General features: G+C 42.2%; 1 protein-coding gene across 1 annotated transcript; it reads right to left on the reverse strand.

Annotated features, from left to right (window-relative positions):
- Positions 1–26,087: 26,087 nt before the first annotated feature.
- LOC124797987 (glycine-rich cell wall structural protein-like) lies at positions 26,088–51,601 on the reverse strand. Its single transcript, XM_047261170.1, has 4 exons — positions 51,446–51,601; positions 34,498–34,614; positions 29,959–30,265; positions 26,088–26,217 (listed from the first exon to the last, which is right to left on the reverse strand). Exons 1-4 carry the CDS (start codon positions 51,507–51,509, stop codon positions 26,202–26,204), a joined length of 504 nt encoding a protein of 167 aa, XP_047117126.1. The 5' UTR covers positions 51,510–51,601; the 3' UTR covers positions 26,088–26,201.
- Positions 51,602–72,089: the final 20,488 nt, after the last annotated feature.

Raw genomic sequence — 72,089 nt, forward strand, 5'->3', positions numbered from 1 at the left:
AGTATTAACCGAGTGAAAGCTGCTTATTCTTGGAAATAAACTAATATTGGTAACAAGAAACGACAATAAGGAATATACATATTGAGAGGCCAATGTCAAAATACCCAGACTCGTGAACAGAGGTCGACAAGAGGTTCGTGAACTCACACCACTTATTGCCCGAACCGCCCGTTTCTGAGCCAAAAATATCCTTCTAGAATGAGTCATGTACTGCACTACTTGAAACCGAGTCAATGTTGCACACAACATCATTTACTACCAAGCTAGTGTCATCAGCAAACAGAAATATTTTAGTTACCCATAATACTAGAGGGCATATCATTTATATAAATAAGGAACAGGAGCGGCCCCAATACCGATCCCTAGCGCACCCCCCACTTGACAGTACCCCGCTCAGATACTGGTGGAGATTATCGCGTCTTTAACATAACGGCCAAGTCATCCATTTTACTACAGCAAATCGCTTACAGAAAGATCAGACTCGTTAGTTGACTCAAGCTGCGCCTGTTCTCCTCTGCCTTGTCACGAACTTGAAGTGTAAAAGGCGGAGCAAAAAGCAGCAGACAAGTGCTGGTTTTCTCCTTGCTGTCGGAGACAATAACCGTAAATGGAAGTGGTGCCCTTTTGATCCGTGCCATGAGATTGCCGCAACCGCAAACCACCTTCTGCAGTACATTTGCCTCGGAAAATGAGATTCCTGCCCGTTCATTCAACTTGTTTATAATGTGCTATTGTCTTGCCTGTAACGGTGCTTACCGCAACACAAACGGTGGTGAGTGGAGATTCCCCTGAAAGTAGTGTTTTAACTGCACATTACCGCCAGTGGAGAGACGTTACCTACAGAACGTTGGCAGTATTGAGAATATTTATCACTTGTTTTTAAAAACTGAGTATCTTTATTGTTACTATGGACTAACAAATCCGCGTTTGAGTTTGTAAAACTAGTATTTGTAGCGCATTGTCTCAGTTAACTAATAATATAACCGTATTCTTTAATGTGAATTGATGAGTGGAAAATTAAGACAGTTTCGAGTTTTCTAAGAGTCGCTCTTCAAAAAATTCATGTATGTACGACATTATTTGAATTAAAACGACATGTTTAACGACTGATCGAATTATTCAGTTTTCCTCTTTGCTTTACAATCGCAATGCTTTGTTAGAAGCAAACCTCTCATCTTCGTTCTTGAAAATAAATTTCAAGCGACCGTGAAATAACGTTGCTTTCATGACACATTTTTTAACACTAAGTTTGTATATGTTTTACGTAACGAATTTCAAGACTTGAAATCTGATAAACAAGAAACGTACAACATCGTTCTACGAAGTGTTTGACTATACTTGATCGCAAGACATGACCTAAAATCTGAAGAATAAGTCCTGAACATCGTTTAAACTCATCACAGTGATGATTAGGACCATATACAGGCACACAGAAGCTGAACCGTACGTGCACGAAGCTTACTTTGACAGATATTCAGAATAAGGAACAAAAACATCGATTGGTCAAAATGGCTGAATGACTGTAGATCAGGCACACTCTCAGACGAGTCCTGTGGACTCTCAAGAGGATACAAAAATCTGGTCGAATAATTTCTCTATCTACACCTATGTGGGTACTCTGCAAATCACTTTTAAGCGTCCGGTAGAGAGTTCATCGAACCACCTTCACACTAGTTCTGTATTATTCCACTGATGAACAGTGCGCGGAGAAAAAAAAATTCTATATCTTTCTCTACGAGTTCTGATATCCCTTATTTTATCATGATGATCTTCGTATGTAGGTAGGCGTCGACAAAATTTTTTCGTATTCAGAGGAGAAAAGTGGTGATTGAAGTTTTGTGAGAAGGTCCCGCCGCAACGGGAAAACCCTTTGTTTCAAATGGTTCAAATGGCTCTGAGCACTATGGGACTTAACATCTGAGGTCATCAGTTCCCTAGACTTAGAACTACTTAAACCTAACTAACCTAAGGACATCACACACATCCATGCCCGAGGCACCCCTTTGTTTCACTTATGTCCATCACAAATACTGTACACAAATCCTGTAATGGCAGAGGGCATATAATACTACCTATGGGGACACCAGAAATACTTGAGTTTTACTCGATGACCTTCTGTCAAATACTACGGACTGTGACTTCTCTGATAAAAAGTCACGAATCCAGTCTCAGACGATATTCCACAAGAACGTAATTTAATTACAAGTTGCTTGTGAGGTATGGTCTCAAAAGCCTTTGGGGAATCTAGAAATACGCGATCAATTTGAAATCCCTTGTCGATAACACTCAGCACTTCGTGTGAGTGAAGAGTTAATTGTGTTTCACAAGGAGTATGTTTTCTATATCCGTGTTGACTGTGTGACAATAGATCGCTCTCTTCGAGATAATTCATAATGTTCCAACACAATATATGTTCAAAAATCCTGTTGCATACTGACGTTTGCAATATGGGCCTATAATTTAATGGATCACTCTTACTACCTTTCTTTCCGAAATGGAAACCCGGTAAATGGAGATTCATATAGAAGCGCACGCTGAGATAGGGCTTTTCTCATTTTATATATAAGACTCCAGAAATAGCTGGCAATTAAAAGTTAGAGTGAACGGTAAAGATTACACTGGTATATAAAAACCAATTTCCCACTGGAAACGACAACCAAAAACTAATAATCGTTCAAGATGTTAAGAAATTACTATTCGAAATTTATATGGTGTGTATGAGTCGAAACTGTGTTTAAATTTATCCTCTGAATAAGTTCGTGATGGATCTGGAAGAAATATTATTCTCAAAAAAATAAAAAATAATAAAGAACGGAGAATAATCATAACATACTGCTTCAAAAATTGGAAGATATGTAACAAGGTCCCTTCTTTTGCAAATGTGTGAGAGAACAGACGCAGTTGTGAACCCGCAGCCACTATGAATCAGTCAAAACACAAAGGAATGAGCGATATTAGCCGCTAGTGGGCGTTGATTTAAATCTATGGGGAAAGCTGAAAATAGGTGTCCGACATGTCCGCAAGGCCGGCCGATGTGGTGGAACCTCGCGACCACTACGGTCGCAGGTTCGAATCCTGGCTCGGGCATGCATGTGTGTGATATCCTTAAGTTAGTTAGGTTTAAGTAGTTCTAAGTTCTAGCGGACTGATGACCTCAGATCTTAAGTCCCATAGTGCTCAGAGCCATTTCAGCCATGTCCGTAAGAACAAACACAGTAATGATCCTGCAGTCCCTATGAATCAATGAGGACGCAAATGAGTGAATGAAATTAGCTGATAGCGGGCACTGATTTAAAAGAATAGTAAAAGCTGAAAGTTTACGCCGGACCTAGATCGAACCGGCGAGTAATGAGGACAATGGGCAAGGGGCACTACATCTGTACTGAATGGATAAGTTGTGAACTTGGGTCTGACGGGAGACTTGCTAGGGTGAATCGCGCACTCCTAGGACTAACGTGTTCGGATGGAGCAGTGGTCAGCGCATCTGCCTAGCAACCACGAGACCTGGGTTCGAATACTGGTCTGGTAGACATCTGCAACTTTTCCAATTGATTTAAATCAATGCCCAATAGCAGCTAGTGTCATTCAGTCCTTTGTGTCTTAAAAATATTTATTTTTAAAACAAAATACTGTTACACAAACCATTTCGAATAACATTTGATACCATTGAACCATAGTTTTCTCTGAAAATGAAGAGACTACAGTGAACAAAACCTACAGCATAAATCATAATCAAAAATAGTAGAGAAGAACCTTCAGCAATATATTACCGTTTATTATTTTGAATAAACTGTTTGATAACACACGTTGATATTCATTATATACTCTGTCTAAGCAGTTTGACCAGGGCAGAGCTTAGTTTATTTCCTTTAACTGAATATCCCGTGGACAATAAGTACGATGTGCACACACACACACACACACACACACACACACACAATATGCTCTTACACATTCATAAATTTTTCTACGCAGCTGAACGAGTTGTCGTCAGGTTTGATTTCCGTTTACGTTTGGAGTTAATATTATTTTTTACCGAATTAAACTTACGACTGCGTCAGTGGTCAAAGATCTTTTTGGTCTGTAAACCTCACTTTTTCTGCGCCACACTATGTGTACTGTAACTAACTTTATCTGTTTGTTTCATTTGCACTCCAGAGTTAAGTAACTCATCACTTTAACATTTTCTGTTGTTTTAGAGTTGTGACTGATTTGGACAGTCAGTTTCGTATAGAAGAAGTAAAGTATTGTGAGACTGCTGAAACAATGCTCACCAGTCTACAAAGAGGTTCTGGAGTCGACATCATATAATGTTATCTTTATTACACGCTTCTATACAGCAAACGCTTTGCGAGTTACCTCACTTGCATTCTGAGCAACGTCAGATAAGAGGATTGATGATGAACACAAAAGACGTAAACGTAGTTAGTCAGTTACCTGTTCCATAGATAATTTGAACTTTTTTTATCCGAATGATACGCAATGAGTCAGTTTGCAGATGTATGTAAACATGAGTAACTTCAGTGGATTGCTACATGCCGGCCATTTACACGTTCCTAAATGGCACAATGACTTAATTTGAAATTATTGAATTATTATTTTTCGGTCCTACACATGCATCTACACTTAAAGCTAGATTTTTATAGGCTACCATATCTTAAATAAAATACAGAAGTTGTTTCAAGAACAGAAGTGGTTTCAAGTTTAATTTAAAACTTACTACTACTTTTCAGACATTTTATGTTACTGGGAAAAATGATCATAAATTTTGTTGTTGCATACTGAACTCCTTTCTGAGCAATTTACAGCTTTAATGATGAGTAGTAAAGGCCATTTTTTCTTCTGGTGTTTTACCTATGGACATCCCTATTCTTGTCAATTTGCGCTTTATCTGTTAGAAACTTGTTATAGATGTTGTGAAGGTGCATTTAAAAACTGTTTGAGCAAGTACTTACTGGTAGTCTTTAAGCTAAAGATAGTATAAGATAATAACATTTAATGGAATTATTAGAAAAGTGATTACTTTAAATACCTGTAGGAAAGATGTTACGGTGAATTACTTAAAACTGTATTCGTACTGGTATTGGTACTTCTGGTATGTGGCAGACAAGTGAGCGTCAGGAAGCAGTGAATGGTGGGACGCTCCATTGTAGTGGTTCCCAACCTGCGGGTAATTACTCCTCTGAGGGGCAGATTTTTAATTTCCTGAGCACTAAATACAAAAGGATTCAAATGTCTTTGTATCACAAGGCTAAACTATTTTAAACGATAATTACCCCTATCACTTGTAACGCCGGAAATGCATATCCTCCTATTTCCATCTATTGCACTGCAAATTTTTTTCCCTTATTTTGTTACCTGAAGATATAACATTTCTGTGTCTTTGTATATTGTAATTGTTTTACTATTTGTATATATTTATGCATTTATGTCGATGTATAATTGGTTTGTTTTGTAAATATTATTTGTATTTTTACGCTGGGTCTGGCCTAGGGAAAACTATCCTATCGAACGAATACATCGATAGGTCGTGTGGAGAACCAAAGTGTTTAGGATCTTTGGTAGTGTTAACTCTGTCGCGTGGAGCGCGGGCAGAGAGAGAGTCTGGCTGGGGTAGTGCAGTGGAGCAGGTGTGTTGTGAGACGCTCCCGCGGGTTGCCGCGCTTGCGGGGTTGGGCAGCATGTAATTGCGCTCGACTTGCTATGATAGTTTCTGACACGGTGTCGCGGACGGGAAGCATTAGCTGGCGCACATCAAGAGTCCGTTTCGCCTGGTGACCGTGTCGAGAAGAAGGCGCGCCAACATCCAGCTTCTGCAACAGCGACGGCCGACAATGAGTGACTGTCGCCACCTCCTCGATCGACGGCTTCAAACCTTCAATCAACCAACAAGGAAGACTGGAAGCACGTAAAATTTTGGAACTGTATGGCAGACCTCAGCTTTTCAAACTTTTAAAATTGTTGCATGACAAAATTACAGCAACTTAGCATGAACCTTTGTTGCTCATTGTCCCAATTGCATTGCCAAGCAGGGTCCCTTCCTTTTCCGAAATGAGCCCGAGTGTCGTTGAAATTCAAACGCCAGCAGCATTCGATTTCACTGTTCAGTTAAGGTACTCATAGCTGACTACAATATTTAGATTGCACAAGCACAAATTAAGAGCGCGAGTTTTATTACCGTATTTTAGTTACCTGTGACTGCAGCTCAGCTTGGTACGTACTAAATTTTACTATTGTTAATAGTTCAGAATCATTTAATTCAAGTTCAAAGTTAAATCTCTTATTTCTAAATTGCGTAGATTCAAGTAGCTTTTGAAATGATTGTTGAGGTAGTCCAAGACTAACCGTATATTACTGAATTTCGATGTGCTTCAGAAAGAAAGCTCACTATTAACTTCAGTCACTTAATTAACTTTCGATTTTCCGGTTTTATTAATTCTTTTGCTAAATTAAGTCAGAGTGTAGCGAAATTTATTACTTGTGACAAACTTTCAGTTTTCACACTACACGTGTCAACCTTCAGTTGGCACGCTTCTAGTGCTAATTATATGTGTAATAACCCTTCTTTTTCAGATACTATAGTAATTGTCCTTAGGACTGGCGACCGTAATTTCCCCCAAATCTCAAATATCTAATTACCGCTAGTTAATTGTTAACGTAACGGCCGTACATTTACTTTCTTTATTAATTTTACCCCTTTTCAAAATTAATTTCCACCAGTTTCATTTGCATTTTTCCTTTCATTTAGATGTAACCCTTTCCTCCCTCTTTACCGACAAATTGTCTTCGGTGACGATTGCTTTTCCCAAATTTCCATTAGGTACACGCGGTTTAATTTTTCACTGTCATTAAGGTCGATAAGTGAGTGGGATGTTACACACTACTTCATAAGACTGTAATACTGATTACATAAGTTCCCGAAACTACATTTTTTTCAAATAGTAGCATTACTGTGAGACACAATTTGGTTACATCTTTTAAAATTAATGTATGTGCAAATCTCCCCAACATATCCACCCACTGCACACAAACTTCGTGATCCGTACTATGTGCTACAGTAAAACTGGGACATATACCTCGCATATCCTTAAATATCTCCTCAAAATGACTGTTCCGTGTCGCAGTTAGTCTCTGCAATGAGGGAGGGAATAAAGGAAGGAAGATTATGATTTAACGTCCCGTCGACAGTACGGTCGTTAGAGACGGCGGGAAAGCTCGGATTGTTTCAAGGATGGGGAAGGAAATCTGCCATGCCCTCTCAGAGGAAACATCCCGGAATTTGCGTGGAGTGATTTAGGGAAATAATGGAAAACCGAAATCAGGATTGTCGGACGTGGATTTGAACCTCCGACCACCCTAATGTGAGTCCAGTGTGCTAATCACTGAAGGGTGTCACTCGGTTTCCAGCAGTAGAGCAGAAGTTGTTTCATTATTCACTTCGCAACACATGGACGAACTCATTGACAGCACAACTCAATAGTAACTAATGGTTACTATACTGCTGTAGGGTTTACACTTCTTATTATTATTATTAGTGGCAGTTGTCAGACACAAACTATTGGTAGCTTGAAGTCTTCCAATGTCTGCCAATTAAGAAGTAAGGAGTCTAGGAACCAAATGATGTACAGACAATAAGTTCTTCTTCTTCTGTGGCGCTACAGTCCAAGATAAACCTTGGCCTTCCCAACGAGCTTCCGCCATCCATCACAGTCACATGCTACCCTCCTCCAGTTTCCATAGGTCTTCTTCCACTCCATCCAGCCATCTTGCTTAAGGTCGACCTCACCCTCTTTGTCCTTCTGGCTACCAAAGAGAATCTTCTGTGTCACATCAGACTCCTCCATTCTTGCCACATGGCCTGCACATCTTATCCTTCCTGACCCTATGATTGTTACAGGAGCATCAGCATATATAGTGTACAGTTCTGCAATGTACCTTTTTCTCCATTGTTCTCTCTCATACACAAAGCCAATTATTCACCTTAAAACTCACAGCGAAATATGCCTTTTTTGTTGATATCAGCGTAATCTTAATTTCAGTTGAGATGTCATTAAAGCAAGTGACTGTGGAACCAACATACTTCAAGCTATCAACTCTTTCAAATGTGTATCCATTCACACTGCAAGTTGACGGCATATTAGGTTGATATGCTTTCCCACAGGACATGTATTTAGTTTTATCTTCATTTATCATAAGATCCATCTTCTTACTTGCTTGACTAAGGCTGTAAAAGCTTCTTTCAGTGCTGGTACTGTCCGTGCTATGATGTCTATGTCATCTTCATATGCTAAAATCTGCACTGACTTGTGAAAGGTAATGCCCTGGTCTGTTGGCCTACTTCCCTAATCACCTTCTCGAGTGCTACATTAAATAATTAGCATGCTAATGCATCTCCTTGACGCAACTCACTTTTTATTTCCAGGGGGTCTGAGTAATTTCCTCGAACTCGAATGCAGCTTCTTACGTCAGACATCATCATTTTAACCATTCTCAAGAGTTTTACATGTGTGCTCATCTCCTGTAAGGTATGAAACATCTGGTTCTATTGACGCTGTAGTATGCAGCCTTAAAGTCAATAAAGAGGCGATGTGTTCCAATTCTGTGTTCAACAGTTCTCTCCTAAATTTGGCGCAGGTTCAAAATCTGGTCTACTGTTGACCTACCTCGTCGAAATCCGCTTTGGTATAATCCAATTTCTTTATCCACCTGTGGGCGTAGCAGATCAAAAATAATATTAGATAATACCTAATATCCCAGGTTCAGGAGGGTGATTCCACGGTGGTTTCTACACTCCATTTGGTCGTCCTTTTTATATATGGGCCATAATATTCCTACATTCCATTCATCTGGCATCCTTTCCTGTTCCCATATGGGAGTGACTAGTTCGAACAGAGACTGCTGTAATGTTGCTCCTCCATATATTAGCAATTCTGCAGGAATGCTATCAGTTCCGGGAGCGTTATTGTTCTTCAGTTTCCTTAAAGCTTTTTTAACGCCCTCTGACCCTGGGCCATACAGTGGGTGTTCATCATCCAATCCTTGCTCATATTCATTAGTGATATCCTCTGCTTACTCTATCTCTCGATTCAGCAGGCCATTAAAGTATCTTCGCCATCTTTCCAGAGTCTGTTTACTCTCACCTTATTATGTTTCGTTCTTCATCTCTAATCAAGCTGGTTATTGGAGCAAATTGTCTTCTAGCATCCAGTGCACACATTTTAAGTTGTGTTGCTTTAAATGAGGGTGCAGATTATGGATGAACCAAGTGATCCTAGGGAGATAACTGGTGCAGAGGAAGAATATTTTGTAACAAGTGTCCACAGTCAATGTGGTAAGTTAGCTTTCTTTTCTGAGAGGGGGTTGTAGGTAGCAATAGTGATGCACTGAGATCTGCTTCACTATCCTAAAAGAAAAGTTTGTCAGATATAAATGGTAGAAAAAAAAGTTGTCCCATTAGTTCTTGGTTTAATAAAACGCACACAAAATTAAATATCGTTTACCGTTGGGCATTTTAAAAATAGCTATGAAAATGAATTTAAAAATGGTGGTAAGTCGCGTAATTAACACAAATACAGATTATATTCAATGCAACATTGTGCTCATGAAGCATTTCGGGCATTGCCCATCAGATGATGACCAAGTAACAAATAATAATAAAGAGAAGTACAAATAATGATATCATAAAATACAACTTTACCAAAGAGCTGAAAGTATATGAATCTCAAATGAAATTAAGAGGAGAACAAACATCGACTTAAAAACATTGAAGACGATATGTCCATTTTCAATTCTGGTAATAAAGATATAGTACTGGACATTTTAGAAGAAATGTAAATATATCTGAGTAGTCAAGTAGACTCATAACTTATAATAAATGAGGAGATTTCAAGCAGTCGTAAGTTGTTCTTTGATTTTTCCAATAACTTACTTGTAGACAGGAAAAAAAGGATAATAATGTGCATCCATCCATTCTTTACTTTAACTTTCTTAATGTTTTGTGAAATTCTTAATGATGATTTGTTACTTTTTGGCGAATTGTTCTTCTTAAGTAATATTGAAAATGTGAAGATGAACGTAACCGTATGTCTGTTTTATAAAATATACACTAATGCACCGTGTTCTACAGTTGACTTTCTTGCACAACTGTGGTGCTAAAAACGGAATAGTTATTTTAATTAATTTTGGTTTATTGAAAAACTAGTGTCTTAAATAACTTTGTATCGGATGTGATGCCCTCTACTAAACTTACGAACAATTCATACGGAATATGGTTCTATACGATACTGTTGTAAGTGGAATGTCTTGTACTATTACACCGTTCTGCAATTGACCTTCTTGAACAATAGTGCTGATTGAGTTTTTTATTACTTTATATTAAATTTCTGTTTTATATGTCATCAGAAGTGCTGCCATCTAGTAATACGAGCTTACGATATTTCTCCGGTAGCGGTGCACTGACACCGTATCTGTCTTCTTGCATACGACAGCAGATGTTTTGCTTCACATTTGGACGGTCATTATTCAGCGTCCTTTTCAGTGCATGTAATGATCTTACGTAGTAGGTATGTACACTGATCAGCCAAAACATTATGACCACTGCCCGTCACAACGTTGGATGCAAGCATGTGACGAGGTAACAGAAACAGGTGAGCGGAGCTGACACGGACGGGGGATCACCCTACCGAAGATATGGGCAACAAATGGGGAAGTCTGTGGAAATAAGCGACTTTGACAAAGGTTGGATTATTATTACGCAGAGGCTGTGGACGAGTATCTTTAAAACTGCGAAACAGATCGGATGTTTACTTGAGCACCCACGGAAAGAGGACAGTGAAAATACCATTGGCGCTAAATGTTTGGACGTCCACTTCTCTCCACAGAACGTGGGATTCGGAGACTAGTCTGCTCCGTGAAGTAGGATACATGATGATCAGTGGCATCTCTGACGAAAGAGCGCAATACCGGTGCACCGCAAGTGTTTCGGAGCACCAAGTTCATCGTACATTGTTCAAATGTGTGTGAATTCCTAAGGGACCAAACTGCTAAGGTCATCAGTCCCTAGACTTACACACTACCTAAACTAACTTATGTTAAGAACACACACACACCCATGCCCGAGGGAGGACTCGAACCTCTGGCGGGAGGCACCGCGCAATCCGTGGCATGGCGCCTCAAACCACGGGACCACAACGCGCGGCCGTACATTGTTGAACGTGGATCTTCACGACAGACCAACCGTACGTGTTCACATTTTGACCCAACGACGTCGTCAGTTACGTTTGCAGTGGGCACGGGACTATTGGGATTCGACCTTCGATCAATGGAAACCTCTCGGCTCTAAGTTACATTAGATCGATGGTCGTCTCTATAAACATGATCATCGAAGTGAATGGTGGCTCGAAACGTGCAGCGCGTCACAGACGTAAGCTGGTGGGAACAGTACTACGGGAGACATTCTCGTGCTCTTGAACTATGACAGTAAACGATGACACGCTGAGAACAGAGAACCACCTGCATCCCTTCATGCTTGATGTCTTCACCGACGGTGACGTCTTCTTTCAACAGAATAACTGTCCGTGTCTCGGATTCAGAACCTTGCTACAGGGATTTGATGAACATTATAGTAAACTCATGTCTATGCCTAGCCGACCAACTTCACCTGATGTAAATTCTGTGAAACCTATCTGGGTCGCTATTGGGCGTTGTCACCTCATGCGCAGATCAGCGGCCCATTATTTACACGAATTACTTGATCTGCGCATAGACGTCTAATACGACATACATCCACAAACCTACCAACAAACTGTCGGATCCATGATACGCCGAATAAGTAATGTATTTCGTTCCATAGGCGGACAAACAAGCTATCAAGTAGGTGGTCATAATGTTTTGACTCATCACTGTACAGGCTCTTCAGAATTGTGCACAATTAATTTTATTTCAGATTTATATAACCTCATTTTTAGTTGAAGCTGTATTGCGTGTTATTCCAAGCTCTTTTTATTCGTTACAAGCTCATCTGATGCTGGGATGTGCCCAAAACGCACCAAGAACGCAATAAAAGATTCGGTACCATCTAGAACTATTTACTTTCTCGATTTACTAGGATTTTTCAATTCACTTTCATAGCTACTGTTTGAATATCTAGAGCTCAGATGGAAACACAGTTCTAAGCAAAGAAGGGAAAGCACAAACACTGAAGGAGTATATAGAAGGTCTATACAAGGGCGATGTTCTTGAGGACAATATAAGCGAAATGGAAGAGGATGTAGATGAAATGGGAGATATGATACTGCGTAAGAGTTTGACAGAGCGCTGAAAGACCTAAGTCGAAACAAGGCCCCGGGAGTAGACAACATTCCATTAGAACTACTGATAGCCTTGGGAGAGCCAGCCCCAACAAAACTCTACCAGCTGGTGAGCAAGATGTATGAGACAGGCGAAATACCCTCATACTTCAAGAAGAATATAATAATTCCAATCCCAAAGAAAGCAGGTGTTGACAGATGTGAAAATTACCGAACCATCAGTTTAATAAGCCATGGCTGCAAAATACTAACACGAATTCTTTACAGACGAATGGAAAAACTGGTAAAAGCCGACCTCGGGGAAGATCAGTTTGGATTCCGTAGAAATATTGGAACACGTGAGGCAATACTGACCCTACGAGTTATCTTAGAAGATAGATTAAGGGAAGGCAACCCTACGTTTCTAGCATTTGTAGACTTAGAGAAAGCGTTTGACAATGTTGGCTGGAATACTCTCTTTCAAATTCTGAAGGTGGCAGGGGTAAAATACAGGGAGCGAAAGCCTATTCACAATTTGTACAGAAACCAGATGGCAGCTGAGTCGAGGGGCATAAAACGGAAGCAGTGGTTGGGAAGTGAGTGAGACAGGGATGTAGCCTATCCCCGATGTTATTCAATCTGTATACTGAGCAAGCAGTAAAGGAAACAAAGGAAAAATTCGGAGTAGCAATTAAAATTCATGGAGAAGAAATAAAAACTTTGAGGTTCGCCAATGACATTGTAATTCTGTCAGAGAAAGCAAAGGACCTGCAAGAGCAGTGAACGGAATGGACAGTGTCTTGAAAGGAGGATATAAGATGAACATCAACAAAAGCAAAACGAGGATAATGGAATGTAGTCGAATTAAATCGGGTGATGCTGAAGGAATTCGATTAGGAAATGAGACACTTAAAGTAGTAAATGAGTTTTGCTATTTGGGGAGCAAAATAACTGATGTTGGTCGAAGTAGAGAGGATATTAAATGTAGACGGACAATGGCAAGGAAAGCGTTTCTGAAGAAGAAAAATTTGTTAACATCGAGTATAGATTTAAGTGTCAGGAAGTCGTTCCTGAAAGTATTTGTGTGGGGTGTAGCCATGTATGGAAGTGAAACGTGGACGATAAATAGTTTAGACAAGAAGAGAATAGAAGCTTTCGAAGTACGGTGCTACAGAAGAATGCTGAAGATTAGATGGGTAGATCACATAACTAATGAGGAGGTATTGAATAGGATTGGGGAGAAGAGAAGTTTGTGGCACAACTTGACTAGAAGAAGGGATCGGTTGGTAGGACATGTGTTGAGGCATCAAGGGATCACCAATTTAGTATTGGAGGGCAGCGTGGAGGTAAAAATCGTAGAGGGAGACCAAGAGATGAATACACTAAACAGATTCAGAAGGATGTAGTTTTCAGTAGGTACTGGGAGATGAAGAAGCTTACACAGGGTAGAGTAGCATGGAGAGCTGCACCAAACCAGTCTATGGATTGAAGACCACAACCACAACAACAGATCACACCACTGAGCCAGTTGCTACATATTACGTCTGTTCAACATTATAAAAATAACAGCCTTCAAGAAATCTTTTGTTCATTTAAAAGTTCAGTTTGGTCGAATGCTGATGACTCGGGGGAGGGGGCAGGGGAAGGGCAGGGGGGATATTACCCAACAAGTGTTTACAGTGACTGGTAATGGTCTCATGTACGCTGGGAATCACAGCCGTAGAGTGAAGCATTTGGCGGCGCGGGATGTGCCTCCAGCTGCGCCTAAGGTCACGGCCGCAGCTGACGCGGCGAGTGAGGCAGGCGGCCTGGAAGTTCATCAGCCCCAGCCTTGGCCCTCCTCTCGCAGAGACCAGAGACCGTGGCCTCGCAGGCTCTCCGCGCCCGGCCGTCTACCGGTTCCACGAGCAGCCTTGAGCTGACTGCGAGCAGCCCAGTAATCACGGAAGCTGCCGCGTAATTGCGAGGTGTGCCTACTGACGCAGAGGACCCTGTTCTTCCCCGCAAAGGACTCATTTAATAAACGCGATAATAAACCGTGACTTGCACCAATCGGCCACTTTTTACCACACATCTGTAGCTCCTTCGCGTTTTGTTGTTTCTTTTATTCAACTTTTTTTAACGATCTCATTCACCATCTCTTATGAAAACGTTACTCAGTACACCACTACTCTTGTTAATTTATCATACTAAAAGTGTTAAAAAGGCATTATACAGGGCGGTCAAAAACAGGGTATTCAGGATAGGTTGTTCTGAGACATAATTGTTAAGAAGTGAATTCAACACGTTGCGCCGTTTGCAAGTTATTTAGGGTTTAATTCAGTCAAGCAGGTCGTTGCTTACTCAAATTCAAGTGGGCCACCAGGGACAGTGTTCTGCCGGCCGGAGTGGCCGAGCGGTTCTAGGCGCTACAGCCTGGAACCGCGCGACCGCTACGGTCTCAGGTTCGAATGCTGCCTCGGGCATGGTATGTGTGATGTCCTTAGGTTAGTTAGTTTTAAGTAGTTCTAAGTTCTAGGGGACTGATGACCTCAGAAGTTAAGTCCTATAGTGCTCAGAGCCATTTGAACCATTTTGTTGTGTTCTTCGTTTGGTTTCCTGAAACCTAACAAGAGAGGGATACAAAAACACGACATGGGCTGTAATAAGGATTGAAGCCCATAAGGATTCGAAGCCCGAGTCAAAAGCTTAGCAGTCTCGTGCGCTATCATTTATGCTATAAGAAAAACACAATAAATGTACCTGACGGGCCGCTTGAATTGGCGCACATAACGGCCTAACTGGTCGACCTCAGCGCGAAAAGTCATGGGATACCTTCCAATATCGTTTCAGACCTCCTTTTTCCCAGTGTAGTGGGGTGCGGATAGGTCGTTTGAAGACCGCTCCAGAAATACTGCATGCTGTCTCTAGAGCCGCCCATAATAGCAGAAGTGCTGCCGGTGCAGGATGTTGTTCAGGAACTGAGCCCTCGATTACGTCCCGTAAACGTTCAGTGTGATTCGTGCCGGTGATCTGGTTGGCAAGATCATTCGCTCGAAAGGTCCAGAATGTTCTTCAAACCAGTCATTAACATTTGTGGTCCGGTTACATAGCGCGTTGTCTTCTATAAAAATTCCATCGTCGTCTGGAACATAACGTGCATACAAGTAGCTGAACATTCAGAGCATCCAGTCCATTCCAAGGAAACACAGTCTACAACATTATGGAGCCACCACCAGCTTGCGTAGTGCCTTGTTAACAAGTTAGGACAACGGCTTCGTGCAGTCTCCGCCACACTCGAGTTCTACCATCAGCGCATACCAGCTGAAACAGGGACACATCTGACCAGGCCACGGTTTTCCAGTCGTCTAGGGTGCAACCGTTATGATAACGAGCCCAGAAGAGTTGCTGCAGTGGACGTCCTTGTGTTAACAAAGGCACTCGCGTCGGTCATCTGCTGCCACAGCCTTTATCGCCGGATTTCACCACACTGTCTTCGGCTACGTTCGTCGCGCGTCTCATATTGGTTTCTGCGGTTGTCTGTTAGCACTGACAACTCTACGCAAACGCCACTGCTTCCGGTAGTTGTCCGTACTAAGAAGTAATGCCCGAAATTCGGTATTCTCGGCACAGTCTCTGGGCTGTGGCTCTCGGAATAACGCATTCGCTAACGATTTCACAAATGGAATGCTCCATACGTCTAGCTCCAATTACCACTCCGCGTTCAAAGTCTGTTAATTCCCATCGTGCGACAATAAGCATGTCGGAAACCTTTTCACATGAATCACCTGAGTACAAATGATGAATCCGCCATTGCACCGCCCTTTTATAGCCTACCTTGTGTACGCGATACTATCGCCATCTGTATATGTGCATATAGCTACCGTATGACTTTTTCCACCTCAGTGTGATTATATTTTAGCATTATGTGTTTATAGCTAGCGCATGTTGCGAAAGTGAAGAAAAGAAGATTACAACTTAGATTCCTGTCGACGTGGAGAACGCTGGTGAAGTATCACTAACTTAGTGGAAGGAAGAAAGCGTAGAAGTTAAGGCTTTGACGAACCGTCGACGACGTGGTCACTAGAGTATAAGCTAGAGTTCTTCAATTTAAAAAAAAATATTTCCATTTCCAAATAATGTATTACATTTTGAAAAAGTAATAAGCTGCAAAAACAAAGAAAACAACGAAAAAAAATAAAGAGACTGAAACGAACAAAAACCTGGCCTCCACGTGTCGGGACACGGTCAACGGTGTCATCGGATGTGGGCGCCGCTACTGCTACTCAGATCTACTCGGGTCCCATACACCTATCACTGCGGCTAAGAGGCAATAAATGACCCACCGTAAGTAGTTAGGTGGTGGGTCGGTAAAAATAAGCAGCAAGTGAAAAATTAAAAAAAAAGTTCGGACTGGGGAAGGATGAGGAACGAAACCTAAAGTGTCCTTTTCAATGACCCATTTGACCTTTGCGGTTTTGGAAAACCTAAACCAAGATGTAATTGAAAAATGTAAACTTCCGCTACCGAAAAGTGTCACAATTAATAAAATATTCCGGACTGTTCTGCCGTGGTCGAATGGATTTCACATTGAAACCTAATATTTCCTCCCCATCTGCGGAAGACATTTCCAAGTGAGATCATATCTTCTTTGAGTGTTTCACACCATTACTCGCTGCTGTGATTATCGATCCAGGGTGTGAATCGGATACTCAAAGAAGCTACGACCCCCCTTGAAAATGTCCTCCGCAGGTGAAGACGTAATGTTGGTTAATTACGTGTAATCCGTCCGACTACGGCATCGTAGCCCGGAATATTTCATTAAATGTGGCTAAATCAAGATGACAAAACGGGGTTTGAACTGCTGTCCTCTTGAATGTCAGTCCAGTGTCTTGCCACAGCGATAGTTGGCTCGACTTAGACAAGAAGACTATTTCAACAAACAAGTCGTTACTTGCTTTAGATGGTTTATATGAAAGACGGTAAATGTGTATCATCACATCTGGAGGGGCATTTGAATCTTCCTTCTCGCAGGAATGGAAAGCGAAAGATTTTCTCGCCCTGTATCACATATTCCGGATGAGGGTTCAGAACATTTTTGCAGCAGAGGTCTTGGAAAGAATGAAGTAAAATGGTTAGAAGTTTTATACTTTCTATGATGATCTTGCTGTTATCTCAACAGCAGCAGGAAATGGTATATCGGGAGAAGTTTTCGTTATGAATAGGAAGGTAGGGAAGAGAGTGAATTACTGGGAACAGTTCTGTGAAAGGGTTGTTTTCATCAGAACCGGCAGAGAACCAACACTGCCAACAACCGTTCAGGTATACGTAACAACGTCGCAAAGAGAAGATCAAGAGACAGGGAAAGTATATGAGGACACTGAACAGATAATTCAGATGAAAATCTAATACTCATGGGAAATTGGAAAGTGATAGTAGGGACAAAAGTGGAAGAACGGGTTACGATGGAATATGAGCACAGAAGCAGGAATAAAGGGGACGAAGAATAATTGAAATCTGCAATAAATTTCAGCTAGTAATAGCAAATACTCTCTTCAAGAATAACAAGAGGAGGATGTTTACTTGGAACAAGCCTTGACGTACGGGAAGCTTACAGTAACAGTTAGTTCTCTGAGGCTATAGACTTCGCGATAGTGAACAGTTGAATTAGCATTTCAACTGAGGAGGAATGGTCATCCCTAAAAAGGGCAGTCACAGAAGTTGGAAAGGAAAACACCAATACAACGATGGTAGCTGAGAAGAAACTTCGGGTAACAGAAAAACTACTTCCGTTGATCGACGAAAGAAGGAAGTACAATAATATTCAGGATATAGAAATACAATTCACTTAGTAATGAGATAAACAGCAAGTGCCGGCCGCGGTGGCCGAGGGGTTCTAGGCACGTCAGCCCGGAGCCACGCGGCTGCTAGGGTCGCAGGTTCGAATCCTGTTTCGGGCGTGGATGTGTGTGATGTCCTTAGGTTAGTTAGGTTTAAGTAGTTCTAAGTCTAGGGGACTGATGACCTGAGATGTTACGTCCCATAGTGCTCAGAGCCATTTGAACCATTTAAACAGCAAGTGCACGGAAGCTAAGGCGAAATACATGCAGAAAAAATACGAAGAAATTGAAAAAGAAATGACTGTCGGAAGAACTGGCTCAGCATATAGAAAAGTCGAAACAACCTTGGGTGAGATTAAAAGCAAGGGAGGTAGCACAAAGAGCGCATTGGAAATTCCTCGGTTAAATGCAGAGGAGAGAGCGGATAGGTGGAAAGAGTACAAAGAAGATCTCTATGAGTGCGAAGACTTGTCTGATGAGGTGGTAGAAGAGGAAACAAGAGTTGATATAGAAGGGATCCAGTATTAGAATCTAAATTTAAAAGAGCTTTGGACGAATTAAGAACAAATAGGGCAGAAGGGTCAAGTAACATACCATCGGAATCTCTAAAATCGGTGTGGGAATTATCATAAAAAAGAAACAGCTATTCACGTCGGTTTGTAGAATGTGTGAGATCACTTATATAACATCGGAATTTCGGAAAAACGCCATCCACACTATTCCGAAGATAGCAAGAGCCGAAAAATGATAGAATTATCGCAGAGTCAGCTTAACAGCTCATGCGTTCAAGTTGCTGACAAGAATAATATTCAGAAGAAAGGAAAAGATTTATGAGGATGTGTTAGAAGTCGATCAGTTTGGTTTTACGAAAGGTAAAGGCACTAGAGGAGCAGTTCTGACGTTGCGGTTGATGGTGGAAGCAAGACTGAAGAGAAATAAATATACTTTCATAGAATTTGTAGATATGGAGAAAGCGTTTGTAAAGTGATGTAAGAAGTTCAAAATTCTGAAATAATGGGATAAGCTGTAGGAAAAGACGGATAATATAAAATATGTACGAGAGCTAAGGGGAAACAGTATGTAGTCTTTCGACTCTACTGTTAAATCTTTAAACCGAAAAAGTCACGTCAGAAATAAAAGAAAGTTGAGTGAAAGGATATCAATGACATGATTCGCTGATCACTGCTATCGTTAGTGAAAGTGAAGAAAAATTAAGGGATCAGTTGAATGGAATGTACAGTCTAATGAGTACAGAATATGGACTGAGAGTAAATCGAAGAAAGTCGGATGCAATGAGAAGTAGCAGAAATGAGAACAGCGAGAAACTTAAGGAGCAGAATGATGATCACGAAGTAGACAGGTTAAGGCTACCCATGAAGCAAAGTAACTTATGATGGATGGAGGAAGGAGAACTTAATAAGCAGAATAGCGCTGGCGAAAAGGGCACTCCTGGCTGAGAGAATGCTTTTAGCACCAAACATAGATCTTAATTTGAGGACAAATTTCTCAGAGTACCTGTTTGGAGCACAACTTTGTATTATAGTGACGCATGGATTGTTGGAAAACCGGAACAGAAGAGAATCGAAGCATTTGAGTTGTGATGCTACAGAACAATGTTGAAAATTGGTGGACTGATAAGGTAAAGAATGAGGAGGTTCTCCGCAGAATTGGCGAGGAATGGCATATATAGAGAAGACTGACAAGAAGAATGGACAGGATCATAGGACATCTGTTAAGACATCACGGAATAACTTTCAGGGTACTAGAAGGAGATGTAGAGGGTAAAAACTCTTAAGAAAAGCAGAGATTTGAATACGTCGAGTAAATAATTGAGGACTTAGGGTCTAAGCTCTAGTCTGAGATGAGAAGGTTGCCAGTGGAGAGGAATTCTTGGGAGTCGCATTAAACTAGTCAGGAAACGGATGACTCAAAAAAATTATGATCTTATTGTTGAATGTTTACATGGTGAAAATAAACTCCAAGAGTGTAAGGAACTTCAGGGATATGAGCCGTGGTAGAGATTCAAGACTTACCTTTGATTAGTTTGATGTAGAAAACAGCCAATGTTGTAAAATTCAGTTGTTTATTTAATTGATGACTAGATTCGGGTTAATTAAATAAATAATAAGTAATTAGGCAGAAAACTAAATTTTGCAACAAATTCTGTTTTCTACGTCAAACTGGATAATACCATTTGCTGTTCCGTCATCAGCCCAGTATGCTGGAAATCCATTTTCTTTGGATGATTCCTACATAAAGAGTAATGTAATAGATTCCAACAAAGAACCATTTTTGGTATTACAAAAAGTTTCGCAAATGTTTTAAAAAGATAGAACGCAGTGAGTTAGATAACAAAACAACATATTTTGCAGTAGTGACTGTAGGCCGGATATAGGCAACTCTGTTCCTGCGCGCATTAGCTTAAAATGCTCTAGAAACTCCTTGATAAGTTTGATGGTCAAAGTCGAAACCAAAATTAGAAAACCATGATCTTAAATTATTCATTTAAAATTAGTTTTTATAGGGAGCTTGCACATGCATACTACCATTTGACAGCCGATTACTTTTCGAATGTACAAGAGTGAAATTATGACCTCGCTTATTAATAATGGTGAGTATGACGGCATACACGGTGACAGGCACTTAAAGCATTATTTTAGGTTTTATACCGAATTCATGGGAAAATTATTGCAATTATTGCTTCCTAATTATGGTAATTTTCTACACTCGGACCAATCTTGAAAATACCGGGAAGCAGATCCCATTTGAGAAGAGGAAGACAACAGATGCTCATTTTTACAGATCAATATTGCAAGAATATTGAGAGTAAACCAAAGAAAAACTAAAATAACGGAAAAATTGGATTAGCGATAAAAAACACATCAGGACTTGAGACAATGTAGTAGACAGAATGAAGGAATTTTGCCATTTTGGAAGAAAAACTGCGCATGATAGATGAATCAAGAAATAGATAAAAAAACTGGCTAGCACTAGTAAAGAGAGCATTTCGCGCTAAAAGAAATCATTGATATGGAACATAGGCCTGAGTTTGAAGAAATTTCTGGTAATGTACTCCCGGAGCACAGAATTTTATGGCAGTGAATCATGGGTCATAGCAAAACCGGAAACAGAAATGTGATCAATATTAAGTGGAGTGGTCTCATAAGAAATGAGGATGTATTTCGCAATATGGTGAATGCGTGAATACCACTATCTGGAAGAAGAAACATGGTGATATGACATGTGGTAAGGTCCCAGAGAACAGTACAACAGAAAGCTGCAAAAGATAAAGAGTGTAGGGGAAGACAATCGAAATATATCCAACAAACTATAAAGGACGTTGGCTGACGATTCTTCTCGGAGATGCAGAGGTTGTCACAGCAAAGGAAGTCGTCGCGGGCCACATTCAACCAGTCAGAAGACTGATGAAAAAAGATGCAAGACTGTCAAAATTATTCTATATTGGAATGCAATGACGTTCACCGAGTAGGAAGAAGATTGGCCCCCGAAAATAAGCATCGATTCGGAACCCAACACGTTTCGTATACGAATGCTTCTCTATCGCGAACAGAGGCGTAAATATATTTCCTGTTGGTCTAGATTTCCGAACGCCTTCTGTACGATATCACTCTATCGACTGATAACGAAGCTGCATTTGTAGGGAGATCTTACAAGCACGTGAGAGTGAACGCGTTCGCCAGATGCAAAGGCAACGTCTTGTTGCCCCTAGAAAACTTCATGGGGCCAGTGATAATCTGCATGTGTGTCAGGCAGTATTTCCGCTTGAAATTGTTTTCCGACGCTACTGCTCCTGCTGAAACGGAATCTCCATTTCCGGAATGTGCCTTTTAACAAGATTACGAGAACGGGATTGATTTATTGATAGGAGGGCACTGTTAAAGTCAAAAACACGTATGAACAGTGTGAGAGCTTGTATTTCTTTGTGTGTCTAAGTGTAGAGTCGATGACTTCCTCGATGTCTGTTGCGATATGCCTACCAACAACCCAATAAGATTTCGGTGAAAAAATGAAGTATGTCTGCAAGCAGGAGAGCCTTAAAACCACTTTGACGATTCAAAAGCGAACATAATAAATGCGACAAAGTATCATTTGCTTCTTTAATTTTCGGTAGCTTGCAGACCTTTGCTGTAAATCAAAATTCTTAAAGCAAAAAGCTGATGCGTGGACAATACTCCTTACCGGCAATTATTTTCAATCACGCTATAGCCTTCTCAGCAACGTAGATCATCGAAACGTAGATCATCGAAACAGCAATTACGTGCACAGAAAGTTCCTTGGAGACAGGTACGAACAAGTAAGTGGTGTGATACATTAAATTTTGTTAGTACATTCACAGATACTTTATTTATTCTTCTAATATTTCGATCATATGCATATAGTCAATCTTCAGAGTGAGCTGACAGTTGAAGCTTTCCTTCGTTTTAAACCAAAGATACACAAGAGCCAGAGACGTTGATCCTTGGAAAAGACTCGTATGCATAAACTGAATCTGAGGCTATGTGGTCGATCCCTGCTGGGATATCGATTTTTCATCTGTACGCTCATGTTTTTGAGGTTATTAAAGGAAGTGCTGGATTCGATGATTTACATAGGTTTGAAACCTCTATCTCTGGTAATTAAATTCGTCGTCATAAGGAATTAAACTGCTTCTTTCACCACTGAGTTTCAAAAAGATGAAGTCGGCTCTAGAATTTCCACATTACAGACAGGATACAGCTCTTTTAAAGCCCAGTAAAAAGAGGCGTGACCGGAAATCTGATCCAGCCAGTAGAATGCAGCATGATTTCGTGCCAGCATATTAATATAATGCGCACCCGGCATCAGTAGTTTAGGAATTACGTTAACTCTCTTTGTTGTCGGATTACTTTGAAGACGAACGAAATTATGTGGCCAAAATATTAGAAGAAGGAATAATTCCTGTGACTGTTCAGCGAAAACATGATGGTGCACGTCAAGTAAGTGACGCGTCTACCGTAGTAGGTACAACGGTTCGTCTATCACGAGAATAATCAATACTTATCAGCAAAGAAAGAATTCAACTGACTGGATCAGTCAGAGTTACGTACTGACTATAAAACTCCTGTCAATTACAAGGCTGATATTAAAATTTGTAGTGGAAAAACGTGCTAAAACGCACGTATGTAGAATGCTCATTAAAAGATTACGCTTCGTCTAATGAAAATCTGTATAAAATCTTTGTAAGATCAGAATTCGAACCCAGACTCCCGCTTTACTTGGTCAATCACCTTAAACAGTAGCACAACCGACGCCAATCTTCACGATCACCGATGCCTCCATTTGTTACACTGGAACAAACGCAGATAGTTCTCCATACTGGAAATACACTCCTGGAAATGGAAAAAAGAACACATTGACACCGGTGTGTCAGACCCACCATACTTGCTCCGGACACTGCGAGAGGGCTGTACAAGCAATGATCACACGCACGGCACAGCGGACACACCAGGAACCGCGGTGTTGGCCGTCGAATGGCGCTAGCTGCGCAGCATTAGTGCACCGCCGCCGTCAGTGTCAGCCAGTTTGCCGTGGCATACGGAACTCCATCGCAGTCTTTAACACTGGTAGCATGCCGCGACAGCGTGGACGTGAACCGTATGTGCAGTTGACGGACTTTGAGCGAGGGCGTATAGTGGGCATGCGGGAGGCCGGGTGGACGTACCGCCCAATAGCTCAACACGTGGGGCGTGAGGTCTCCACAGTACATCGATGTTGTCGCCAGTGGTCGGCGGAAGGTGCACGTGCCCGTCGACCAGGGACCGGACCGCAGCGACGCACGGATGCACGCCAAGACCGTAGGATCCTACGCAGTGCCGTAGGGGACCGCACCGCCACTTCCCAGCAAATTAGGGACACTGTTGCTCCTGGGGTATCGGCGAGGACCATTCGCAACCGTCTCCATGAAGCTGGGCTACGGTCCCGCACACCGTTAGGCCGTCTTCCGCTCACGCCCCAACATCGTGCAGCCCGCCTCCAGTGGTGTCGCGACAGGCGTGAATGGAGGGACGAATGGAGACGTGTCGTCTTCAGCGATGAGAGTCGCTTCTGCCTTGGTGCCAGTGATGGTCGTATGGGTGTTTGGCGCCGTGCAGGTGAGCGCCACAATCAGGACTGCATACGACCGAGGCACACAGGGCCAACACCCGGCATCATGGTGTGGGGAGCGATCTCCTACACTGGCCGTACACCACTGGTGGTCGTCGAGGGGACACTGAATAGTGCACGGTACATCCAAACCGTCATCGAACCCATCGTTCTACCATTCCTAGACAGGAAGGGAACTTGCGGTTCCAACAGCACAATGCACGTCCGCATGTATCCCGTGCCACCCAACGTGCTCTAGAAGGTGTAAGTCAACTACCCTGGCCAGCAAGATCTCCGGATCTGTCCCCCATTGAGCATGTTTGGGACTGGATGAAGCGTCGTCTCACGCGGTCTGCACGTCCAGCACGAACACTGGTCCAACTGAGGCGCCAGGTAGAAATGGCATGGCAAGCCGTTCCACAGGACTACATCCAGCATCTCTACGATCGTCTCCACGGGAGAATAGCAGCCTGCATTGCTGCGAAAGGTGGATATACACTGTACTAGTGCCGACATTGTGCATGCTCTGTTGCCTGTGTCTATCTGCCTGTGGTTCTGTCAGTGTGATCATGTGATGTATCTGACCCCAGGAATGTGTCAATAAAGTTTCCCCTTCCTGAGACAATGAATTCACGGTGTTCTTATTTCAATTTCCAGGAGTGTACATTTCTTTCAAATAATGCTCACCGTTTCCATCAATTGCATGTCGATAACTTCAGTTCATTTCGGATACGTTTATTTCTATTTGTTACTTAAATTTAATATCATCATTTGCGCAGCAAAAGTGGAGAGGCATATTTCACAGTAGGTTAGTTTTCTGACATCTAACGACTTTTTGAGAATAATAGGTGAAAGCCTTACGTACCAGTAACCACTATCTATTTACTTCCGTTTAATATATATTTCGTACCTGGGTACATTGACGGCTTTACTTAGCAAGCACCGTGTTGAGGAAATGTCGATGCGTTTGCGACTGAAATTCTGATCGAGCAATTGTGGGAAATACGGAAGCGTCCGATCCCACCCGTCTGCTTTGACCCATGACGTCACAAATATGGCGGAAACAAAAACAAACACACACACTTTCCACAAGAAGCCTAATGACACTAATGGGACAAGCGCGGGAAATGGGGTGTTTTGGGTGGGGGGCAAACTAAATATAAACAAATTTAGACGCTTTGCGTAGCTACAACGTGTAAGTGAAGACAGCCATGCATGAATATCCACCCACCTCCCCAGGGGTCGTAACCCCCGCAACCCATAGAAGATAAAGATGCTTCAGTAGCTGATTAGTGTTTTTTGTCTTTTGAAAAAAAATATCTCACGGGATAGAACGAACAGATCAGAAAGATAAATATAATAAACTAAAACAGAAATTCGAGGAAACAGATAATTAAAATAAGTAATAAGTGTTTTTAAATTAAAAAAAAATCTCACGAGATAGAACGAACAGATCAGAAAAGTAAATAAAATAAGATAAAACAGAACTGGAGACAGCCACACTCAAACCAAACTCCGCGCCGTCGTGACGTCACACACGACAACACCCTTACGTCACGGGTCAAAGCTGACGCGTGGGATCGGACGCTTCTGTCGACCCCAATTGTGGAAAGTACAATTTTGTAACAGTGTAACATTTTTGTAATTATTGATGAATTTTCACCTGCTGTATTATCCAATTTAGTGTTCATATTTTCTGCTGAGTGGATGGCTTTCCATTCGTTTTTAAGAGTTTTTGCCAGATTACACTGTATATGATTTTAATTTTTCAAAAGCTTAATACATATAATTCTTTGTTTTACCATTATATATCCAGAATATGCTTTTGACTTTTCTTATCTGATTAAAAATACAACAATGAAAAGTAGATATTTTTATTTTTATATGTTACAAACACATGTAAAACAGTGATGCAGTGGGATGACATCCAGGAGAGGTCGTGTCTGGTAAGCTGCGTTCCATGACAGACTTGTTATCTCCTGCGACCCCTGAGAAAAAAAAAAAATACGTTATTGATTCATTTTAATATTGGTTTTTAAATTTATACATGAAATTCCCGTGTAAATGGAGATATAGCGGTCAGTTATTCTATTTTTTTTATGTTTTCAGGTAAATAAATTAGAGTTGTTTTGGAACTGACTCTCCATAGTGATAGCAAATCCTGAGATATTTCGCAGAAGAACAGAGAAGATTGGCCATTTTACTATAGAGAACACACAAATTATACAGACATTACGCTGAAATTACCATATATGTGTGTGTGTGTGTGTGTGTGTGTGTGTGTGTGTGTGTGAGAGAGAGAGAGAGGGGGGGGGGAGGGAGAGAGAGAGAGAGGGAGAGAGAGAGAGAGAGAGAGAGAGAGATCGAGAGAGAGAGAGAGAGAGAGAGAGAGAGACGTCGAAAAATAAGGAATTAAAAAGTGAAACTGTAAAAGCACCTCACATGTGTTACAGAGAGAAGGCTAAATGTACGAAAGAACAGGCACTACATGTATCTGTTGGTAGTGTCGACACACTGGTCCACCTGTTGTAGTGCTCAAAGGTTTGTGCCCTCTGGTTCCCTCGCCACCTAACATAAGACAATAAAGAGCATCGAAGAACCATCTGTGCGGAATTGCTTGCTATTTACGCTGCTGATTGTGACAATTTTTTGTCGAATATCGTCACAGGCCATGAAAGATGGGTTCATTAGCTCTAAATGGAAACAAAACATATATCCATGGAGTTACGTCACGCATCTCTGCTCCGAAGAAATAGTTCAAAGCCGCACCATCAGCAGATAATGTCACGGTGACGGTCTTCTGGGACTCTGAAGGGGCATGGGGCTATTCAGTTTCATTTTTTTCCATCTGGTGCAACGATAAACTCTGAAGTGTGTTATGCTACCCTCGTGAAACTGAAAAAAGACTTCAGTGTGTTCGGCACCCACGAAACTGCAGATGACCTTCTCCATGACAACACAAGGCGTCACACAGGTCTGGAAACCCGAGAGGAGCTCACAAAATTTCATGGGACTGTTTTTCCTTATCCATGTTACACCCAAAACATTCCGAGTTGTATCTGTTTGGCCCAATGAAGGATGCACTCCGCGGGAAGCAGTGCATGTATGTTGGGGAGGTTACTGACGCAGCAAGGCGTGGTACGATGTGGGCATACAGGCCGTCCCAGTAAGGTGGCATAAGACCGTCGCGCTGAAAGGAGATTATGTTGAAAAATAGAGTTTCGTAGGCAAAAGAATGGGGAACAATAAGGGGTATTGGAATACTGAGTAAAACCAACCTGCTTTCAGAAAAGAAAATCAAAATTACCTATTGAACGTCCCTCGTACAATTACATGGCGCAACGGTAAGGACGGTACAGGCAAAATTAGACTCGTTACAGAGCTCAGAGAAACCTTTATGCCATCATTCGTGCCGTGGACGTATGCGAATGTAGTGGGGAAAAGCGTAATAAGTTGTACAGTGGGAAGTGCCCTCTGCCAAAGCACATGATTGTGGTTTTCAGAGTATAGATGTAGATACTGACTGCTGTTTATAGAGTTCTTTCTTACCGAGTAGATTTTCGTGCTTCAGAAAAGGCTGCCCACTTTAAACAATGTAGGTACCTGAGGCTGCTGCCGATTGATTGGTGACAGTTAAGTTGCGCTCTACCAAACCTAAGGTTCGGTAGTTTTAGTACAGTACATAAATGACGTAGTAAGTGGTAGGATTACCGGTAGCAGTGTTAGCATAGTAGGGAGAGAAACACAAGTGAATATACGAGAGAGAAACTGGGAAACGACGAGTTCTGTTTGATTTTCGTTTACTTGTTTGTTCAAATGGTTCAAATTGCTCTGATCACTATGGGACTTAACTTCTGAGGTCATCAGTCCCATAGAACTTACAACTACTTAAACCTAACTAACCTAAGGACATCACACACATCCATGCCCGAGGCAGCATTCGAGCACGCGACGTAGTGGTCGTGCGGTTCCAGACTGTAGCGCCTAGAACCGCTAGGCCACCCCGGCCGGCTTACTTGTTTGTCTTGCATATAGTTAGAATCGCACGTCGTTCAGTGTTACTCCATTGTGTGTTATATATCTCTTTATAACCAAGGAAAATCAGCTCATCGCATAACTTAGGCGATTTTATGCAACCAAACTAATTACTTTTGATGCAAGTATAGTTTACACCTAAAAACATAAAAAATCTTTATAATTACTGATGTTATTTTGTACTCATAGGAACGTTCTTCATCATGATCAAAGGAAGAGTTACCTGTTGTTATTGGTAAGTGTGAATGTTGTTTATGTTTAGCAGAAACAAGTTTTACGAGGGCTATTCGGAAGGTAAGGAACGATAGATCGGGAAATGGAAACCACAGTGAAAATCAAAACTGTTTGATTTGCAACGGTTATCTACACCTTGCAGCTACTTCTCTACACAGTCATCGCTCAGACTTAGATATCTGTCGTAGCGTTGTACCAGCTTTCCAGTTCCCTCGTTATAGAAGACAACTGCCAGTGCTTTTCGACAATTTTCTACTCTGGACTGCATCTCGTTGTCTGCGTCAAAATACTGTCTCCGTAGCCAGCGGTTCATTTGAGCACTTGAGCATTTTCAGTGGTAGCCAATTACGGGCTATATTGCGGGTGATCAAACACTTCCCATCGAAAACGCTGCAGGAGCATCTTCATTGCTCCTGCAGAGTGCGGCCGAGAGTTGTCGTGTAGAACGAACCGCATGACAGTTATGTTATGTGGATTGCATAGCTTCAGGCGAAATCTATCGCCAGGCCCTCATACTTGGCGGGAGACGAAAATTTCTAGCCGTTTTTACGTTCTCACTGTGAGCTCAGATATAAAAAGAGCGACATAATGTGATCGATGGGCGTACTAGACTCAGTGCCTAATGCATTTGTGCAAAACTTCAAGAGATTTTCAGTGGATTTTCTATTTTGCGACCGATCGTTCCTTACTTTCCGAATAACCCTAGTTATAAGCTCAGGGAGTATTGAGCAGTTTGATATGATTTCCGAATCTCTAATTTTTTTGCTCCACGTTACAAATCAACAGTTTTTGAATAAAACCAGAACCAAATATACACAATTTCAATACAGAGCGAGTCAAAAGTCCTTGGACACCTTCATAAGTTGGAAGATTAAAGGGAAAATGGAAATCTGATGATGGGGACATAGGTCTGACGTGGGGCTGCAACTTTTGGAGTGAATGTCATTCCGCCATTTTGGATTCAAGTCATTTTTTTTAATGGGAAAGGGGGTGTATGATACAACAAATAACACTCGATTGAGCTCTGGAATTTAGTGGTGTAATTTGTTTTTGTCTGTCTTGTACAGTTTAGAGGTTATTAATGTTCAAAGTTGGGAAACTACCATCATACTGACTGCTACAACACAGGTTCTACGTGTTGCCCATCCCATGCAAAGAACACCTGTAGTCGCCGCAACGACTCTGACTGCACACAGAGGAGATTGTCTCCTACAATTTGGTCACAGGCGTGTTGTATGATGGTTCAACGCTCCCAGTTTCTTGGGGAATCTTGTATGACATTGCTCGCATACGCAGACAAAGCGATCGAAAGGAGGTAACGCCCGATAAGTACGCAACACACCTAACATACAGGTAATGCGGGTAGGACCTTAACTGGCCAAGTCGATCGACAGAACTACCGTTGTGTACGCTTACTGTATTACTACTTATTATGTGGTATCTAGGTGGGAGAGACTTACCAGCCGACAGAGCCACTGGAGGACTGGCTGGAAGCCTGGCTGGAGGACTGGCTGTAGGAGCCTCCGTAGCTGGGGTAGCCGCCGGAGCCGCCGCCGCAGGTGTTGCAGCCGCCTCCGTAGCCGCCGACAGGGTAGCGTCCACCGTGGCCTCCGTAACCTCCAGGGTAGCCTCCACCGTGGCCTCCGTAACCTCCGGGGTAGCCTCCGCCGTAGCCACCCTTGCCGCCGAAGCCACCGATGCCGCCGAACTTGTACTTGGTCGGCGAGCGAACAACACGGACATGACTGCTTTCAGGGGCCGCAACAACTGCAAGAGGGTAACATTTGTGTCAAGTGGATGCGTAACAGCTAACTTGAGAAAGGGAATGAAGAGCCTGGAAATCTTGAACTGGTGCCTTCTGTAAAACTGCAGACATAATGAAACACTGTATCGAATCAGGAATCAGTTTCTTTCAGTTTAATTATTCGCTTGTTCTTCTGCTCCTGATTCTGATCCCCCACTATGATGCTGAACGAGTCAGCTTTAGAAATACAGAACACTTTCTCAACACATACACACGCACAAATCATACACATACTCACGCAAACACGTAACATGTCATCACTCAGAAAGTTTCCTTTATGGTGTGAAAGGATTTATCAAGAACATCCGATTTCAGTTTGCGTTTTATATGACGTTAATCGTATTTCTCATAGCTCGTTTGCGAGAACCATCTCTCAGGAAGTGAGACAATGGTATCCTTTCATATTTAATCTATACATAGATGACGTCTTAAAGAAATAGCAGAATAAAGTGGTGTATAGTTGTAAGCTCAACAACGACATTATAAAACACTCCTGATTAAATAATTTTAGGGGCTCGGCAGATAAATTACATAGAGAAATTTGGTCTCTGTGTAAGGTAGCAAATGATTATATTAATAATATGACAATATCTAAAGATGAAAATGCAATAGTGACTCTCCATTGTAAGGAGCATTTAAGAGCAAAAATAACAATTGATAATAAACCTCTGGAACAAATGAATACTATTAAATACTTGAAATGTGAGATTTCATACATTACGTCTAATGATCAAGAATCAAGTTACAAAAATTTCAACAGTTGTTACAAACCATAACCGTACTCGCCTCAAAATTTAGAAAAGAGACGATGCTACAATTGTATAACGTGATGGCAGTACCATTGCTATCGTATGGTTCAGAGACTAGAACCGTAACCACCAGTCAACGAAGGAGGACTGAAACAGCACATAGGAGTCTCCTAAAACAACTAGCTGGTCAGAGATTCACAGATCGGAGAAAAGAATAGCGTAGTTAGAAACGAGCTGGGTGTCAAAAGCGTACTTCAGAAAATAAGAGGAAAAAAAGGGTATGAACGAATTCAATTGATGGAGAATGAAAGAATACGTAAATTGATGTATAGATACACACCTCAAGGAAAGCAAATGTTCGGTGCACCAAGAACAGATGGAAACATCGATTGGTGTCTGCTTAAAATTGGAACAGGCAAGGATGCCTAAACCAAAACTGGATGTGATGATGATGATTAAATCCTTTACATGACTGGATAAGTGATCAAAAATTTTTGTGTGGCTGAATACTCTAAAGCTGAGAGCTGGATAAAGTAAGTTATTTCTCTGTCTAGAATCATATTAATGAATGTTATTGATATTTAACTATGACCAAATTTTCACCACAACTCATAAGGCTGTGGGGTTGTAAATATGCGCCTTCGTTTAAAAAGCTGTCAGTAAGAGAAACTATAGTGGATGCCACTTATTATCATTATCATTCCCTCCTAACAATGAGGTACTCTGTAAATGATACTATAAGGCACTAGTTTACTAAAACAGGAATCAACGTATTGACATTTGTTTTTAAAAAAAATCTGATGTTATCTATAACAAAAGAGCTGGACAACTTAGATGCTCAAGAAGATCTGTAACATGTAACTTCGATTTCAGTTTATTAAACTAATCAACAAAATTTAAACTTTTTCTGCATCTGGTTTGTAAATGATTGGATTTACCAAATTTTGGGGTGTTGAATTCACCGGTAAAATCTCATTTGTTTTCTCTATCACGTCACGTGTCCTAGATAAATAGTAAAATGAAAATAGTACTGGCAAACATTAAGAAATTGAAACAAACAAGAAACACATATTCACAAATGTGGAACTCAATGCTATTTAATATGTACATATGGGCATGACGCCAATAGACGGCCTAAATTAGTTCACAACATATATTTAACTGCAGTTCTCTTTGGCATTTGAAAAACGTGACAAACATACTCTTCTTTCGTTTGCCGCCGTTACATCACTTTCCGTATCAGGACCCCAGCAGTTGTCACCCAGAATCGGAGGTTTCAAGTCACCTTTATAATGGTGTTCCATCGTGGGTATATCTTAGGCAAATCATTCAATCTGATCATCGCTTACGACTCCCAAATTTTCTATAAAGAAATCAAAGTGGGAATTTTATGTGACATCCTACACACCATATTCTTGTAGCCGTGTTACAGATCATTCACAATAAAAACATAGTTATCATCTCCTCAGTTGCCCAAAAAGCTCTTCACAGTTTATCTGAAAGAGAACCAAGCAACTATTTCTGGGTCTGCTACCGTGGCTTCATCTCGGAACACAGGAAATTGCACAGTTGACATATTTCAATATTTTATGTCATGTCTGTTTCTGTTTGAATTCCATGCAGTATTTATGAGACAGAAGTAATATTTTTAATTATGATCTTTAGGTTCACACTACACCACTGAAATAGCAAATGGTATGGGTCGGCGTTTTCCTTTCAACCATTCGGTTAAAGTGGTAGTACAGGTTATACAGGCAGTGTCAGGCAAAAAACTCTTACTTTATCAACATCAGCTCAATCAAAATACAGTATATGTCCCATATTAAGTAAATCAGTGATTGGTTTCCTTTGATAAGTTTTCCACACACCTAATAAAATCTGATGGGATGGTTTATAACAACTAAGATGTTCACCAGCTGTCCTTTTTGCTAATTGTAATTTTTAGACTCCACAAAGTTCCTCTGTCTTTCTCGAGAAACACTCACTGAGGTAACAAAAACTCGGAGTATACTGCTGGGCCGAGATTTCTTAGATTCATTGAGCAGTTCTCAGGATACTAGCTTTAGTATCCTGAGAACTGCACCATGAACATTTCAACATGAACTAGATCATAAAGTCTATTTCACTCTATGGATTATCTTGACAAGAGGTGATCTATGTTTGGATATTTATCACAACTACCGTCTTGTTTTTCTTTATTAGACATCTAAACGAAAGAACAGTAAACAGAGCATTACATAAAATAAAAAATTAAAAAGGAAAAGCTTTTAATATCTAAGAAATCTTATGTACTGAACATTTTGAAATCTAGATTCGGATACTGCACACCAAGATGCGAATCAATTGAATTATGACATCCCAGATGCAAAGTGACTGTTGAGATGTTGTTGTTGTGGTCTTCAGTCCTGAGACTGGTCTGATGCAGCTCTCTGTGCTACTTTATCCTGTGCAAGCTTCTTCATCTGCCAGTACCTACTGCAACCTACATCCTTCTGAATCTGCTTAGTGTATTCATCTCTTGGTCTCCCTCTACGATTTTTAACCTACACACTGCCCTCCAAAACTAAATTGGTGATCCCTTGATGCCTCAGAACATGTCCTACCAACCGATAACTTCTTCTAGTCACGTTATGCCACAAACTCCTCTTCTCCCCCAATTCTATTCAATACCTCCTCATTAGTTACGTGATCTGCCCATCTAATCTTCAGCATTCTTCTGTAGCACCACATTTCGAAAGCGTCTATTCACTTCTTGTCCAAACTATTTATCGTCCATGTTTCACTTTCAGAAACGACTTCCTGACACTTAAATCTATACTCGATGTTAACAAATTTCTCTTCTTCAGAAACGCTTTCTATGCCATTGCCAGTCTACATTTTATATCCTCTCTTCTTCAAGCATCGTCAGTCATTTTGCTCCCCAAATAGCAAAACTCTTTTACTACTTTAAGTGTCTCATTTCCTAATCTAATTTCCTCCGCATCACCCGAGTTAATTCGACTACATTCCAGACTGTTGAGTGTTGTTGTAAATACGAGCAGCCAAGAATTTAGAACATTCTCTTTCATTTATTGAATTACCCACACACATTATTTTTAATTTTCAGGTCACGCCTTGCTCAGTAGAGAATAGCATTTATGGTGTTGTATCTAATTTCAGCGACACTCCACTTATATTTTCAACCGATGACGCTTCCCCCATTGCCTCGTTAGCAAATAGAACGATTTCTATTTCTTGGATATGTTACTGAAAATCACTTACACATAAGAAGAACGTAATCGGACCCAAATGCGATACTTGTGGAATACCTATTCTGAAGGTGCTGTTTCGTTGTGGTGCACCCCCTCGAAGCTAGATCGCAGCCTTTCGCGGACAGCGCGCTTCCCATGTGAGCAGTCCGAACACACGAATTAAAGGCTTCCATTTGTACTTTAGAAGGCACTCACCTTGCGCAGGGTACAGCGAGTGTAACAGGAACGCCCCCTGCGGCTGCTCCCTCACGCTGCGCAACTCCACGTGATGGTGGGCCGGCACCGCCACTGGCTGGTAGACGAGAGCGGCGCCTGCAAACAAGGCACCTCCCACTCACACCTCTCTCACTGCCAGACCACTCTTATAGGCTAAGTAGTGACACTGTGGCAGCTCGACACTTCTCTGATACCCTAAACCAGCATGACTGGCCGTAGACTCAGGTACGAACTTGCAAAGTTCGCAGAGAGCGATACAACACACAGTGAATACACACCCGATGAATATACATCGTTACATAAATGACAAGGTACAAATGTTGTGGAAAGTTCTTGTGAAATCCGTATAATTCAGGACTGAAGGAGATTATTCACCGAAAAGCAGAACCGTTGAGTTGTCGGTAAATCTAGATGCATCATACAGAGGGCAAAGGTTTGTGTGTGTTTATTTTACTCTAGCTCGTCACAGTGTAACTCCGAAAGCTAGCAAACTTTCCTTCTTTTATGTGACCCCATCGATAACTCAACGCTTCTGCTTTTCGGTCAGTGGTCTCCTGATAAGGTACAAAGGTAGTATTTACGCATGTAACTTAAATATTGTAAGTAGGCTGTTTAGGTTTTTCTGTTGGTAACGTCACCTAGCGCTCTGTATGTGAATCACTGGCTGTGCTGTGTGCAGTCTGTGGCTGGTGGGCATTGCTGAAATAGTCGCTATAGTAGTGTTGGGCAGTTGGCTGTTAACAGCGCGTAGCGTTGCGCAGTGGGAGGTGAGCCGCCAGCAGTGGTGGATGTGGGGAGAGAGATGGTTGAATTTTGAGAGCGGACGATCTGGACGTGTGTCCGTCAGAGACGGTAAATTTGTAAGACTGGATGTCATGCACTGATATATATATATATATATATATATATATATATATATATATATATATATATATATATAATGACTTTTGAACACGATTAAGGTACATACATTGCTTGTTCTCTATCAAAATCTTTCATTTGCTAACTATGCCTCTCAGTTAGTGACTTCAGTAGTTAGATTCTTTTATTTAGCTGGCAGTATTGGCGCTCGCTGTATTGCACTAGTTTGAGTAACGAAGATTTTTGTGAGGTAAGTGATTCATGAAAGGTATAGGTTATTGTTAGTCAGGGCCATTCTTTTGTAGGGATTATTAAAAGTCAGATTGCGTTGCGCTAAAAATATTGTGTGTCAGTTTAGTGTTGATCAGAATTAATAAAGAGAGTAATGTCTGAGTACGTTCAGTTTTGCTCAGCTGTTTGAAAAGCAAGTAATGTAAGACGTTCATCAGCACAGTCATTCATAAATTTTTCTAAGGGGAAGTTTCAATATCACTCATACTACTCTTGCTCAGATGAGCCGGTGGGTTTCTGGCGCCAGGCGATATCGATTCTTACTTCCATCTTTGATCGTTGTCCCTGTGCCTAGTTCTCTTTGCGTCTTTGAGGCAGGCTATTTATGGTGGCGCGCGTGCGCAAGTCAAGGCATGAGCCGAGTCAGTCTGTGACGTGCGTGCTTCCGATGTTCTCATTATGGGGAGTTGGCGACACCATGTCACGTGGCACGACCGTATGCCGTGAGGACCAGTTGAGTTGGAGCAACGAAGGAGAATGGGCCGCTGCCGGAAAGTATTAAAGTTGTATTGACACGGCTGGCCAGTGGTGACCAGGATTTGCTAATACTTCGAGAGCTATGTGGATGGATGGCGTGTGAATTTCACATGAAGAAGAAAAAATTAATCCCCAAGCTTTCGTGGTGGGTTCCTCCTATATACAGTGAATATTATTGTGTACTTAAGGTCTGTTGACTGTTGCAGTTGCTCATGCTAGTGGGCAGCAAAACATTTACTGCAATGGTGGAGAGGCGAGTTATGTTCTGGAACGGGCATGAAATTATGTTTCTAAACTGGCTAGAAATAGCGCCCCAAATTTTTAAGTTTAGATTTGGTGCTTAGTGGCACGCTGAATGTAGCTGGTTCACTTGAACGTCATTTCTTAATTTAGTTATAGATTTAGAATTTTTTAGTTTTACCAATTAGTGGTAGTTGTTGTTTATTAATAATTTCTTGTGTATATGTATTGTCACGTTAGGTACTTAGTATCTATATCTTTTTTCTTTTTGTTTAAGGAAAGCAAGCTTCTTAATTTTGTTCAGGGGTTAACTTGTAATATGCTTATATTAAGGTATTGCTTTTCTATACTTACATTTGTGTAGCATGTATATACTACAATGCGTCTGCCGCTCATGTTTTTCTGTTTTCAGAAACGTGTATAGTGGTCTACGTGAGCAAACCTCGTCCTGCGAGCTTGCAGTGTGACGGAAATCTCAGTATTTGAATTCAGGGCCGTCCGGACCGTTAACGCGCGATTTCTCTATTCCATTCAACGAGAGGCTTATTTTAGGCATAAGATTTTCTACTGCCCAAAGCTGAGTATAAGTTCACCCTTTGAATCGTTTGTTTGTGAAATCGTAGTAGATTAACGTTTGCTCACGTCCATCACATGTTCATCAAACTTGATTTTTTTGCCTTAAGATTGCATAAGTGTAAAACTGAGTCAGTAAATTTATGAACATAAATACACACAAAGGGCAAATTGTACCCTGGCTGTGCCTATCCCTAAGTTGCATATTTAAAGTATTTAAGATTTGGTCGTATTGCAATATGACTATTGCAAGACTGAGATACCTCCTGTTTTGCAAGTTAATTTAATTGACTGCTTCCATTACATCGAAAAGCTTCATTCCTGTATAACTTTTTAAATGACTATATATTTGAAGCTGTTTCTGTGCTCTACAATTCTTTATACTCATTTTGTGCATTTTAAATACTAATTCTGGATAGGGCCTTGATATGCAAATGTTGTTAATTCGTTATTGCTGCTGATGAATTCATGAGTATGTGTAATCAATGAAGAAATGTTGCAACTACAAACTGGTTGTGTTACTGGTACACAAAGTTAGATTGTGTAATCGCCACACCATCAGAGACTGAATAAATTATGTACAAGCGGTCTTCGAATGTATTTCATATTATTTTAGGGTTGGGTTGTTTTCTCCACTTTTGTGGAAGTTTACGGGTTCGCATCTGCTCGAATGTACGTGTGGAACAAGTCCTCCTCAGCATCTGGAACACTGATATTTTCTTATTTATTAACCTGTTTCGAGGCGAGTGGTCTCACGTATGATGAGTATTGGAGACTGAAGTAGTTCGTGTCGAAACTAGTTATGAAATAACGTAGACTGCATAACCTAAAACATATTTATGTTTGAGAGGTGCTGAAACTGGTTTCTATGCACACAGATACAGAAACGCTGGCTATCTATTAATAATTAATATTTGTTTAACGCGCTGATAATGGCCAGGATTCTATGAGCTGACTCTATAGTGTCAACGAGTAAAAACTGAAGTTAAGAGGAGCATTTATTTGATTTATGTATTTTTGTCACCAATCCTGCGACTCGTCTGATTCGAACTGCCCTGATTTCCTCACCTCAGCCAGTCTCTTCATCTAACATTAGCACTTGCTCTGAAAGTCCTCAGTTGTTTGTTGTGCACATTCTAATCTCTCGGTATCTTCTTTACAATAGACAGGACAGCCATAACTTTCTTCAAGTAAACTGAAATATTTATTAAGATGGACTTTGAAAAGCTTCTTTCGAGGAATAAAGAAGAGCGAAGTGTCATACACAAGGAAGCTTCATTCCCACAGAATGTTTCCGGTGTCTTAAGAACGGCTCTACTTTTCTCTGTTCTGAGGTTGGGATGGGGAACCAACCCAAAATTTGGCTAGATGAGTGCAGAAAACTTCCTACAACACCCATTCCGATCATAGCCCGGCGTGCAGGGTCGAACGCCTGCGTCTTAATCTACATGAGCAGGGGTTGGATGACAAATATAACAATAGCACGAATGGTGTTTCTGGCATTTCAGTAGAATGAAACCGAAACAACACAGAACGAAGTTGTATCTTCAGTCTTTCTTATTTCATTTTTTTTCTTCAGATAATGCGTTGTTCAGCCTTTCGAAACATTTAAATTCACAAAACACGCATATAAAAATCTCAACACTGCGTTCCGGCCAGTTTTATTCTGGCAAAACTTTAATTACATGCCACCGTGAGACAGAAGTATTCCGATTCCATTTTGAATAATACCGAAAGCTGAAGATAACTGTAGGACTTTTATGGACTTTACTCATCAACTTGCGCCATCTAGTGTGTGCTGGCCCGTTACATTTGATACAGGCGTAATTCACTTTCCTTATAACTTGTGTTCTTCCGTTAGAAACGACGAGACAACTTAAGAACCCAGTAGAATCAGAGAATATGTGATTTTATTACACTTAGTGTAATTATTCGAATCAAATGTAGAAAGAACCTGTCAGTATGACCTCACTTATCAGCATGATGTTACACCCGCTGATTCGGTTGCGAAGGGTGTCCCAAAGTCGTTGTATCCTCTCCTGGGGCAAGCTGGCCGATGAATGTAACTGGTCTTTGACATCCTGATTACTGACATAGGGACTGAGTTCATGTCCGTGCTGGTACCGTACTTGTTCTACCGGGGACATATCTGCCTACCTTGCTGGTGACTGGAGTACCACAACATCACACAGACAGGTCGTAGACAGTGTGGTCCAGCATGGGAGATAACACCTGAGCATTCGTTCCCTCAATCACTACCAATCGTGACATGGAGTCGTACTCCACGGCTCTCCACAACGTGATGCCAGGACTGAAAGCGCTGTACCTCTCCAAAACTTTGGAACAATAGGACCACCTTCCAGAGTAAGATACGATACGATATCGCATTTATCTGGTGACACTGGGAAACGATTTTCGAGCGCAATGTCTCCCATGTACGGCGATATACGTAAGGGATGTACGAGTACAAGTTGTAGACAAGTGATTGACGACATATGGAAGTTTGGGTCTGGCCTTGAATCGTGCTCGGATAGCCAAATGGTAAGGAGGCCGCTTGCGATAATCGGGAAATCCGGGTTCTAGTCCCTGTCCGACACAAATTTTGGCTGTCGCAATACCATCATAGAGCTGATGGTTGTTCATATTCGCAACTGCGAATTCATTTAATGTCTTCCCGGAGTGTCCTAACTTCGCCGATGATGGTTATCCGCGACACTACAAGGCACGTTACCCGGTCACCGCAACACTCAAACAGCTGTTTTTATGTTGTGGCGTTAATTACAATCACGCATGAGATGGTAAATCCCTAGTCTGATTGCTATCTCCGATCATAGGAGTGTGATGATAATACGACGGTTACCCTAAAGTAGTCCACCGCATTTTTTTTTCTCAGCCGAAAACAATGCTGCGTATGCGAAACGTTACGCATGTATTACTTGGAGTCTCCTGAGGGAGTGCGCCAAGTTTCCGTCACTTCCGACGGATAGCGTAGCTGCAGGACAGTTTCAAAGTGGCGTCTGTATGTAAGTTACAAACAACGTGCCATCATTGAATTTCTCTCTTCAGGGAAAGAGGCTGTGGGGAATATTCACAAAACGCTTATGAAAAGTCTATGCAGCATCTACTGTCCAGGGCGGTTCGGCGGAGCTCCACAGTTTGCAACGGTCAGGTAGACCATCCACGGCTCTCACACCTGACATGTTGCAACGAGCTGACGTCATTCGCAAGTACAAACGCATTACTACTTGGCACTCGGCTCTGCGTCTGTCAATGAGCAAAGTGTGGATGCAATTATCCCCACTCTTGGATATTCAAACTTGTGTGCAAGATCGGTCCCGCGGTGTCTAACGGTGGATCACAAACCGCACAGAAAAAGATTTGTCTTGATTTGTTGCTACGTTTTGTAGCTGATGACGAGGCCTTCTTGTCCCGGATTGTGACAGGTGATGAAACTTAGGTTCACCATTTCGGGCCCTAAGCAACACACAGTCGATGGAATGAGGCCATTCCCACTCCCCACAGAAGAAAAAATGCAAAGCAATTGCTTCCGCCGGTAAGGTCATGATCACCGTGTTCTGGGAATGTGAAGGTGTAATTACCATCATTAATTCAAAAGCATATGTCAACACCTTAACAAAACTCAATACGCGCTTCCGGCGACTTCGGCGCCACAGCAACCCAGGAAATACACTCCTGGAAATGGAAAAAAGAACACATTGACACCGGTGTGTCAGACCCACCATACTTGCTCCGGACACTGCGAGAGGGCTGTACAAGCAATGATCACACGCACGGCACAGCGGACACACCAGGAACCGCGGTGTTGGCCGTCGAATGGCGCTAGCTGCGCAGCATTTGTGCATCGCCGCCGTCAGTGTCAGCCAGTTTGCCGTGGCATACGGAGCTCCATCGCAGTCTTTAACACTGGTAGCATGCCGCGACAGCGTGGACGTGAACCGTATGTGCAGTTGACGGACTTTGAGCGAGGGCGTATAGTGGGCATGCGGGAGGCCGGGTGGACGTACCGCCGAATTGCTCAACACGTGGGGCGTGAGGTCTCCACAGTACATCGATGTTGTCGCCAGTGGTCGGCGGAAGGTGCACGTGCCCGTCGACCTGGGACCGGACGGCAGCGACTCACGGATTCACGCCAAGACCGTAGGATCCTACGCAGTGCCGTAGGGGACCGCACCGCCACTTCCCAGCAAATTAGGGACACTGTTGCTCCTGGGGTATCGGCGAGGACCATTCGCAACCGTCTCCATGAAGCTGGGCTACGGTCCCGTACACCGTTAGGCCGTCTTCCGCTCACGCCCCAACATCGTGCAGCCCGCCTCCAGTGGTGTCGCGACAGGCGTGAATGGAGGGACGAATGGAGACGTGTCGTCTTCAGCGATGAGAGTCGCTTCTGCCTTGGTGCCAGTGATGGTCGTATGGGTGTTTGGCGCCGTGCAGGTGAGCGCCACAATCAGGACTGCATACGACCGAGGCACACAGGGCCAACACCCGGCATCATGGTGTGGGGAGCGATCTCCTACACTGGCCGTACACCACTGGTGATCGTCGAGGGGACACTGAATAGTGCACGGTACATCCAAACCGTCATCGAACCCATCGTTCTACCATTCCTAGACCGGCAAGGGAACTTGCTGTTCCAACAGGACAATGCACGTCCGCATGTATCCCGTGCCACCCAACGTGCTCTAGAAGGTGTAAGTCAACTACCCTGGCCAGCAAGATCTCCGGATCTGTCCCCCATTGAGCATGTTTGGGACTGGATGAAGCGTCGTCTCACGCGGTCTGCACGTCCAGCACGAACGCTGGTCCAACTGAGGCGCCAGGTGGAAATGGCATGGCAAGCCGTTCCACAGGACTACATCCAGCATCTCTACGATCGTCTCCATGGGAGAATAGCAGCCTGCATTGCTGCGAAAGGTGGATATACACTGTACTAGTGCCGACATTGTGCATGCTCTGTTGCCTGTGTCTATGTGCCTGTGGTTCTGTCAGTGTGATCATGTGATGTATCTGACCCCAGGGATGTGTCAATAAAGTTTCCCCTTCCTGGGACAATGAATTCACGGTGTTCTTATTTCAATTTCCAGGAGTGTATTTTGCTGCAACACGATAACGCTTGGCCCCATACAAGTCTGAGGACTGCTGAACACATCGTAAAACAGGGTTGGACTGTGTTACCCTATCCACCCTATAGCTCTGACATAACCCCCTCGGACTTCCACTTGATTGGGCCATTAAAGGACGCCATTCCTTGAAGACATTTTGAGACGATGAGGAGGTGATTCACACAGTGAAGCACTGGCTCCGCCGCCAGGACGAGGATTGGTACCGACAGAGCATACACGCCCTCGTTTTGCTCTGCAGGAAGGCCCTAGAACTGGATGGAGATTACGTGGAAAAATCGCGGTGAACGCACATTGGATGCGTGTGTTCGTCATCGCCAAACTGGCGTATCACCTGGCGTGATGGTATGGGCTGCCACTGGTTACACGTCTCGGTTCGCATTGACGGCACTTTGAACAGTGGACGTTACATTTCAGATGTGTTACGACTCGTGGCTCTACCCTTCATTCGATCCCTGCGAAACCCTACATTTCAGCAGGATAATGCACGACCGCATGTTGCAGGTCCTGTACGGGCCTTTCTGGATACAGAAAATGTTCGACTGCTGCCCTGGCCAGCACATTCTCCAGATATCTCACCAATTGAAAACGTCTGGTCAATGGTGGCCGAACAACTCGCTCGTCACAATACCCCAGTCAATACTCTTGGTAAACTGTGGTATCGTGTTGAAGGTGCGTGGGCAGCTGTACCTGTAAATGCCATCCAAGCTCTGTTTGACTCAGTGCCCAGGCGTATCAAGGCCGTTATTACGACCAGAGGTGGTTGTTCTGGGCACTAATTTCTCAGGATCTATCCACCCAAATTGCTTGAAAGTGTAATTACATGTCAGTTCTAGTATAATATATTTGTCCAATGAATACCCGTTTATCATCTGCATTTCTTCTTGGTGTAGCAGTTTTAATGGCCAGTAGTGTAATTCTCATTATGTTCAATAAAGAACTTTTAAAGAAAAAATATGCGGTGCATTACTTTCTGAGCAACTCTCCTATGTTTTAAGGAGTCCATTAAGTGTTCTCGGATGACAGGAGCACATGTAAGAGGTTATGATATTCTTGATGTACAATATGACGATCTTCCCTCGTGGTGATACGATATGGTCGACTATACCTGCCCTCACGTTCTCATGCAGGCCAACATCGTGATACTGTCACATCCGAATGGCCTCCAGATCTAGATACAACAACTAGTTGCTGGCCAAATGTGGGCACAGAATGAGGCCCCCCCCCCCTCAAGCGCTCCTCCAGACGGGTTCGCATCATCTCCCTCGCAGTGGTTACTCAACATCTGACACTTTTCACTCTCGCCGCGCGATCTGAGGCGCCTTTTCACGGTGCATGCGGTCTCCCCATCGGAGGTTCGAGCCCTCCTTCGGGCAGAGGTATGTGTGTTGTCCATAACGTAAGTTATTTTAAGTTAGATTAAGTAGTGTGTTGGCTTAGGGATCGGTGAATGCAGCAGTTTGGTCCCCTTACAACAAATTTCCATATTTCACTCCCCTTATACACCTTAACAGTGCTGCCAACAGCACTAAACACGAACAATTCAAATATAGTGTGGCTACCATTACATCTGCCACGGTGAATTGCAGCTCTAATCGTTTACGTAACCACTAATGGTGTGTAGCTGTACGAAGTTACGTTGACATCCAACCGCGCCTTCTATGTGCTTTTTCTCAGATAGTGTTTTCACCATTGTCAGCTAGTTGACCTTGCTGTTATGTTTGTAGACTTACTATTCTTTATGTCGACACTCTCCTAGCAACAACCGTTCGTTTTTTAAAGTACTGTTTGCTTCATAGACGTGTTATGCAGAACTTACACAGGTAGTATGTAGTTTCTGCAAAGCTCTTAGCGTCAAGATGTAAGTAACTCACTGTTAATCATAGCTTTGCTACAGAAAGCGAGCCACATCTCATCCTCCAGCAAAATGCAACTAACTGCGCGCGTAACATGTGATAATAGTGTGGCAACTATAGTATTGTTTACATTTCCTGATACTGCTGAATACGATGTTAGAAGTTCGAAGTAACATAATCATTTGTAAATGTATTCTCAAAACATTCGCCTGTCACGTCGTAAACGTAGCGGAAGCCAAGGGAAATACTATCTTGACATGCACAGTGAAACACCGCTGGAAATAGCTTCGCGACAGGATTTACGTCACCTGCTTGAAATTCTAAGGACGGCGCGATTTTGGATTCCGCACATTCGTGGGGCTCACAAGAGAAGAACCTCATGTCAGTAAGTGCCTGCAGTGTCTATTAGCCATTGGAAGATACTACGTGAGCAACTGATTCACTATACTCCTCTCGTCTGTATTTAGTTCACAGACGAAAAATGGTACAAATAAGTAAGTGATCTTAATGGTAACACAGACACAGTTTCAAGCAGAACAATGTGCGATTGCCAACTGGACTTCGAAACTGTTTGGTGTTTTTCATTCATTAATTTATTAGTAATTTAATAAATATGTTAACTGCCATTGCACTCCTTTGACTCCTGTTGTACAATAACGCTTAGTGTACAAGTTTGAATTTTTTTACAACTACCAGTGGTTTACAGATGCCTTATTTTGATAGCATTAGTTTACTCGTTCTACCCATTTATTTTTCCATTAAGGCCTACACAAGGCTAGTTTCAATTCCGAATGTAGGGAGGTCCCTAATATCTAACACAATGGTGCTCTATCTAATCTGAGTCAATAAATACATAACTAAAACAGGAACGCTATACAAAGTACCTATCTGACGAACACTACTGAGCAATTAATACACTTAAAATTGATTAAAAGAATTGTACGTATTTATAAGAAAGAAAAAGATTCTTATATAAATCAACGGTGCAGGAAAGCAATCTCATTCGTATGAAATTCCACTGCACTATGCAGTAGAACAACTCATTACTACTGCAGAGTTTCAATTTATTCACTATGACAGATCTGTGGATTAAGAACGATTCCCAAGACGTATGGCAGAGAGCATTTCGAACTTCAGATGCTACTGGAAAATGAAAAATTAAAGCCCTGTGTGAATGGTCCTACGTGAAGGGTAGTTTGGATTCACATATCGTACAGAATACTTATATTTGTATGATGATAATTACAGGGTTTCTTTTCTTATGGAGTTTATTTAGACAGCAGCTTTAATTTTATTTCATAGACTGCTGTAACTAAGTGCAGGACACCGGTATTGCGATAAAACAGCCATAGAAATATTCAGTGTCATGCTGGGTACTCTCTTCGCCAACAACGAAAAAGGAAGGAAGATTATTACTTTAAGATCCCGTCGATGACGAGGTCGTTAGAGACGGAAAACAAGCTTTAACTGTACAGGGAAGTGGATGGAAGTACACTATGTCCATTTGGCTTGCAACCATTCCGGAAATTGCCTTAAGCAATTTAGGGAAACCACAGGAAACCTAAACCGTAGACCCGATGGTAAACTGAACTCCAATCCACTCGAATGCGAGTCCACAGCGCCACATCACTCGATAACAGCTTAGATTTAGCGCTACAGAAACATTAGTAATATTCGGCGATACTGAAAGTGATATTGGGGCAGAATAAATACTTGAAACAGCTGTTATTAAATATAAACCGGTTTCGCTTGCGTCTTTCCACACTTACGAAATATTTTATTTTTACACGAAATTTCAGTGTTTCTTGTGCTTTAGATGTTTGCAAACAATAAAAAAAAGGCGTGTGGCGAGGGCCTCCCGTGGGGTAGACCGCCCGCCTGGTGCAAGTCTTTCGATTTGACGCCGCTTCGGCGACTTGCGCGTCGATGGGGATGAAATGATGATGATTAGGACAACACAACACCCAGTCCCTTAGGACTGACAGTCCGTCGCGCTGACCATTCAGCTACCGGGGGCGAACTTTGCAAACAACGTGAAGTATGTTGACTTCAAAGGATCACGAAGGTACATTCTATTTTATGAGAATCTATCAAATGCCAGAGAGTACAAAGCTTTCTTGCCGCTTTTCTACGAAAAATCTCTGCTACGTTCCCACAGGGTGTATGCTGTAGTACTGGTGCTTGCACAATAAACAGTAAGGCTTACTGCCTCGCGAAAGTGTTGGTTGTCGTTGTCGTTGTGGTCTTCAGTCCTAAGACTGGCTCGACGAAGTTCTTCATCGTAGCTTGTCTTATGCATGGCTCTATATCTTTACGGAACCACTGTGTTCAAGTCTTGGTCTCCCTCCACAATTTTTATCCATATATTTCCTTCCATTACCAAACTGGCAATTCCTTGATGCCTCACTATGTGGTATATCAACTGGTCTCTTCTTTTAGTCAAGTTGTGTCATAATTTTTTCTCCAATTCAGTTCAGTTCAGTTCAGTATTCGATGTATCCACCCAATCCTCAGCATTCTTATGTAACACCACATATCGAAGACTCCTATTCTCTCCTTGTCTGAATCGTTTACCGTCAAGGTTTCACTTGCGTACAACGTTATAGCTATTAGCTTTAAATGCAATCTCTTCATCTCATGAGAGAGACTTGAATATCCAACTGGGCTGGTAGTGGTGTCCTGCTCAATCACAAGCTATCCTAGTACGTTCACAAAAAATCGAAACAGACCAAAATTCCTAACATCAAAGCTTTGGCTAGTTTTCTCACTCGGGCACCCAGAGTTTTTAACGAACTGGGTTCAAGACGTATGTTTCTACAGGAAAGTTTATTGGTTCGTTCGAGACTTCCACATTGGAAGGGTAGAATAAGAATTCAGAATGTCAAGATTTGATTAATGTGAAACTTCGGGACGGGCAGTACGAGTTTGAAATGTCACCATATGAAACGATGTAGATAATAGTTTTTAATACTAAAAGTACAATTAGTACTCATTTCTCAGTTTTATTCACTCTACATACCAGACAGATATGTCGAGTATTGATGCTTTATATGTTTATGTGATGTATTTTCCACAAAGTTATTCTAGAGTAACTGAAATTTTCAAACTTTTCCGTTCAGTATAACATTTTGAATCCCTCGAAAACGATTTGTACTGAGCGGCAGACGTGCAGTATTTGTTAGCAACTCAATTTAAACACAATAATGTCAACAAGCAGAACAAAGTTTTAGAATCATCACTTTCAGCACTGTCTCATCCTTTTCATAGCACTCGTTATTTATTCGCCCGCGCTTCTAAGAGCGTTTTGTCTCGTGAACGCCACGAGAACGTTACGTAATGTTCTGTCTGCACAGGAGTTGTAACCATAAGTTCTCGTCATGTAGGATACCACGGTGTGCGCTATGCACCCAACGGGTAACACAACGAAGGTTTCTCACAAGTGGGGCTTTGGTAAAGATATCGTTTTTTTTTTCTACATGTACACAGGCAGTTAATACACACACACAACTCTCAAGCGACGGAGCTACTCATGTAAATAAAGACGCATAAATGTAATGGAAACTAAGTCAATGATGAGGCATGTTTTCTCCATCCATGGACCACTATGGGTTAGCCTGAAGGGGAACAATCGGAGAATAAACATGAAACTGGGTCCTTAATTCAGAGGGAGCTGGCTGCTGTCACGGGGAATATTGGTGCTTCTCCTGTACTTGCGATCTATTGATACGATCCTGTTCATTCGATACTCTAATTCTGCGCTTTGCTTAGGGCAGCCAAAAATCTTACAGAATCTTTCTAGCAGATTAAAACATTGTGCCGGAGCAGGACAGGAACTTGGAACCTTTGCTCTCCCGACTGAGCTATATAGACGATTAAATCACGCCATCACATCTCTACTCTCCCTTAACTTCAAAACTTCACATAAATTCTCCTGTATGCTCTGCGAGATTATCACTTTCAGAAGAAAGCTTCGCCACAGCTCAGGGCTTTACGCAAAACCATGCTAGAAATGTGGTAAAACGGAAGGGTAAGCCGACCGGAGTAGGCCTTGTAGCCTCAAAACCACCAAGTCGAGCTCTCAGGCCAGGCTCCGACGTTGTATAAACTCTTTCGATTCTATATTTGCTTCCATCATAACTGTTTACTTAGACGTGACGAGGTACGCATATTAAGAAATTGTACTCATAAGCTGCTTCTCATGCGCTATAAGATGGCATATAGTTCCCACGCGGCCGTGTTTACACTGCAAAACATTACATCAATACATCGTGGCTTCGAGTAGTGTCGAATACTTTATAAAACACTATATTGTTCCATTAAAAAACGTCTCAATGTCTCGGTTGCTGCAAGAGTTATGAGGCTTAGATATTCAACATTACGAGCCGCCCCCTGCGTACTATAATTTTCCGAAAGCCTCGTTTCGGAATTTTGAATTTTTGCCGGAATAAAATGGCTGTTAGCTTTACATGACTCCTGTTTCAAAATTTCGCAGATTTCTCACAGATATTTTCTGAATATTTTAGTATGAGGGAGCCGTGGTCTCCTTAATGAGGTACTCCATTTTGTTCCATTTCTTACTTCCACTTCCTATATGCTCTGGAAACATCTGCACTACTGTGTAAATGTCCAAGGCATGCACTACGTATCTTGCTTGGAAACAAACTTGTTCGAGTAGTCGCTTCCTACACTTGGCATTGTCGACATTAATGCACACTTTATTCCTCGTCCTTAAGCTTGCATTCAGTACAGCTCGGGTCTGTCTGGAGTTTATTTTTCCGACAGTGTTAATTGTACAAAAACAATGACACGCAACAGTATGGACAGGTTTACTACTCAACCACGATATTGCTGCTGTTGGGCGTTATCGGAAATGCCCAGTGACGCTACAGTACCTAAATACAGTGACGACTAAGGAAAACGCATCGCACTGCCAGTTCTTAGGTCGGTTGACGATATGCCATCTTTCTGTACTACGTGCTGACTCACAATTAGCCAGCCGAAGCAGTCTCACTCCCAGGTGGAATAATATTGTGGTCGAATAATACTCGTGAAGAGTTGTCCAGTATGCAACGCGTGCGTGGTTTCACTGAGTGCAACAGAAAGGCTGTACAGCGAAGCTTCACTGAGCTGTTCCAGCAGGAACGGGGAGCGCGCCACACTGCCACACCATCTGTAAATAGGCGCCTACGAGGAATCGGATCATTCTTTGTGCATATTTCAGGCTTTTCCAATACTGCGAAAGTGTTTTCACGGAAACAATGATGATTGTGGTAGAAAGCCAAACAAACCGCAGGTAATTCCCTTATTGCTCTGTAACGAGGCACTAGGGAACACGGGGCCCTTACGCCAAAATACGAGGCCACCCGGGTAACTGGATTTTTGTAGTTTTTTATACTTACGGCACGTTAAGTTCAGCATTTAATCATCAGACAGCTGAAGCAGTTCGATGCAACTCTCAAATATTATGGAGAAAATCGACTTTGAAGTTTGTGAAGGAGATACAGTTCACCAAAGAAAAGGCTGCATGGGTCACCCGGTAGCGTTGGAGATGAGTAGTTGGTTAATCAATGGATCACTGGTTCCAATGTCTCTATGGTCTTTTTCTTTACGTTTATTCCTTCCGTTCAATTCGAATACCTACATCATTTAAATATAAAATTCATCAAATGCTAGTTAACACATATATAATTATCATTTTTTGTAAAAAAATGCACGTTTTCGTGTTTATAATAACACTTTGCACGCATTGGAAATATAAATTCTTAATTATCGATATTCTTTAAAATATTATCAAAAATTTGTACTGGTTTTTAATGTAAGCAGTCTTTGTTAATAAGAAAACTATTGACCTTGTATACGATATCGTCAAAAGTTTTTATAAAATTCGATGTTTTCTTAGTTTAAACAATCTTTTTTAAAATATCAGTAATTGAGAATTTATATTTGCAATGAAAACTTTAACTGCAGCAATATCTAATTAGAAACGACAATGTGTATATTTAAAAAAAATGACGGTTAAGTATATATTAACTGACATGTAATTTATTAATTTTATATTTAAATAATGGTTAATTGTTTGTAATCGTATTATTCTCCAACACTACCGACAGAGCCACGCGGCCAACCCTGAAAATTGCTTTATCTTTAGTGAATTATAATTCCTCATAAAACTTCAAAGTCGATGTACTCTAGAATTTTTGGGAGTTGAGTCGAGCTGCTTTTGGTGATTAATAGTAGAGCTCTGAAATTGGCGCATCATATATGTAAAAAATTACAAAAATCCGATTGCCTGTTGGTCTCCTCGCCAGAAATTCTCTCTGAAAAACGTCTGATCCATACACACAAAGGATGAACGCTAACAGTACAAAAATATCTCTTACAAAAATTCCGTCCCGTGCGTATTTCGGCAGCAAATTAAGGTAAAAGGAAGACAAACTGGCAAGACTAGTCACTTGTTCGACAAGAATATTTGTACAACAAAAAAAAAAAATACTGCATGACATCGTATCTGATTTCTTTGGTTTTGTACTACGGCAATTGTACTACAACTATCAGCTCGTATACAAAAGACGTGCAATTATTTAGTGCTAATACAGAGATGAGAGTACAATCGTTAACATTTTCCCACTTAGGTGTGATCTTCAGTGAATCCATGAAGAGTTCTCCATCGGTCTTGGGCGCTGCAGCCATTAACTGTGAAGCTAGTCCCGGCGGGACTGATGACCTTAGCAGTTAAGTCCCATAAGATTTCACACACATTTGAACGTTTTGAACATGAAAAGTTCAGATAAACATGATCCAGCGAGTCGCTATTAATTTGGAGATCCGGGGTGGTCGCATTGAGCATTTGCTCTGAATGCTACGTATGTTTTATGAAAGAACGTGCTGCGACTAACAGTCTGTTTAAAATATTAAAACTAGTCGCTCTCACCGAATGAAGTAAGTACGTTTAACATCTCAACATTCATAACTTTCGTAATTACTTCTGATCTATGAGAGGTACCATTTTTGACTGATTAATAGTCTTCACGATTATATCTGACATGTCCAAACAGTAATTGGTATGTTAAACACTAACAATAAGATCTAGTTGTAGGATACATATCGTTTAGTAAACTGTGTGTACGACGCAGATAAATATTAGACAATAAAAATTTACTCATGCATCCGGACTCGAATTCGTGAACGCGAGAGTTGTAACGCAAGAGCCTACCCACTGGACTAGATTGGTAGCGTGCCTGTATTTATAGAATGAAGATTCTTCTCGGACATCGGATTAGAGTATCCTTTTTTGTTCCGAAAATATTGTAAGAGACGTTCACGTATCGTAAATTTGAAAGGGATCGCGCTGTGGTATCCGATTGCGAGAATTTCGTTTAATAAACCAATCGGAAACGGCAGTAGCATCGAGCTGGAGTTGGATGAGTTAGAGAAATTGTCTGAAGCTTACAAAATGATATTGTTTGAGAAGAGAGCGAACTGACTAACCTGCCATCTCCAGGACGAAGAGGCCGAGGGCCAGAGCGGCTACCACTCCTTGGAGACTTGCCATCGCTGCTATGTCCGCCGTGTGTTCCCACGTGCGTGTGTGCCGCGGCCATCCGCCGGCTGCCTTTATACCGCCTCACCGCCGACCAGCTACCGGTTGGGGGCGGTACAGTGGAGCGACCGCCCTGCCCCCAGGTTACGGTCGTCGGCCACGGCTGCGCCGGTTCTTGACGCCAGCCATCTTCAGGAGATGGCTACGGTTCCTGACCTTGTAGTCGGCGTAGAGACGCCTCCGGCCGTGACGTCATACGAACCCGCAGTGTGTTTGGCGGTCTTCATGTGTGACCACCGAGACCGCTATGACGTGGAAGGCTGCAAAGCTGACGGGTACTCCTAGGGAATTCCAGGAAATGGACGGAATGTCTGAACCTCTGCCAGAACGACCGTTTCCCACCAACATAATGGACAATTTTTTTGTCCGTACGTGAACTTAGAGCCAACGAAGCTAGCGTGGCAGTTGTTGCAGGGTATCACAAGAACTGAGTGGTAAGCATCTTTCACTGTCAAGTGGAAAGCCGTCGTTCGACCCCCCGCGCTAGTAAGTGATACAACTTTGTCACTTCCTCGTTTCTTTTGTTTTCCTGCAGATATACGAATCTGTTATCTACACTATAGGCCATTAAAAATGCTACACCACGAAGATGACGTGCTACATACGCGAAATTTAACCGACAGGAAGAAGATGCTGTGATATGCAAATGATTAGTTTTTCAGAGCATTCATACTAGGTTGGCGCCGGTGGGGACACCTACAACGTGCTGACATGAGGAAAGTTCCCAACCGATTTCTCATATACAAACTGAAGTGACCAGCGTTGCTGGTGAAACGTTGTTGTGATGCCTCGTGTAAGAAGGAGGAATGCATACCATCACGTTTCCGACTTTGATAAAGGTCGGATTGTAGCCCACCGCGATTGCGGGTTATCGTATCGCGACATTGCTGCTCGCGTTGGTCGAGATCCAATGACTGTTAGCAGAATATGGAATCGGTTGGTTCAGAAGGGTAATACGGAACACCGTGCTGGATCCCAACGGCCTCGTATCACTAGCAGTCGAGATGACAGGCATCTTATCGGCATGACTGTAACGGATCGTGCAGCCACGTCTCGATCCCTGAGGCAACCGATGGAGACGTTTGCAGGACAACAACCATCTGCACGAACAGTTCGACGACGTTTGCAGCAGCATGGACTATCAGCTCGGAGACCATGGCTGCGTTTACCGTTGACGCTGCATCACAGACAGGAGCGCCTGCGATGGTGTACTCAACGACGAACCTGGGTGCACGATTGGCAAAACGTCGTTTTTTCGGATGATCCAGGTTCTGTTTACAGCATCATGATGGTCGTATCCGTGTTTGGCGACATCGCAGTGAACGCACATTGGAAGCGTGTATTCGGCATCGCCATACTGGCGTATCACCAGGCGTAATGGTATGGGGTGTCACTGGTTACACGTCTCGGTCGCCTTATGTTCGCATTGACGGCACTTTGAACATTTTAGATATGTTACGACCCATGGCTCTACCCTTCATTCGATCTCTGCGAAATCCTACATTTCAGCAGGATAATGCACGACCGCATGTTGCAGGTCCTGTACGGACCTTTCTGGATACAGAAAATGTTCGACTGCCGCCCTGGCCAGCACATTCTCCAGATCTCTCACCAACTGAAAACGTCTGGTCAATGGTGGCTGAACAACTGGCTCGTCACAATAAGCCAGTCACTACTGTTGATGAAATGTGGTATCGTGTTGAAGCTGCATGGGCAGCTGTACCTGTACACTCCATCCAAGCTCTGTTTGACTCAATGCCCAGGCGTAACAAGGCCGTTATTACGCCCAGAGGTGGTTGCTCAGGGTACTGAGTTCTCAGGATCTATCCACCCAAATTGCGTGAATATGTAATCACATGTCAGTTCTAGTATAATATATTTGTCCAACGAATAGGCGTTTATCATCTTCATTTCTTCTTGGTGTAGTGTATTATTATGGTGTACTGGAATCCCGGGTGAAACTAAGCTACGGTCAGAAAAAAAAGTGTTGCATTACTTACTGGACCCTCCTTGTAAAACGGGTCATTAATTTTCCTTTCTTAATGACACTAAACAGAAATATTCACAACAGTCGCAAGCTAAAACTTGGATGAAAGCAAGTTCAACCGTTATGATCTCGTTCCGATTTTAAGTCACTTACTTAGACGATCCCTTTGAAAATGTGACAGTCTATTTCCTTCCAATGACTCAGAGCTTGTGTTTCACCTTTGACGATCCTGTCGACGGCACATTAAACCCTAATTTCATTTATATTCTTTTCCTCCGCTCCTTCACAGAAATCCAAACTACTAACTGGGCAATAAGCTACAAAGGAAAAAGGCAACACAACAATTCCTTCACCTTGTGGCTGAAATTCCCTTTCTGTCGTTGTTTGCTTCCTAATATATAATTATGGAAATACAATTCTGACTTGAGCAAGCGCCAATGTCTTGATGTTAAGAAGAATTTGTGTTTGCTTAATGGGCAGAACCGTATCTGCACAATTATAAAATAATATATATAAATGGAAGTAATCGGTAGAAACAGAAAAGGACATGGACTCTGTCGGATGTAGGTAGCGTGTAAAGGCATCATATTGTCGAAAGACATGTCACTCCCCAGCTAGGGTCATTTTGCTGGCTGTTCCTAAGAAATAAGAATTACTAAGACAGTGCCTACTTCACTGTAGCTGGTAAATTTGTGGAAGCGATACAACTCTGTGGTTACTTGTTATATCACGTCTCGAACCACGTAATTGTAACTTAATCGCATGTTATATACTACGAAAGTAAAAGGCGGTTCCCGCTTTTATAGTCACTAAGTAGTCGATAGTTTAAAAACTTGTTTGCAATGAACACTTGCGTGTTACCACAGACATGGTAATAAGCTGCTACAGAGACTGTGATGCGTGACGCCGTCAATTGCCCAAGTCGACAGTTAGTGACGAAGTTGTGAAATGCAAACGTGAATGAGTAAGAACAGCTAAACCGAGACCAATCAGGCCTCAAGTACTCCCGAACAGGGAACGTCGAGCATTGCATTGGGAAGAGCGGCTGTAAAACTCTTGCAGTCAGCGGAAGGAATTACCACTCATGTTTCTCAGTGTTACCAGTAGTCCATCTAGCACAAAGACGGTGCGCATTGACGCAGGGGGTTAATAAAGAATCGAGCGAGGTGACGGAGGACACTGAACTCGCAATCGGGAGAACGGCGGCTCAAATCCGTGTCCGATCATCCTGATTTAGCTTTTTCGTGATTTCCCTAAATCGATTCAGGTAAATGCCGGGTTGTTTCTTTTGAAAGATCACGGAGACTTCGCTCCCCAGCCTTCCCTAATTCGAGATTGTGCTCCAGTGACCTCGTTGTCGACGGGACGTTAAATATCAAGCTTTCCTCCTCCTCTTTGGCCAGTGCCTAGATTCCGAAAGTACCGATTATTCGAAATCCAACTTGTGCATTCTCACATGACATCCCGAAAGTCAAGGGTCGACCTAGTCAGGTAGATGCAGTACGTCTTGACTTTCGAGAAATCATTTGGATCGGTACCACAGCAGCGCTTATTAAGGAAAGTGCTGTCATATAAGGTCTAAAACGAAATTTACTATTGGATATTCAGTCAATACACAAATAAGTGTGTGTAACAATTTGCAAGGATATGAAAGGGTTCATTGGCAGGTTACTGGTAAAATTCAGGCAATCCAAGAAAAACACTGCTTACAAAACAGTTGGGCCTCCCATCTTAGTATACTGTTCAAGTCGGACCCATACCAAATAGGATACTGGATGTACACAGAGAGGGGCGTTACGAATGATCACAGGTTTCTTTTCCTCATGGCAGAGCGACACACATATGTTGAAACACTTAAATTGGCAGATCCTTTAAGGCAGATGATAGTATCTCACAAAATCCAGCTTATAAAGTACAAAGGACCAGTATTAAGTGAAGAATTGTAGATATTCTTCAGTCCTACGCTAAGCTTTCTCATAGGAACACTAAGACTAATTAGAGCAGGCACAGAAATGTTCAAGCACACATTCTTCTCATCCTGCGTACACAAATGGAAATAGAAGAAACTCTTGCATGTGGTACCATGCCAAGTATCTTCTGCTTTGCACTTTAAATTGATTTGCAGAGTATGTACGTACGCATAGACGTAAATAGCGTCTTTGTACTGTTCTTCATTGTGTCCTGCAACCACGAACACGAGGTGCGTATCGGGCAAGACCGCTTAACTAAACCTTTCGACACTATACTTTTGCTCACATACGACTAATAACGTTAGAGATTAGACCTGGAGCATGACTTAAGGAGAAAGAATGTAGATCAGACTTTACTTTTCTGTCTAAGCCATCTTACTGGATAAGTATCACATGCTAGCATTGGGCCAATATGGAAAAAGTAATCAGACGTGTCCTTGTTTAAGGAACGGACCAAGCGTCGGTTCTTAGTGATTTACGGAAAACGCAAAATACCAAAAACTGGCTGCCCACATGAAAATAGGTCACACTCAGCAGCGTTCCTCTAACACATCATCATCGCATAATACGCTCCTGATAATCTGTCGGAGAGGCGAATTGCAAGCGGAAGTCCTTGGCGCCATTATGTTGCGTCTATCAGTGAGGCGTGTAGCAAGAGAGAGAAATATGTCTAAATGTATTAGGTCGTCGTTTAGGAAACCATAAATTAAAAATGGAGGTAGATTTTAAGTGTTTTTTGCAATACTGGAAAGAGCAAGGTTTATCCAGCGTATCCTTTATTCCTTCTCACCACACCAGAAATATGTGCTCCTCTAGCAGAACAACCACCGACATCGAGGTGATAGAGATGATATGTGTCTAGGAGAGCCTCACGGATAAAAAACTCGTCCCACGCCACAATTCTCATTTTTGTGTGGCAAACGAGTCAGCTGTAGTCGCTCTTCCTGTGTATTACGTAAACAGAGCCTCAAGTAGCGAATGTGATGCACATGCACGCCATATCTGCCAGCCGTGTGGTTTTTATTTAACTGCAGAAGGTGTTTCCTGACATCACTACCTCGTTCTCGAGTGCACACTTTTTGTAGTAGTTTATGTACTACCTCGTATTTTTCTGTAGAATTTTCTATGCATTTACACTTTCCAAGAATGTCATGCATGTTGTGAAAACATTCGTACCCACAAAACCAAAATAACTTTAGTACGGTTGCGTGTAGTAACACTTTTCAAGATCAGTATGAACTTCTTGGTTACAGAATTGTGTGCGTAGAAGTACAGAAATGTATTCCATAACTGACCATATCTGCTGCTCATTTTGTTATACGAATTATAGGTGGCAGCGTTGGTAATCACTGAAATGAAGTATATAAAAAAACTGTCATCAACATGTAAATGTTTTAGCGCACCTCTGACTCCGTTCTTGTTCTTCCTACCTCTGTTTCTAAAATTTTTGTGAAACATAAAGTCCGCTTGGCAATAAGGCATATCCATTCCAGAAAAGATTCATGTTCTATTCAATTATGGCCTTTCTGAGCCACCTGAAAGGAGGCCCGAAATAATGTAAAACGCAGAAAAACTAGTACCCCCCAACACAACGATGATACATCAGTCGCCGTAGCCATCACCTACCTGGCAGGAAGGCGTTATCTGCGACAGTGCACCTTCCACAAGTAGCCAACTTCAAGAAGATACATAGCCAACGTGTGTGACTGGTAGGGCTCACCTTTACTGCGCTGCTGAAGCCTGAGAACGGGTCCACATCCACACACGGCCACACGTCCACCTGACTCCACAATCACTGCTTCCTTTGTAAGTCACTTAGGATTCTGACTGCACTGCAACTGCTAATCAACATCTAATTGGTTATGAAAGTGGATTTGGTTTTCTTCGCTAGAAATGCAGCCAGTGAAATGACAGGACAGCTCCGATATGAGAATTCCGCTATGGTCATGGACTTGACTATTTTCTTCTCAGGAATCGTTCGTAGTAGTACAACAATGAATAATTTTCCCTGAAATCTGCGTGTTGTACGCGTACTACAGAAGTTAATAGCAATGATTTTAAACGTGTTGTTCCTGGACGTTGGCAGCAGCACGAATTCTACTGGATGTCTCATTAACTAAATGGCGCTATAATGGGCAGGACCCACATCTTGTGTACAGCTTGTAGTTAAGTACGCCAGTGGTAGGGGATAGCAAATAACAGGGGTTTTAAGTTCACTTGAGTACATGTCATACTGAAACACTTAGATGTTTAACAACGTCTTCTGTCTAGTGTCTTGAAACACACGGAATACGTGGTCTCCATTGGATCGTTTCAGGAGCATCCCTTAGGTCTGTCGCAGTGGTTAGCACACTGGACTCGCATTCGCGAGGGCGACGGTTCAACCCCGTGTCCGGCCATCCTGATTTACGTTTTTCGTGATTTCCCTAAATCGCTCCAGGTAAATGCCGGGACGGTTCCTCTGAAAGGGCACGATCGACTTCCTTCCCCTTCCTTCCCTAATCCGATGAGACCGATGACCTCGCTGTTTGGTCTCTTCCCCCAAACAACCAAACCCAACCCAACCTTAGGTCTGTAAACCTGAGACTTCTCCTCGATGATTCACACACGCGTGGCGAGGCCTTAGTGTACCTTTCGACCAGACCTTACAAAGAAAGAGTACTGAATTACTCAATGAATTAAAATTAAATCACAGAAATGTATAGAACGGGAAATTACGAATACAATGACTACGATTTGTGTTTGACTCCGTCATATTAAATGACATGGAAAACTTGATATGAACATTTCACTTACAAAATAAATTTTGCTCGGGGTTCTGAATACAGCAGTGTGTTACTGTGGTATATGGCCATTGGATGATAAGGCCGGATTAACTTTTATAGGCGCTAAGCAAATTATTAGAAAAAAGTCCCAAGATGCAGTGGCGCCTCAAGGAAAGAGAGCCGCTTAATTCAAACTGACTTCTTGGCTCCGCTGGCACGGAGGAAGACCACTTTTCCCGGTGTGGTCGAGTGATGACACTTGAGAATGAACAGCTTAATGGGGCTTAAAGTCGCTCCCAACCCCACCGCAGCAGGAGAGTTCGGCGCAGCCTCTACTGGTTGACTGGCTGCGCGGTTTTGCTGGTGGAGGCGCGTCACCTTTGCAGTGAGGGTAGCGGAGACACCCCCTCAAGTCCTTGATGACGCAGGCTCTCGTCGATGCCGTCTGGTTTTGGATCGTTCCTGAAAATTGTCTAGCAGCATATTTTGACCTCCATCATCTTTGAGTCAGGTAGTAATACGGTCAAGACGTGAGAAGATGCACTCAGTAACAAAAATCGTCGAAACTACGCTCACACACAGTCTGCTCTACGAGCTGAGACGCCAACGCATGTTTGGTAAGAGTTGCTACCCAGGCCGCCCTTTCCGTTCTAAAGTCATTCACTCTCATGGTCAAACAATGTTTCTCTCTGTTTCTCTCAGAGGTGTTTCTCACACTTTTTGCCAGTTAGAACTCCCTGGGAACTGGACGAAGTTTTCTATTTTTTTTTCTTTTTGCATCCTTCCCTTATAACATCACAAATCGCGGAAGGAGGCGAGTCGTACCGACAATCCGGTGTTGTGGCTTGGTGCTGTCTCAGTCTGTAAACCCAGCCTCGCATTCAATTTGTGTTTATGGTTCAAAATATAGAATGAATAATTGACTTCGTGCCTCTCGGTTACTTGATTGTGGCCTTCTCCCTGTCCTAAATTCTGCAACACTTCTCGATTGAAACGCTGCCACGGTGAAGGAGACACGAAGATCTTTCAAATACGTTACTTCTTATTTGGAGAGAGCGGGAGGAAGTTACAGTTAGGACAGTAGGTACAATAGTCATCGTCAATACTATTCAACCGCTTCATTTTGCCGACACTTTAACGTGATTCTATTGAGACATACTAACCTTCCATTCATTTAATAATCGCCTCTTGAGTTACCGACTCAATGGCAAACAACTTACAAAATGCCAACAGTAAAATTCGGAGCCGGTGGTGTTATGGTGTGGTCGTTTTTTTCCTGGGGGGGCCTTGCACTCCTTGTTGTTTTGCATGGCACAATCACAGCACAGGCCTACATTGATGTTTATGCACCTTCTTAATTCCCACTGTTGAAGAGCAATTCGGGGATGGCGATTGCATCTTTCAGCACGTTTGAGCACCTGTGGCGGAGTGGTTACACGATAGTAACATCCCTGTAACGGACTGCCCTGCACCGAGTCCTGACCTAACCACATAGAACACCTTTGGGATATTTAGGAAAGCGGAATTCGTGCCAGGAGTCACCGACCGAAATCGATATCTGTCCTCAGTGCAGTACTCCGTGAAGAATGGGCTGCCATTCCCCAAGAAACCTTCCAACACTTGATTGAACGTATTCCTGCGAGAGTGGAAGATGTCATCAAGACTAAGGGTGGCCCAACACCATACTGAATTCCCGCATTACCGATGGAGGAAGCCACGAACTTGTAAGTCATTTTCAGCCTGGTGTTCGGATACTTTTGAACACAAGGTGTATTTTTGCACCACCAGGAACTGAACTCTGAACTTCTTGCTTTTTATTTCAGAATTAGGCATTAAGGGACATCATTCGCTGGGGCAGTGCATAAGCTAGTTCAGTGTCCGAAATCTCCGTTCTGTTAACAGTATTCATACCCAAATATGATGGTTCTTGTAAATAGATCGCTAATGTCGGACCACTGTCTGTATAGTTTTCATTATCCCTTGATATGACTTTCCTAAATTTGAAGCTACACTCCGTAACCGCCTTATTTCTATCACGGTATATTGATAATTTTTGCTTATGGACCGCCTGAGAGCAATTGAATAAAACACAATTTTAGTGCCATACGCTTTTCGCCTTTATTTTCTGCAAGGTATTGCAGGTTGCGTGGACAATTTCTTACATATTACGCTCCAGTTGCATTTTTGGTGTTGTTGTTCTTCTTATGAATGCCAATTTGCGGCTTTTTTCCCACATTCCACAGCACTATGAACTGAACACTTGTTTCAATGCAATGTTTTGGTTTCTGTTCTTACTTACATAGAAGAATATACCGAACACAAGTGCCTACAGAAAAGATTTCCTCATAGTTAATTTATGATCGTTGTTAACAATTTCGTATTTTTCAGAAATTATTTTCTTGCTATTGCTAGTCTGAATTTTATAACCTCCCTGCATCGGCCATCAATATTTCTTTTGTTCCCCAAATATCAAAACCCCTCGACTACTTTTAATATCTAATTTCCTAATCTAGTTCTCTCAGCATCACCTGATTTAATTCCATTACATTCCACTAATCTTGTTTTGCGTTGTTGATCTTCTTCTTATAACTTCTTCTCAAGATACTGTCCATTCCGTTTAATTGATTTTCGAAGTTATTTAGCGTCCTTGAGAGAATTACAACGTCGACGGCAAACTTCGGAGTTTTTATTCTTCTCCCTGAACATTAATTCCAATTCCGACTTATTTACTTATTTATTTACAGCTTGTTCAATGTACAGACCGAATTACATCGGGGACAGGGTACAACGCTGTTACACTTCCTTCTCAACCACTGCCTGCCATTCATGTTCTTCGACATTTATAAGTGCAGTTTGGTTTCTACATCAGTTGTAAATGACTTGCCGCTCCTTATATATCATCCCAGCTACCAACAGAATTTTAAAAAGTGTATTCCAGTCAACACTGTTAAAAGTTTCCTCTAAATCTAAAAATGCTGTAATTATGAGTTTGCCTTTCTGCAAGCTATATATGTTAATATTCGTCGTAGGGTCAGCATTGCTCCGGATCCCACAATGATCTTCGCCTAGGTCGGCTTCTAACAGGTTTTCCATTCTTCTGTAAATACATTGTGTCAGTTTTTTCCAACCAAGGCCTGTGAAACTGAAGGCTAAGTAGTATCACACTAGTCAGCAACTGTTTTCTTTGAAATTGGAACTGTTACATTCTTGTTGTAGCCTGAAGGTATTTCGCCCGCCTCTTATCTCTTCCACGCCTTGTGGAATAGTTATGTCGAGGCTGGCTTTCCCAACGGTTTCAACAATTCTAGAGGAATGTCGTCTACTCCGCGAGCCTTGCATGGGTTTAAGTTTCTCAGTACTCTGTTAAATTCTTCTTGCTGTATCGTATCACCCATGTCATCTTCATCTACGTTCTCTTCTTTTTCTATAACATTGGGTGCATTTCCCATGTGTACGCCTTCTACGTATTCCTTCCACCTTTCTGTTTTGTCTTCTTTGTTTACTACATGCTTGTTGCCTGAGCTCTTGATAGTCTGACAGCTCCTTGTTTTTTCTCCTAACGGCTTTTTATTTTTGCTACGTGCACAATCGATCTTTCCTGTACTCAAGCATACCTTCGCACATATTACGCACTTTCGGCACAGGGTTTAAGAATTTTTTTCATTTGGTGGTACGCTGATGCTCTTTAATTGTTACATTTTTGGTGCCAAGTATTTAGCCGTTTCTTACCCACAGAGACAGTTTTTTGGGAAGTAAGTAAGGTTTTCTCTCATTTTAGACACACAGCCAACCACTCAGCCCGACTTCCGCATCGAGAGAATAGTAGTGAGGTCACAATCTGTTGTGCACTCACTTTGGCCGGCCGAAGTGGCCGTGCGGTTAAAGGCGCTGCAGTCTGGAACCGCAAGACCGCTACGGTTGCAGGTTCGAATCCTGCCTCGGGCATGGATGTTTGTGATGTCCTTAGGTTAGTTAGGTTTAACTAGTTCTAAGTTCTAGGGGACTAATGACCTCAGCAGTTGAGTCCCATAGTGCTCAGAGCCATTTGAACCATTTTTGTGCACTCACTTTAGAGCCACTGAAGAAAGTTTTTGTAGATAGTATAATATTGTCAATGCATACAGCGTACCTAGAAAACATTTTCTGAGAAGTTTCTTGGAAGTTAAAGATAGTGTCCTCGAAATGTTGTAGATAGCATCTTTGGCAAACAATCGAGGACGGGAACCCGTGACCGGAGACGTCATTCAATGCCGCTACAGAGCCTCGAAATTTTAAGTGCCGGCGCTTGCTACTAGGCCACAAATTCGGCAGCAGAATTAGTTTTGTACGCTGACGGACCGTTGGCGGAACGTCTCGTGATGTTGTTTGTTATTCAGTGATTGCGACGGACAGCCACGACCGCCAGTGGAGAAGATGGAGTTAGTTTCCGTGTAGAAAGACCTTGACTCCTAAAAATGTGAAGGTCTGTTGCTTCAGTGAATGACGATTTGGAAACGAGTTTCCTCCCGTAGCTTATTTTCCTCCTCGTGCCCATTAAAATCTCCAGTGATTTTCGGTTGCAGGAGAAAGGAAACGGACCATCGCAATCATAGGAAACAAGGTCTCTATACGCAGCTACTTCCATCTTCTCCACTGACGATTTTGTCAATCAGTCGCGATCACTGAATAACAAACAACTTTACGAGACATTATGCCTACGATCCGTCAGCGAACAAAGCCACGTTTGCTGCCGAAATGTTGGGCTAGTGGCAGGCACCGACGCCTATAACTTCTCTTTCGTACATGGGTTCCTATCCCCAATTTGTTCCTCGAGACACCCTCTACAACCCTTCGTCGTTTCTCGCAATGTTTTGTGACATGCTAGAGGTACTGGTATTTCATCGATGTGTTTAAGAACGCTAGAGAGTGGCTTTAGACAGCTCTAACTCAACAATAATATGTATTTCATATAGCGCAAGTATTCCCTGTGCTCATTTAGAAATGTCTTTAAATGTAAGGAAAGTATTCAGAAATTAATGATTATAGTAAACATGAAAAAATTGATTGCATCAACTGTTGTTGTTGTTGTTGTCTTCATTCCGGAGACTGGTTTTGAAGAAACTGTTTGGATTAAGTGTTGTTGTTGTTGTGGTCTTCAGACGAGAGACTAGTTTGATGCAGCTCTCCTTGCTACTCTATCCTGTGCAAGCTTCTTCGTCTCCGAGTAACTACTGCAACCTATATCCTTCTGAATCTGTTTAGGGTATTCATGCCTTGGCCTCCCTCTAAGATTTTTACCCGTCCGAGCGGTTCTAGGTGCTTCAGTCTGGAACCGTGTGACCGCTACGGTCGCAGGTTCGAATCCTGCCTCGGGCGTGGATGCGTGTGATGTCTTTAGGTTAGTTAATTTTAAGTAGTTCTAAACTCTAGGGGACTGATGACCTCAGAAGTTAGGTCCCATAGGGCTCAGAGCCATTTTTACCCTCCTTGCTTCCCTCTAATACTAAAATTATGTCTTTTACCAACCGATACCTTCTTTTAGTCAAGTTGTGCCAAAAATTTCTCTTCTCCCCAATTCTATTCATTATCTCCTCTTTAGTTAAGTGGTCTACCCACCTAATCTTCAGTATTCTTCTGTAGCATCACATTTCGAAAGCTTCTATTCCCTTCTTCTCTAAACCATTTATCGTCGTTATTTCCCATTCATACATGGCTACACTCCATATAAATAATTTCAGAAAAGACTTCCGGACACTTAAAACTATGCTCGATGATAATAAAACGCTTTACTTGCCATTTCCAGTCTACGTTTTACATCCTCTCTACTTCGACCATCATCAGTTATTTTGCTCCCCAAATAGCAAAACTCATTTGCTACTTTAAGTGTCTCATTTCCTAATCTAATTCCCTCTGCATCACCCAACTTAATTCGACGACATTCCATTATCCTCGTTTTGCTTTTGTTGATGTTCATCTTATATCCTCATTTCAAGACACTGTCCATTCCGTTCAACTATTCTACCACTTCCTTTGCTGTCTCTGACAGAATTACAGTGTCGTCGGCAAACCTCACATTTTTTATTTCTTCTCCATGGATTTTAACTCTCACTCCAGATTTTTCTTTTGTTTTCTTTACTGCTTCCTCAATATACAGATTGAACACCATCGGAGATAGGCTACAACCCTGTCTCACTCCCTTCTCGACCATTGCTTCTCTTTCATGCCCCTCGACTCTCATAACTGCCATCTGATTTTTGTACAAATTGTAAATAGCCTTTCAGTCCCTGTATTTTACTCCTGCCACCTTCAGAATTTGAAAGAGAGTATTCCAGTCATCATTGTGTAAAGCTTTCTATATCTAAAAGTGCTAGAAACGCAGGTTTTTTCCTTTCCTTAACCTAGCTTCTAAGATAAGTCGTAGGGCCAGTATTGCAACGCATATTACTACATTTGTACGGAATCCAGACTGATTTACCCCGAGGTCAGCTTCTACCAGTTTTTCCAATTGTCTGTAAGGAATTAGTGATAGTATTTTGCAGTTGTGACTTATTAAACTGGTAGTTTAGTAATTTTCACAGCTGTCAACACCTGCTTTCTTTGGGATTGGAAGTATTGTATTCTTCTTGAACTCTGAGGATACTTCGCCTGTCTCATACATCTTGCTCACCAGATGGTAGAGTTTTGTCAGAGTTGGCTTTCCCAAGGCTATCAATAGTTCTAATAGAATGTTGTCTACTCACGGGGCCTTGTTTCGTCGTAGGTCTTTCAGTGCTCTGTCAAACTCTTCTCGCAGTATCGTATCTCCATCTACGTCCTCTTCCGTTACCATAATACTGCCTCAAGTGCATCGCCCTTGTATAGGACCTTTATATAATCGCCTTCAAATTTTCTGCCTTCCCTTCTCTGCTTAGAACTGGTTTCTCATCTGAGGTCTTGATACTCATGCAAGTGGTTCTCTTTTCTGCAAAGGTCACTTCATTTTTCCTGTAGGCAATATTCATCTTAACCCCACTGATATATGCCTCTACATCCTTACATTTGTCCGGTAGCCATCCTTGCTTAGCCATTTTGCATTTCCTGTCGATCTGGTTTTGAGACGTTTGTATTCCTTTCATCCTGCCTGCTTCATTTACTGAACTTTTATATTTTCTCCATTTATCAATTAAATTCAATATATCTTCTGTTTCCCAAAAATTTCTACTAGCCCTAGTATTTTTACCTAATTGATCCTCTGCTGCCTTCACTATTTTATCCCTAAAAGCTACCCATTCTTCTTCTACCGTATTTATTTCCCCCGTTCTTGTCACTCGTTCCCCAATGCTCTTTCTGAAACTCTCTACAACCCCTGGTTCTTTCAGTTCATCTAGGTCCCGTCTCCTTAAATTCCCACCTTTTTAAAGTTTCTTCAATTTTAATCTACACTTCATAACCAAAAGACTGTGGTCAGAGTCCACATTTGCCTCTGGAAATATCTTACAATTTAAATCCTGGTTCCTAAATCTCTGTCTTACTATTATATAATCTATTTGAAACCTTCCAGTGTCTCCAGGCCTCTTCCACGTATACAACTTTCTTTCATGATTCTTACTCCAAGTGTTAGCTATGATTATGTTATGCTGTGTGTAAAATTCTGCCAGGTGGCTCCCTTTTTCATTCCTTACCCCATTCCATATGCACGTACTACTTTCCCTTCTCTTCCTTTTCCTGCTAACGAATTCAAGTCCCCCATGGCTATTAAATTTCCGTCTCCCTTGACTACCTGAATAATTTCTTTTGTCTCATCATACATTTCTTCAATCTCTCCGTCGTCTGCGGAGCTAGTTGGCATATAATTTTGTACTACCGTGGTAGGCGTGGGTCTCGTGTCTGTCTTGGCTACAATAACGCGTTCACTATGCTGTTCGTAGTAGCTTACTAGCGCTCCTATTTTTTTGTTCATTATTGAACCTAATCCCGCATTACCCCTCTTTGATTTTGTATTTATAACCCTGCATTCACTTGACCAGAAGTTCTCTTCCTCCTGCCACCGAATTTCCCTACCCATTTCCCTTTTTAAATTTTCTAACCTACCTTCCCGATTAAGGCATCTAACATTCCACACTTCGATCCGTAGAACGCCAGTTTTCTTTCTCCTGATAACAGCGTATTCCCATCCCGGAGATCCGAATAGGGGACTAATTTACCTCCGGAATGTTTTACCTAAGAGGACGCCGTCATCATTTAACTATACAGTAAAGCTGCATGCCCTCGAGAAATAATACGGCTGTAGTCTCCCCTTGCTTTCAGCTGTTCGCAGTACCAGCTTAGCATGGCCGTTTTGGTTAATGTTACAAGGCAAGATCAGTGAGTCATCCAGACTGTTGCCCCTGCAACTATTGAAAAGGCTGCTGCCCCTCTTCAGGAACCACATGTTTCTCTGGCCTCTCAACAGATACCCCTCCGTTGTGGTTGCACCTACGGTACGGCTATCTGTGTCGCTGAGGCACGCAAGCCTCCCCACCAACGGCAAGATCCATCGTTCATGGTAGGGGATTAACTATCTTTCGTTTTAAGTTCTCAGTATACGTTTTTTGTTATGTTGTTTAGTATAGAAAGTCGTAGTGATTTGTGGTTTTCGAGCAGCATAAAATTAGTACTGTTGCTTGAAATGAAGTCTTTACGAGTTCTTTGAGAGCCCAAACCGAGCATGTCGTGTCTTTAAAATGTTACCTTGGCTTTGTTACACAGACTAGAGCGACACCTTTTGCTGAACTTCACTCATGAGTACATCCCCGAATGCTGAAAAATTGTCGAGCCTTACCAGGGATCCAAATGGGAACGCTTTGAGTGATTCAGCTGGCAAGACGAACCACATTTTGCTCGGAGTGAAAGCAGCCACCAGAGAGTTGAGGGCGGATGTCCCGTACGCCGTCCGTTCGGCCAGATGGCAGCTGCGTCCCCTCTCTGGCTGGAGGAGAATCGTGCTGGCACACAAGGACGCTCTGCCTCGGAAACCGTATCACGCTAAATGGTGGACTTCGAAGGAATGTATTCAATTTAGGTGAAGCAATGTAAACATTATAAATTGTCTGTCGTATAATGTCAACGTAAAATACCACGTGACGAGTACATTCGTTTCCTAGCAAGGAACTTCATCTGAACTTTATCTTACCAAAACCCCACTTGTGGCGTGCTGTTAAATTAATTTTGCCGACATAACTTGCAACTTCTCCGTCAGTTTGTAGCCAGCGAGTGTGGTCTCTAAGAGGGAACAGCGAGAGGAGAACTAGGATTTATTATTGCATAAACAGCTTGAAGGGCTTGACTGCTGTCAATGTAACTAAAGCGTTTTCTAGAACATATTTAATGTTCAGCAGTGTTTATTTTATTCTATGTAGGTACCTGCCACCCACTAAAAGTTTTTCAGCCACTGAGAAACTTTTTCTCAGGGAAAACATCCGAAGGCCCTGCGGGAAGGAAGACAGCCTAAGCAATTGCCTTTTCCAGTTATTTTCGGGTGACAGTATCATTTGTCTGAGCTGCCCCTATAGAGTTGGATGAAGACTTCACGTTGCCGTAACTACGACCTACGACGATAGAACCTAGCGAACCGCGTTGGTTCCCGCTGCTTCGCTATTATTACACTAATACACAAATTCTGGTGTCGTACTGGTGTTTTTTAATTTAAAAATTGATTCCATTTTAATCATCATCTATCACATGCACCATCTTTCAATGGTTAAGCACAACCGTGTAAAGAAGAAAAAGAGAAGAAGAGTCGTAACTGTAAATGGCCGTCATGCTTCCTCCATAAAATTAAATTGTGGTTCCTATGTAGGGAATGAGGACTCCATGCTTCGAACAGACAATCCATTCATAGACCATGAACATCACTACATGAGCAATATAACGCATCATGTTGAGATTTTAATTGTGAACTGTATCACCCAACGTCAAATAGTCGTCATTTTCAACCGTTTTGGTAACGTGTAATCCCCGAAATCCTTGAAGTAGTCAGACAAAAACTGCATCCCAGCAGCGTCTAACGTGACACAAAGAGTGTCTTCACCGATTACACATTGGCTCTTGTACGTTAAACAGCCGCAAAACAGAACCATTTTCTGACTTGAATCACTTGGAGAATAATGAAGCGGATTGCGAACTAACCATCATACTTGATGCGCAGGATACGCAAACCTGTCCTCAATTGAACACGACGGTTCTGATACGGCAAAAGTTGATCGAAAGTAGCCACATAACAACAAAACTCACATCTGGCCTAACTGCATGTCCGAATCCAGTGATGCCTGCAATACAAATGTCTGCTAGTCTTACACTTCCTCAGGAAGCTGGTCTGTGTGACAGCCGTTCATCAAAATAAGTCTCAATCAGGCCAGGGCTGACATGGGTTCATTTACAGTATAATCAGCAGTACCAGGTTTGAACGGAGGAATGTACTCTTCAGTGATTAATATCACTCCCTTTCGTGGCAAGAATTTTGCCACAAAATCTTCTTGGCAGAAAATAGAAGTTGGTGCGATCACAACTATATCGTGGTGTGGGATTTTACTAAAATGGAGCACTGGTATGAGAGGGGACGTGAAGTTGGATGGGTTTACGTAATTTCAGCACTTCGTTATGATAAAAAGAATAGCCATATGGGTCAGTTGAAGAGTCACTACAACTGCTTGTGTGACGTTTTAGACGTACAGTTGTTCCACACTTCCACTCCATGGACGATAACGCGTCCACATTGAGCTCTGACGCATGGACTGGCCTGCGATTTCTCCCCTGAATGCTGCATCATAGTGTGCCAGGGATAAATTGTGGACACAGTTTGGAGGCATTCAGCTATTATGTAACAGACACAGCAACTCTGAAATAAACTCTCGTTCTTTTAATACGAGCCGAAGATGAAATAATATTAGCACCAAGAGGGTTAAATTTACGAGGGTCGTTCAATAAGCAATGCCCCACATTTTTTAAAAAGCCAGTAATATACACAGATAAACGTCGTTGTTGATGCTTCACATTTCATGTTCGTTCTGTGCGCTGGTGAAGATTCGAACCGTTCTGGCAGATGGCAGGGCCGTAGTAAAGCGTCAAATTGGCGTCTACATAGAACTCATTCTACAAGCAGCGTACTGTTATTGAATTTTTGTGTGCAGGAAAAGAAACCGTGGCGAACGTCCATAAACGTTTGTGGACAGTGTATGGCGATGCTGCTGTTGAAAGGAGTACATTGGGCGATGGGTAAAGAAATTTACAGCCTCAGGAAATGCAGAAACGGAACTCCATGATCAGCCACGCTCGGGACGTCCTGTCACAGCCGCTGCTCCAGATATGCTTAATCGTGCGGATGCCATTATTCGTGACGACCGGCTCATCACAACTCAATAATTAGCTCTACAGTTGTCAGTCAGCATTGGAGGTGCGTCTACAACGATCGAGATTCTCGGATATTCACAGAGGTGCTCGCGATGTGTTCCACGAATGCTCACTGCGGACCACAATTTCAAAGAAAGGCAATTGTTGGAGCCTTTTGAGAGCGACGTATGGGCCTTTCTGTCGCGGATCATTACGGGGGACGAAAGCTGGGTGCACCACTTTGTGTCGGAAACAAAAAGGCAGTCCATGGAGTGGCATCATCCTCATTCACTACGAAAGAAGAAATTCAAGACGACCCCGTCTTCCGGAGTAGTCATGGTGACAGTCTTCCGGAATTGTGATGGCGTCATTCTCGTGGAAGGGATGCCAAGAGCGTCAACCATCAATTCAGAGGCTTACGTGAAGACTCCGAATAAACTCAAGAACTGTTTCCGACGTGTTCGATCGGACAAGAATCCAGCAAAAATCTTGCTCCAATACGATTATGCCCGCCCATACACAAGTCTGAGAACCAGGGAACATATTGCCAAATTGGGTTGGGTCCAAACCTGGCACCTTCGGACTTATATCTCTTTGGGCCGCTTAAAGATTTTCTCGGGGAACACACTTTGAAGATGACGAGAGTGTCAGTCATGCAGTGAAAACATGACTATGCCTACAGGACAAGAGCTTTTACCAGCAGGGAACACATGCTCTTCCACTACGTCGGTGTGCGGCCATAGAACGTGATGATGACTACGTAGAAAAATAGGACATGGATCAGACATGTTGATGTATATTGTTACCAAATTCTGACTCTAACAATAAATAGGTTATAAGAAAAAAAATGTGGGGAACTACTTATTGAACGACCCTCGTATGATTCTCCATAACCAAAGACCGAATAAACAAATGTGAATAGTATTATAATTGCTTTATTCTCTGTATAGTAAGATCGGAATGGTACAAAAAAATATCCATTCGTAAGAAAAACCTCGACATGTATTAAACGTTACTTATAGTCAGACTGTGTGTGTGTACAGTTGCGTGTGTGTGCGTGTGTGTGTGTGTGTGTGTGTGTGTGTGTGTGTGTGTGTGTGTGCGCGTGTGTGTGTGTGTGTGTGTGTGTGTGTGTGATTTTTGGGAGGGGGAGGGTGACATTAGAGGCAAAAGAAGCAAACATAACTACGAGTTTCTTAAAAACTACAAGGGCGTTCCTATAATTTACGAAATGGAAATATAGCCCTCTGTACCTGTGGTATTATCCTAAAGACCATAATTTGAGAAAACGTTCACCGTCAGATGAGTACTGGGCGAACGCGAAGCGAGGTATGATGGAGATTACACGTCGTCCAAATTACCCGGAAGTGGCGGAACGTGTAATCGACAAAAAAATGGTTCAAATTGCTCTGAGCACTATGGGACTTAACTGCTGAGGTCATCTGTCCCCTAGAACTTAGAACTACTTAAACCTAACTGACCTAAGGACATCAAAAACATCCATACCCGAGGCAGGATTCGAACCTGCGATCGTAGCGGTTGCGCGGTTCCGGGACTGTAGCGCCTAGAACCGCTCGGCCACCCCGGCAGGCTGAAATCGACAAATAATTGTGTACGATTGACATTTATTTTTTCCGGAAATTACAGGGTGGTTGTAATTAAATTTTCGCTACTTCAGTTAACGTAGACAGCATGGGTACCCAACTTTATAAGTATGAAGTTCAGACTGTGCGCTGCTGAATTTGTGTTGTTAGTACTGTTAGTGTCATGACTTGTTGTTATGCGCCGGTACTGGTTCGGCGACCTGGAGATGAAACATAAGCATCACTGTGCTGTACTGTTGCGGACAGTCAACGTGGTGTAACGTTCCCTGGCAAACTCACACTATTAATAAACAAAAATTTAATTGTACCATACACGCTGCTATGAAGCAATTTGTATATACTGTAATTATTTAACAAAAAATATTATTTAATTTTGTGTAAAAGACTTTCGTTATTATTGTAATATTTTCTGTAGTAATATTCTCGATGCATTTATGATTGTAATATTTCTATACTCATAATGTAATTGCGAAATGTGTCAATATCTGCGATAACAAAAATGTAAAATTCAGCCACAGAGGAAAATAATGTTGTAAGATTACAAAGAGATGTTAATGGTCAGCAGTAATATAAAAACCACCACGTAGTGTGTATTCTTTGTCGTCTCCCTGTAGAGCTGAAAGTGAGAGCAAGCTGCGACGAAGCATTTTATGAATGGGTAGACTTCTTTTGTCTGTATCTAGATTTAGCCGCCATTAGAGGAGAAATTACAAACTAATGTAAGTTGAATTATTGTTGTGGTCTAAATACATTACAATTTATCAAAAGTGTGTATTATTAATGTAAATTAGCTTGCCCATGTCATCTATAATATTTCTTTAAAGAATTTTCAGCATTTTTAGCGGTGTTGCTGGGCTGTGCCGCGACCGAACGATTTGCAG

Source organism: Schistocerca piceifrons, chromosome 1, assembly GCF_021461385.2.
Source record: "Schistocerca piceifrons isolate TAMUIC-IGC-003096 chromosome 1, iqSchPice1.1, whole genome shotgun sequence".
Lineage (NCBI taxonomy): Eukaryota > Metazoa > Arthropoda > Insecta > Orthoptera > Acrididae > Schistocerca > Schistocerca piceifrons.

Coding starts and splice junctions, on each gene's coding strand:
- LOC124797987 (XM_047261170.1), bottom strand. CDS start 51,509: ATGGCAAGTCTCCAAGGAGTGGTAGCCGCTCTGGCCCTCGGCCTCTTC. Junction 34,615..51,445: donor CTTCGTCCTGGAGATGGCAG/GTTAGTCAGTTC, acceptor CCTTGTTTGCAG/GCGCCGCTCTCGTCTACCAG. Junction 30,266..34,497: donor CTCGCTGTACCCTGCGCAAG/GTGAGTGCCTTC, acceptor ACCCTCTTGCAG/TTGTTGCGGCCCCTGAAAGC.